Below are 72089 nucleotides of genomic sequence, written 5' to 3'. Positions count from 1 at the left end.
TACTGTCAAACTTAGTCGAGCAAGTGGAGGTAAATCTTTAAAAGTTCTGCCAGGATATTGAGCAAAGTACAAGCAGCAACTATTTAATGCTGAAACATTTGTCCAAGTTCAAAACAATACAAATTCTTCCAATGTTGGTGTGACAAGGCTTGCATCAGCTCTAAACAACTCAATTGAAAAAAGAGCTGTTGAGGCAAACGTGAAGCAAAAACTTGACAACCTCTGGAAAAAAATAGTAGATTTTTTTATGATATCATTTTCATGATGTAATTTTTATGATGTCATTTAAATGTTGTCATTCTGGAAAAAAGAAATAAAATGCCTTGTTCAAAAAGTTGTTCACTGCAAGAACTTGAATGCCTTTATCAACCATATTCTTTTAGTAAGAGGACTTACATCACATCATTTAATTAAACTTGGAATTGATGGAGTTGGTTCATTTTTGAAATTTACCCTCAGCGTAATTGACAAATATTCCTAGCAAAGTTATACTATAGGATCATCATGCCTCCGATCAAGTTCTTCTGCCCAGGATGGTGGTGTAAAAAAACAGCTAATTGTTTGTTGCAGCAGAAGGTATTCCTAAAACATGAAAATCTTTCAAGAATACTTTCTGGACACTATTAGTTCTCATAAAAATTGAAGATGTGTCTTACATTATTTCATGTAGTATGAAAGTAATCAACATTTTATATGGTATCCAGTCTCACTCTAGCAAACACCCATGTTGTTGATATGATGTCGAGTCTAACAATCTTATAAACTTTGGCCAATCAAAAACATTTAGTTCTTTATGCAACAGCTATGCTGGATTTCTCTTTTCATGCACAAAAATTCAATTGGCTAAGATTTACACAAATGTTGTCCATCCTCCATTAATTAACCCGCAACAGGCAATCTTATCCTATTCTTAATGTAATTCCTCCAATGGAACTTAATCTTTTTCTTAAAATCTTCAACCATATTTTCAAGCAGCTTCTTGAAATATGGATCAAGCACAAAAATGGCCAAATCTCTTGCACTTTCAAATGCAAGCATATCATGGGAGACAGTTCAATAGAAATTAATGCAACAAACTGTTGAAAAATGTTGACATTTTTCAAAGTCTTTCCCAAAAGCATTGTGTATTGCAAGCAATACCTTTTGTTGATTGCCTTAAAAAGCTTCAAAATGTTAAAAAATTTTGTTTTGAAAAGATCTTGAAGATAGGATTCTATTAAAATATATCAGAATTCAAGTATTTTTATCTCGCTCTTGGAATTTCGGTTACTCCCAAAGAACATGCAACTATTCATCACATTAAGAAATTTACTGAAAAAAAATTAAACTGGGCTCGAAGTTTTCAGTGAGAAAACCACTGAATCAATGCATGCCAAATTCAAGATCCGCTGACAAAAGTTTAAAAGGTAACCTTTTTAACCTAAATATGGGGACAAACTTCTGAGTTGTTTTATTGATCTTAACAGCTAACACATTTAAAATTAAATTGTTGTGAATTAAAAACTCTCAGGAGAAAAATCTCAATCAGAGTATATTTTTGTGTGTAATTACTTATTTTTGTCAGAAGATCTACAGTCTCAAACTCGTATTGGTTGAAGTAACTTTGTAATTCAGAGTATATATATTTAGAAATATATGCACATCTTTTTGAAAAAAATTGTTTTAAATAATGCCATGCTTAAAAATAAAATATTAAAATCAATTTCTTTTGATTTTTTATCCTACTAAAAAACCAAAGGAAATTTGATCTCTATATTGTATATTAATACACTAGTATTGGAATGTATATACAAACATTCTTTATAAAAAAATAATTTTGAATCAAAGGGATATTAGTTTGTGATATTTGTAAAATTTAAGGCAAAAAAAAAGTGTTTTTTTGAACTTTTGGTAGAGCAAGCACTTTTTGATAATATATATTTTTGGTGTATTTAGGCAAAAACTTTAAATTTTCTCCTGCTGACGTAATTAAAAGATTTTAATTTTTATTTAAAGTGATCCTTGTTATCTTTAGAATAACTCTCCAAGAGATTTTTTGGGTTATTTTAAAGAGGTTAGGACCACTTTTTGAACAACTGTGAACGATGTGCATGGAAAAAAGCTCGATCAATAAAATTTGTCGAGCATCAAAACATATACAGAAAAAGGATGCAACTCTGCTGATTGACGAGTCATGCATGATTGAGTTTTGCTTGATAGAATAAATGACGATAACTTGTTTATTAATTCCGCCACGGTAGTATTTATAAAAAAAATGAAAAAGATTTAATCTTACAAAGATGAGACAGAGGCTTAAGGATTGTATACGAGGTTTTCATGAGAGGCCTCAAATGAGAGTTTTTAATGCTAAAAGATAATCTGCGAAGACGTAAAGTAGAAGACTCAGTAAGAGTGTTGTTATTCATCAATATAGAAATATCAACAACATTGATTTATTACAATAATTATCATCAGTAAACAACTAAGTTTTGTTTGGAATATATTTACCAGCCATTTCAAGCCCAATGCTGTTACAGAAACAAAATCAGCTGCTTGTTCTAAACAAAAAGTTGATGATTTTTTGTCATGACTAGAATTGTGTAGTCAGCAAATAAAGTTGTCTTTTGTGCTGTAAGGAAGAAAGGCCACATATAAGGTGTAAGATTGTCAGTAAGATCATTTTTATAGAATAAATACAGGGCTAAGGTTGGAGACTTGTTGCATTCAAGAAGTTACTGGAGTAACTTCAGGATGTTTAAGGTATAAATTTGTCAAACTATTCATCATTAGTAGTAAACTAACTTTCCGGCATCTATACATATGTATAATGCATCTATACATATGTATACTGCATCTATATGTATACTTTCCTGCATCTATACATGTTTTTTTTTTTTTTTTTTTTGTTCTTTATTACAATATTTAACACAATATTTACAAACATATCAATAAGAAAAATTACATGCAAAGAAATCGTTAAAAATAAAAAAATAAAAATAAAGAATAAAGATAAAGAACGCGGGAACTCAAAGAAGACCATACAGGTCTTGTCACCGAGAACCGCTGTTGAAGAACTTTGAACTTAGTAAATATAAATAAAATAAATAAATACAAATTTTAAACTTTTCCGTTCGTGATACAAATTATTTACAAATATTACGATTAAAAATAAAAATTAAAGTAAACAAGTAAATAATAAATGACTACTGTACAAATAATGTCAGTGCAACTTTTAACAAAATTCAAATAATGGTGTTTAAATATAGTTTCTCACGTAAACTTTAAATCAATATTGTATAAAAGAAAAATATAAATGAGTGATGACAAAACTGGGTACAATTAAAAGTATATAAAAATATTTTCAATTTTTTTTTGAACATATAATAATTCCATTCATGAGAAAAATCAAAATTTTTTAAAATTATTTGGTTCCATAAAAAAGCTCCACTAAAAGAAATGCAAAATTTACCAAAGTTTGTTTGAAATTTTGGTTGTTTAATAAAATTATCATTTCTTAAAGAATATTTATTTTTTTCTTTTAAAGAATATAAATCAAAGAAGGAAGCTGGAGATGAGTTGGTTTTACATTTGAACATAAAACAAAGAACATTATAAACATTTACTTGATATATATTAAAAACATTCATGTTAAATAAAAGTGGCCTTGAGTGAGTAAAACGATTTTTGAAATTTATAAGACGTGCAATATGCTTCTGCTGACAATAAAGTGGCTTTAATTTACTTTTATGGGTACTACCCCATGCAATATTAGCATAATTAATAGGACAGTGTATAAAAGAGTAATATAGTTGAGTTAATGAATGTTTGTTTAAAACACTTTTTGCTTTATATAAAACTCCAATGCTTTTTGCAATTTTGTTGCATAAATGTCCGATGTGATTCTTCCATGATAGATTTTCATCGACAATGATACCTAAGAAATTTGTGAGAATTACTCTTTTTATTTTAATATTATCAATATGAAGAAGAGACATATTACTTGGAAGTAAATGTTTTTAAAATTGTGGATGAAAGAAAATCCATTTAGTTTTATCAGTGTTGAGTAATAGTTTATTTGACTTGAACCAGTCTGATATTTTTGATAGTTCAATGTTCATATCATAAAAAAGTTTATTGATGTTATTATTAGATAGGAATAGGTTTGTATCATCAGCAAACATTATAGTTGTTAATTTTGAGACTTCATGGAGGTTGTAACATAAATCAGAAATAATAAGGGCCCTAATATAGATCCCTGTGGAACACCACAGGTTATATTTAGATAATCTTTTGAAGAAGATCCGTCGACATAGACAAATTGTTTGCGATGTTTTAAATAGCTTTTTAGTAGTTTTAAAGCATTACCGGTGATACCAAAATGTTCAAGTTTTTTAAACAGTATTTCATGGTCAATTGTGTCGAAAGCCTTAGATATGTATATGTATACTGGCTATTTAAATTGTTAAAAAGACTCTATTTCTCACAAAACTTGTATAATGATAACAAATAAAGTAAAGAAAATAATGGTTAAAAGTTAAATGTTATACTTCAACAATATAATGTTGGCTATACTTTTATAATCTCACTTTAACATTATTTAGTATAATTTATTTGTGATTTTATATTTGAAAATTCTCTGAGAATTCTTAGTAAGATTTTAGTTATTAAATATTTGAACTTAATAAGTACAAGTTATTAAGTAGCATCAAGTTGAAATTATTAAGATTAGGTCTAAGTTATTTTGGTCTATTATTAAATAGCAAAAAATAAAATTTAAATAAATTAATTTCAATTTAGATTGATTAAGTTTATTACGTAGAACTTCATTAATATTTATTTTTTCTATTTTCAAAAAATGTTTGAGAATACTAAAAGATTCTGAAAATTCTGGTATTAAACAATTCAAGTGGAATAACTTCATAAACTCAAGACACAAAAGATGGAGTATCTCAAGACACAAAAGATGGATTATCTCAAGACACAAAAGATGGAGTGTAAACAGCAAAAGAGCAAAAAAAAACTTTTTTAATATCTATCTTGAATTTATTTATTTATAGCAATTCTGTAAAAATAAATTCATTTTTTAACTTTTTTTTACTTTTGTAATAGTAAATTATAAATCATACATGGGCTAAAGGTGGGAAACATTACATAAGTGAAAGGTCTAAAATGCCACATATATTTTTTCCCAAATTGGATGAAGTAGCGAATACCAGATAAGTCTCTCTGAAAGCTTCGACAATTTTTTTATATTACTATTTAAGTAATAGATTATAAAAATTTTTATAGAAGCATTCGGACTTACCTATATCCCAAGTGGGATTTACGATTTAAAACCCACGTGGAACAAAATAATATTTCCTAGATGGGTTACATGCGGAAAAAACTGGGAATAGCTAATATTCCTAATATCTACAGATATCCTGACAATAATTTTCATAATGAAAAAATCTGCTTTGCTAAATTCAATGAAAAATTAAGTATACAAAACATATTTGCTGCATATTTATGCATACAACTACTATGCCATTTTCGCAGTTGTAGATATGAATTTTGACAGCCTTAGACTTGTTGCTATTATGAGACGAATCAGATAAAATAATCATATTTACCAACACAATTAGTCTGTAACAAGTCTTCAATCTAATTTAAAAAAAGGACCGTGAAAAGGCATATAATGATTTCTAAGCGAGCGGTACCAACAACAAAACCACCGATAACTACAACAACAGCGATAGCAACAACCATGATGAGACTGCAAGACTGACTACAAATTCAAAGCTAAATTCTATTTACAATATGTGGTGATAACAAGTACCATGAGAAGGTATTGTGTCTCTGATTATTTAGTCAGAAAATCATTAATGATCAGAATTATAAACCATAATAACTTAGTTTGAATTGATTTAGAGCTGATTTCTGTTTCTCTTTATATTCAGATCAAAATAAAAAAGATTGGGCAAAAATTTAATAAGAAATTTGTTTCTATTTTTGAAGATTTAGAAATTTACATAAAATTTTGCTCTGTAGTTATTAAAAAAAAATCCATATTTGAAAAACTCTTTGATGTTTTCACTTAATGTCATCTTTTTTGCAGTCAATATCCATAAAATGACTCAATAAGTATATAAAAGCCAAATTCAATGAAATAACCAATCAAATTTATTCAAATCAAAACAAAAAATAAACTATAAAAAGTTATTTGTTTAATTTTATACAAGAGCAAGATGGTATTAATTAAAACAATTTTTAAGTTCTAACAACATAAAAAAGAACAAATATAACCTTGTAACTCTCATACGACGTAATATTGAGCTTAAGTAACTGTAAAAATACGTTTTTTTAATGAAGTTTCCCGCTTTTGTTTTATTACTAAGAGAAAAGTTATCAATCATTTAAAAAGGGCCGAAGCAGTGGTTTTCTGTGAGTATTTGATAATTCAGATTTACCTAATAAAGTGGAATGGTATACAGTAAATGCAAAGTTTTTTTTATAAGGTGAAATAGTTATGGAAAATAAAAATGCAGCAAAAAAAAACTTTTTAATTTAGAAACTTTAAAATTCATGTCATTTGGTAACTATTAGCGAAATTCTAATGACTTAGATTATGACTGTTTTACATTGAAGAGCGTTTTTCTAAAAGGTGCTTAGTTCATTTTTTCTGAAATTAATTTTTTTAAATTTTCTGATTATTAACTAAAAAAGACATAGTGTTTTAATGTCTGATTATTTTATTAAGGACAGAAAAATATACATCATGATAATTATCAAATGAAAATTATTGATATCTTTTAATAGGTCAAAAGTCTTAAAAAAAAAAGGTAAAAACACAGTTGAATACGGAAGTTTGTTCGGAAACAAATATTTGAAAAAGATGAATTCTGATTTAGACTTATTTTATGATAAGAAGAACATAGTATAGCTTAAAACGAGGTTTTAACTTTTTTAAAAAAACGCAGATCAAATATTATATTACTGTTTTTATGAGGTATGAGTGCTTCTACATTAAGGGTCATCCATAAATGATGTCAGTGTTTTTTCTCAATTTTTTGACTCCCCCTCCCCCTTTGTCAAACTGTCAATTTTTGGCCAACCCCCCGTTATATATGGTGTCAGTTTTTGTGTACTTTCCCCCTAAAAAACAATAAAAATGCTTAAAAACCATTGATTTTTTTTCTGACTAAGTTATACATTTATATAATAGTAGATCTCATCAAATTATATTATATAAAAGTCGATATCTCATTAAATAATCAACTAAGCAAATAGTATTATATATCTTTAATATAATCTTCCGATGGGTTGTTGAAGTGATCATCGATTAAAATAATAGGTAGTGAATGCTCTCCGCGCTCTAAAATGATATCATATTCTTGAGGTACAATCAAATTTATTGCGTCAACTTCATTTTTATCTAACCGTTCAGCAGTTTCCGAACTCTTTTGCAAGGCGATGACTGCCAAAAATTCTGTCTGACGCTTGGCAGCGATACGAACAGGTCGGATCCTTTTGATTAGAGGGAGTGTTATAGCAGAAGAATAGATAGAAGGGTGCTATTTCAACATAGCTTGAGAGGCAAAGTAGATATTGGACTTTTTACAGGTTTTATCAGGCTAGACTGAATTGATGGACAAAACGTCATACGGAAAAATTGGAAATCCTTTGGCAATACGAGGAAGAATACTTTCAATGTTTGATGCAATGAGCATAAAGACGGATGATGAAAAAAATTCTCTTGCTCCTTCTGAGACATCTACTGCTTTGAGCCCGTCTCTCGTTTGGTTGACTGGGACAGGTGGCGGAAGAAATCTTGCTCTAATTAGAGTAAAGTAAGAGCTTCTAATAGTCCGACATCAAGAACGATTTTCACATTTCACAATTTCAGTAAAATATTGACTTGTACGAAGATGATCGGCAATCCAACGTTGATCTTGTAATAAAAGGCTCCTTGACTCTAGCTCTGATTTGTCTGGATCAATATACTCTGCAATGGTTGGATAACCGGCAATTTGTAGATCAGACCAAATATCAGCCAAAGCCTGTCCAGCAAAACCAAAGTTCTGTTTTTCTAAATTTTCATCTATTGTCCTGCCTGATTTGAAAAGATATGTTGGTTATTATGGGTTAAAAATTATATTAATATTTTTACAAATTAGCTTTTGTCAATGTAATTACCTTGAGAATCAGGATAAGTTCCGCAATGTTTGTGCGGAAGAATCACCACAGATAATTCTTTACTTAGAGGTGCCATTCGTCGCTCAGCTCTGTTGAATGCACTGCGGGCTGTAGCGTTCGTCATGATGAAAAGAGCGTCAAGGTTATTCTTTAAGAAATGGTGAATCTCGATTTTAATTACTTTCTGGTATCTGGGATTTTCGTTGGTCCTCCATCGACGCTAAACACAACGATAGGTTTAACCATATTAGTTTGAGGATCTCTGGTAATAGAGTCGAATTCTTTGATATCCAAGAGCCGCTGAAAGTCTAATCCATAAGCAAAGGCGGTCGAGGATGGGTGTTTTTCTGATCGAACAGCAATGTAGGTAGGTCCAGAATAAGTAACAGCATCTGTTTTTCCGAGACCATCTTTTTTGATTGTAATTCCAGCGTATACAGATGGTATAAGCTTGTGTTTAGCAGCCACAACCCAGTCGTGGTCCGGGAGATTTACCCGGTACTCCAAATGCATCAACAACCCCACCTGTTTTTTGGCTGCTGTGATTCCAATTGGCACTCTAGCCTTGTTGTCTTGGCTAATGAAACACACTTCATCTGGCCCTAAAATAGAACAAACTTCTTCCACATATTTTATAGTTGAACTACAAAAGAGTCCGTCAACATGTTTTAAATGAGATTCATTCTGAGGGCTGATCAATCTAACAGGGACTGTTTTGACGTGCCTTTTGCCTTCTAATGTTCCGTAACTTCTCGGAAGTAGACGAGTATAGAGAGCGCTCTTGCTGATTGCAAATCCAATTTTGTTCATCTTGGATGTCAGTTCGTCGAGAGTTTTAATGCTCTAAATAATAAAGAAATATATTTGGATACAATTAACTTTTTTAGAGAAAACTGGATTTATTTCGTAAATTATATTCAAATCAAATCTTGAAATTAGTTGTTAGCATTTCAAGGATATTTACAATAGTGCAAGTGCTAATTAAGAGTAAAATTCTAACAAATACAATATTAACAAACACAGCTAAGCTATCATTACCCGAAGAACCTCTGATCGACGTCTTTCATCAGCGGACAAACCATGGAGAGCAATATCCATACTCGCCTTCAAAAGAAGAGGTTAATCTACTTCTAATGACGGTCGACGAGGTTTCTTTCTGATTTTTAGTTTTTCTTTGACGTCTAAATGCTCCAAGCAGATTTCCTCCATTCTAGGTTTTTTCAGTTCTCTAGTTTTCTTCTGTTGCGCTTGATCATACTTTTTTTTGGCCAGTTCTTTACATAGATGAGCTAGTTTCTTCTTTTTCTTTTTCAAATCATTCTCTTCAGCTTCAGCAATGAATCCACTTCTCTTTCTAGTCTTCAGTCCAGCAACTTCACAATTTAAAGCTGCAATCTCAGAATTGAGTCGATCTTGAGCCACTGTTCTTGCATTTTTTTGATTTTTTGTGGTCAACAAACTCAAAGTTAATGCACTTTGTTAATCATCAATAACAGATCGCTCATTGGTGGGCTCAACAAACTGTGAGGAATTCTTGTCAAATTCAAGTGGAGTATACGAGGGGGCAGACTGTTTTGGAGTATTGGCCCAAAATGATAATTGCTTGCTCTTGAACTTCATTGCCTTTTCATTAAATAAATTGATTAAATACATTGCTCTTGATTCAAGATCCTTAAGCACCAGTTTCTCTTCTTTTAATGAATTCCATATACTATGGACCTCTTTTTGGATATTAGCCTTTTCTTTTATCGGGATGAGCATTTCTATACGAGATCATCAATAAGTTAAGTAATGCGGTTTTATCCATATTTTAATATTGATTTATTAGTATTGTTTGCATCACAATTAGAATAATGATTTTTCTCATTGTTAGCGCAAGCTTTTTAAAAGAGTTTCTTCAACCCGCTAGGGAGAAATTAGCGTTTCGAATTTTCAATAGACTTTATATGTTTGCATTGCATCACGTTTTACAATCAACTAGAGAACAATTAGAGTTTCGTTTTTGAAATAACAACAATTTAATTTCAAAAAATGATTTATGAGTTTACTTTTATGAGTTTACTTTGAACCACATTTTATAATCTGCTAGGGACGAATAATGATTGTAAATTTTATATACAAAGAGTTGATATTTCTAACATAATTTGATTCGCAGTCAAATGGTAATATATTAATAAAACAATAGTAATTTTTATTTTACGTTGGTAGTTGTTATTTATTTAATGTCTCTGGGAAACTTATTATATTATGAATAATTTAATAAAATATGATATCAAATTCCCCGCATTTAATATTAATTTCCCACAAACAAAACATCATTTCTATACCATTTAGTAGATGTAAATACCGTTAAAATCTGCTCATTAAAACTAAAAAAATAATTTAAATTGACATCATTTTGGCCTCAACACCCCCTCCCCATTGTCAAATAGTGTCAAACTTTCCAGCACTCCCTCCCCCCCCCCCCCTATATTTACTGACATCATTTATGGATGACCCATTAGCTGATTTACATTTGTTCTAACCCAAACCCTTAGTCGATGTAGCAGCATCACCTTAAATGTTCTACCTAAATCAATCGATGTAGCAGCGCTCTTAACATATTTTCATTATTGCAATATAATGTCTGGTCTGCGTTTTTTGAAACCTCAAAATCTCATTTTGAGCAATCTTCTGCTTACCTTATTTTATTGCTATTCAACTCCTGAAAAAGATCGCACAAAATTTTAAAAAATTAAAAAAGAAGAACCTCAAAAGATAATCATCTTTTAGAAAATTACCCACTATAGCTTGCTGGCACAACGATAAATGATGTTAAGCATTTTGTTAAAGCAACCTGGATATTTTATGTAAGTTCAGTTAATGGCAATGTTTACCATTTTTGTAGTTTGAGATTGTTGATGCTAGTAAATTATGAATTTCAAACAAATAAATATATTAGAATTATAATATTTTTATTTCTATTAATATGTTAATAGGATTGCAATATTTTTGTTTATTTAGACTTATTTTATTGTTTATTTAGACTTATTATCTATCTTGGCTTTTTAAATTTTTTCTACAACGAAAAACCAAAAGCAAAAGAAGACGGTATCCTTTTAAATTTTTTTGTGTGTACATATTCTGCTGTTTAATAAAATAAGCCACATAAGAGTTTCACGTAAAAAAATATAAATAAATAAGACAATTTAAAAAACAGATCCGGACTCAAAGAAGATACGGGTGATGCAATACCACCTCAATCTTTTCATTTTCATTTCAGAGCCTCTTAAAAAATAAATATCGTCAAAAAGTTATAATAAACTGCAGATATTAGTAGATGTAAAATTTCCAATTTAAACACTCAAAGATTTACAATATATAAACCAATACATAAAGAACTAATTGATTAAGTAACAAATACTTCCTTCAAAGAATAAAAAGTAAAACTATTTAGAAAAAATGCATCAAAATTATTAATTCTCAGAATTGAAAATGTGTTTTTTTGCTTGAAACTTAAATGAGTTTAATGATTTTACCATACTTTTTTTTAAAAATAGTTCTATATCTTAGGTCCTTGAAATGCTATTGAAAACGCTGTATATTTATTTAATTTCTTTGGCAATTTAAAGAAATTTGATTAATTTCTTCTTAGGAAATACTTTTCATTTATACTTTTTTCACACTTTCAAATAAAATTAGCCAAAGTGAGGTTATTTTTACATTTATACATGAAAACTAGGTGTTGATAAATATTTATTTTATAAACGTTCATTATTTTCATGTCTATCATTCTCTCGGGTTTAGTGTGCTCCCCTCGTTTTTTTCCCGTTTATAATTCTACACGCATTTATTTAATTACCCCAGAATACTTTAACTTTTCTAACGAGATGCAGTGATCAATGGTGTCAAAAGCTTTAGATAACTTATTAAATATACCTAAATTAAATTTGTTTTTATTAAAACCATTATTTATGATCAACTAATTCAATATTCGCATGTCCAGTTGAATGATTTTTCTGAAATCCAAATTGTATAAAACAATTTGTATTTCAGAATAAAACCAATTTGAATAAAACAATTTGTATTTCAGTTGTTTTTGTATAAAGTATATGTTTGAATATCTTCAAAAATACAGAAAGCAATGATATAGGCCTGTAACTAGAAACATTCAAGTGATAATTATTTTTATAAATTGGAATTACTTTTGCAAGTTTTAGTACATCAGGAAATATTCCCTGGTCCAAGGAAAGCTTGATTATATAGAACAACAATCTACTAATGTTATAATTTATTTGAAATTAATATATATTGCTTGGTTTGTTATTAAATTCTAATGATTTGTTTTTTTATGGAAGAAAAGCCGTTGCAAATTTTTTAAATGTAAGTCAAAATCATCCAACGTCATTTAATTTGACGGTGTTAGATAATAGACGGTTTGATAAGAATTAGTGGATGGTATAATTTTGTTAGCTAGATCAAGTCCAACATTTGTAAGATATATATTAAACTCTTTAGATATTTCTTTAGGACATAATATATAATTATTAATTATACTGATTCGCATTGGTAGCGAAGAAGTTTTATAATTTTATTTCCTAATATATCATTTATTACTGTCCATATTTTTAGTTTTTTTTATAGAAGATCAATATAAAAGTATTTTATGTATGTTGAATGTTTTGTATGTTTTACAATTTTTTTTTCATTAGTTGTGCTTTTACTTTTAAAGGAATTTATTATACAATTTTTATTTGGTTTTAGAGCATTTTATAAGTGTTTTATCCATCCAGGGATTAGCAAGTGTTTTTGTTTTTATATTTAATACTTCATTTGGACAAGCTTCATTAAAAATCTCTTGAAATTTATTTAAAAATGAATTTCATGCTTCATTTGCATTTTGACTTTTATAAGCATCACCCTAGTTCTCTCTATATATTTTGTTCGTTTGATTATTTTTACTTAAAGTTGTAAAGTTGCGTTTATTTAAATTTAAAATTTTGATCATTTGAAATAACTTTTATATTTTTATGTTAACGTATATTGGAAAATGATCACTAATATCATTCTTAAATATTTCTGCATCAATTAGTGTTTTAAAGTAATTGTTAATAAGAATATTATCTATTGCAGTTGCATAAGTTCTATTTACACGAGTCGGTTTATTAATTACTGACAAAATATTGTATTTTTATAACATATCAAAAAAAGATTTTGTTTTCGGAAATTCTGATATGTTAGTGTGTTCAAATTTGTTTCACCAAGGATAAATAATCTTTTTTTTTTACCTTTTTTTGTTTTTGAAATGTTTGTTTTTTTCGATAAAATCTTGAAATGATCTAATTTTACCACTAGATGGTCGGTACACGTATCCAATGTTTTTGTTTTTTGTATAAATTACTTCAATAAAAAGACTTTCATGGTTATTATTTGCCACACTTAATAGGTTTTTTATTTTAGATTAATACTTTTTAAGTACATAAACACCTAGCCTTCACCCAGCAAGCACACAACGTTGAAACAACGTTGAAATAACGTTGATCGACGTTGATCAACGTTATTTCAACGTTGTTTCAACGTTGTGTGCTTGCTGGGCAGCCTTTTTTATTGCTTCCTAGGAAGCAGTATAAAGAATTTAAAATTTTTTTATTTTACCCGTTCGTTATAAATTACAAACTATAATTAGAATTCAACTCTAGTGGACTTTCTAAATCACGCCCAGTCTCTGACAGAGATATGACGTCGAACGTGTAATTTATAATAAATAAAAGTTCTTTAAATTTTTCAAAATTTTGTTAATCGAGTAAAAAGTTAATCAAAAAAAAAAGCAATCAAATTAAGTAAAAAGTTAATCAAATTAAAATTTGTAAATGTTAATCAAGAAAAAAGGCGCAGACCAAGGAATAATGAGTTAGTTTTAAGAAAACATTTAATTAGATATAAAATTGCTGACATTACATTAAAAAATTCCAGTTTGTCAGAAAACTTTCAAGTCAATTACTTGTGCATACATCTTAAAATATGGAGTTAGTTCGGTAAATAATTGAAGATGATCTTCATTTATTTTTTGGCGATATTATGGAGCAATCATCTATTAACGTTAGGAGAAATCATACATGACTCACTAGAGCTGAGAAAATTATCATCACCTTGGATACCCTACCAATTAACAGAAAAAAATCGAAAGAAGATGGTTGAAGCTTATCGCGAAAATTTAACAAAATTCAAAGAAGGTAAATGGCGATTGTGTGATGTTATTACTGGTGATGAATCGTAGTTTATCTTAAGACAGATTGGACTCAAGTCATCTAATGCCAACTGGGTAGCCAAAGGTGAATCTCCTAGAACAGTAGTACGACAGGCCCGTTATGAAATAAAAAAACATGTATTCTATCTTCTTTAAGACTACAGGCGTTGTTCATTCATTAGTCGTTGATTATTTGGAAAAAGGTAAGACTATAATATCTAATTATTACATTGAAAGTTGCTTGAAGCTAATTATAGAAAAAATAAACATGCAAAGACCTACCTCAGGTATAAAAAACAAAAAAATTTCTTTATTACAATGCTAGACCTTAAGTAACAAAGCGGTGAAAACTTTCCTAGATCAAGCCAGATTCGATATAGTTCGCCACTAGTGATGTGCGAAATTCGAAATTTCCATTGCGAATTGCAAAACTGACTTTTAGTTTTGTTTCGAATCGAACTTTTTTTTTAGTTTCGAGCAATTCGAATTTTCGAAGTATAGTATTTTTGTTTCGAAGCGAACCCAAAGTTAATCGAATTTTATCGTTTAAAAGTGAAAGAAAAAAGTTATACAGTTCCACAATGGCGGAGAGTAACAATGGTAATTGTCGAAGTATTTTCTGGGAATTTTTTAGTAGACAAAAAACGAATGGCAAAAGAATTATAGGCATTTGCAAAATAGGAACACGCAAGTTACCTGTTCAGTGTCCAACTGGAGCAACAACAGGTCTTTATGCTCACTTACGTGCTGCTCATCCGAAAGCGCATAAAGAGTGTGTAGCGAGAAATGAAGAGAATCGTAAAAGAAAACTTGCAGAACAAGAACTGAAAAATAAAAATAAGAAACAAAGTAAAGTTGATGACCTTTTTAATAAGAAAGCACATTGGTCGTAAAGTCATCCAAATACCATCGCTATAACGAATTCGGTTGGTCGCATGCTTGCTCTAGACATGTTGTCATACGACTTTGTAGAAGACAGAGGATTCAAAGAACTGATGAAATTAATGGAACCACAATATCTGGTGCCAAGCAGAACTACGTTTTCAAGATCAGTTGTACCTGAGTTATATTGTAGTGTAAAACAGAAAACCGCTAATGAAATGTATCGAGATTTTGAAGATATTCCTTCATATTCATTCACGACTGACCTGTGGACTTCGAGGGCGCAAGATCCATTTATTTCTTTCTGTCTGTCATATGTAAGCCCTGAATTTGAGCTAAAGACATTTGCATTAGAAAACAAGCCGTTTCCAGGAGAACATACCGGCGAAAGCATTCTTGAATCTTTAGACAAGATATTTGATAATTGGGAGCTTCCTCGGACTGTTCCAATTTATGCGTTGCGTGATAATGGCAGTAATATGAAAAGCGCCATGAATCTCTCACAATCATTTTATGTTCTTTATTGTTTTGATCACACTTTACAATTAACCATCAATGATGCCGTGAGTGAAATTGATGGAATGCAGACTGTCCTTTCCAAAAGCCGTCGTATTGTGTCACATTATCACCATAGCTGCCAGGTTACACAGAATTTGCACAGAGAGCAGAAGCGATTAGGAAAGGTAGAACGAGAACTGATAATCAATGTTGCTGCTATGTGGAACTCGGATTACTTTATGCTGAAGAGAATATGCGAAGAAAAAGATGCTATATCTGCAGAGCTAGCAATAAGTGAAAAAATTGATAACTTGACTAATGCAGACTGGAAGCTTGCTGAAGGCTATCACACAATTCTTGCTCCATTTGAACAAGCAAGTAGAGAATTATGTGGCAAGAACTACCCAACGTTGTCTATGAAAATTCCGGCTTTGCATGGCTTAAATCAGCAATTGCAGCGATTCATCAATGATCCTTCACATAAGGGTTGTGGTGTACTTATTGCTCGAAAATTAAAGTTAAAACTAGACCGACGATTTCCGCAATTTATATCAGCTTTGCCTGATGCAGCATGTACATTTCTTGATCCACGCTACAAATCCATCTTCTTCTCTGAACAACAGCAAGCTACTGTTGTAGACAGTCTTCATCAGTACTCTAAGGAACTCCGATCTCGTGGCGGTGTTGGTGTTGGTGGAAGTGGACATTGTGCCTTGAGCGATCATGACACGAACTTAATTCAAGGTACAATTCAATTACGTTTTATGTTACGTGATTAACACAGATTAAGACTTGATGGTAATGGTAATGGCCTGCAGTTCAGATTTAACTTTCAGATTTACTGCATTGTGGTTTAATTTAATTACAGATGAATAATAAAACAATAATGCATAGGTTTTCATTTCTGTTTGGTATTTTAGTTTTACATCTATTTATATTGTATAATACTTTGTAGGAACATCTGCTAGTGCTGGTGCTCCCGCTCCTGAGTTTGGAAGTGCTGGTCCTGGTTCAGGTCCTGGTCGGACATCAGCTGCAGCCTCCGAGCCAAGTAGTTTATGGGATGACTTCGACAGCATGCTTACAACAGCAACTGCAAATAGGATGCTGCCAGTTGATGATGCAGCTTCTGTGCAAGAGGAGGTCAGAATGTATATGATTGAACCTCCTATGAAGGAACGCCAATGTACTTGATTGGTGGAAAGTTAATCATCACCGTCTGCCGAAACTCTCAAGAATAGCGAGGGCACTATTGGCTATTCCAGCAACTTCTGTAAATTCGGAGAGATTGAACTCGACGTCTGGTAACATTGTTTCAAGAAGGCGATGTAATCTACTCTCTGAGCATGTGGCTGAACTAACTTTTATTCAGGAAAATTTGTAGTATAGCACATAGCAGTAGCGTACCGAAGCCAGACTGCCCTGCCAGCCACAGTCAGTACAGTACACTGTAGATTAAGGTCTCGGACTTTCTGGAACAATTGCCTATGCATGTACTACTACTTTACATAACTGTATAGCATTTGCATTCATTATAGCATTGTACTTTTACTTGTATTGTATTATCTGTTAAACTATAACTGTAAATGTAACACTAGTCCTAGTCTTTATTCTATGCACTGCATCGCAAGTACTTGACTTGATTTTTTTTAACTTGAATTATTACACATTGTAATTGTATTGTATGATACTAGTCTCATTTGATTTCATTCACTTTTATTTGACTCTAGAGTCTAGTCTGTGTTGCTTAGTATTTTGTTTACATTATAAAACTGCAATATGATTAGTTATTAAATATAAAATGTATAATGTTTCATTTCTGTTCTGTGTTCTGTCACACACTATAAATTATTACTATTTAAATACCAAATTTCAATATCAGTGCAGCGTACTTTCGAATCGAATCGAATTCGAACGAAAGTGGCTTAGTTTCGTTTCGAATCGTTTCGAACTTAAAATCTTAGTTTCGCATATCACTATTCGCCACCCACCTTACTCGCCAGACTTAGCTTCATTTGATTTTTGGCTATTTGACCGCATCAAAACTCATCTTGACGATCATACAGACGTTGAAAGTCAAAAAAGACAAATTAAGAAGATACTTTTAGGCATACCAAATGAAGACAATAGAAAAACATTTTGAGAAGTGGTTGGAAAGTATGGAACAATGAATAAATAATAATGGCGAATATTTTGAACATTTAACAAAATAAAATAAGAAATACATTTATTTTTTAATATTATATGCGGTGTTGCACGAACTTTTCTGACGCCCTTAGTAGTTTCTAAAAAAATTTTCAAACAACAAAAAACAGTAAAAATTTTGTTTTGTGATGAAAAAGCATCTGAAAATAAATGTAAGTTTAATATTTCTTTTGATCCTCGTTCTTTAAATAACTCTTTTTCTAAGCTAGACTAGTAATGAATCAAGACTGAAGACATTTCGTTAGATCCTTTTTCATTCTAAGTTTTCAGCCATGTGTAAAGAAATATGTTTTCTTTATTTTTAGCTGTTTCATCATGTCAAACAAATATCAAATTGCAAGCCGAAATTGTCGAGAAAAAAAAACCTTACACTTAATTTGGGTATTGGTTGATTTTGTTGCATATCGAAGTAAACTTTAATAACGTTTTCATTTTTTTTTAATAAGATAATAAAACCTTTTTGTCCTTAATAAGTGCAAACGATATATAGCATATTCACCTGCCTTTGCTTTTATTTCAATCGTTTTTTTTTATCAAATCTTTTTGTGTTTTGCAAATAGAACAGATATCTGTTTTTTGGTTTCCAAATTCAATATCAAGATTTTGGTAAAAAAATTTTCTTAAATTTTAAAAGCGATGAAATTTTTAGTTTGATTTCGAAAAAGTTTCCAGTTCCTTCATAATTTCACAATATTTTGTTCAGGAGGAAGATTTAATTTGACACTTTTTCCAATGCCATTATGTGAAGCACGCCCTTTAAGTCGGCTTATAAAATCCATTATGGAGTAAGTTATTTCTCTATCTTTTTTAGGTTGTTTATAACTTTTACGAAGTTCTGGTCTCATACATCCTATAGAATATTTCTCCTATAGAATATTACAAAGTTTTTGCAAATCACGGAATTGTTCAAAAACTAGGAGAAGACTGGTTTGTAAAAGATAATCATAAAATGGCTAAACAGATTCTAAAAAGTCAACTACCGTTTCCAATAAAAGATATTCTGCAAATCCTGGTTTTGTTTGTAATTTATTAAAAAAGGATACCGGATGAAGTAGATGAACTTGATGAGAATGAACCATTTGTTTAAACTTAATGAAATGTTTTGTTTAATTTTTAATTTAATATTTTATGTTTCTATAAGAATGCTGTTTCTATTTAATCATTTGTAATTGTTAATGAAACGGGTACCCGTTTAGGACCCGGAAACCCGGTAATACGGTTATTTTTCCCGGGTACCTGGAATCGGCCATTTTGTTGCTGTACCTGGCACCAAGTATCTTAAAAGAAATTTTTAATAAATATTAACCTTAAGTGCTGTAACTATTTGTTTAAGGGGTATTTTAAATTGTGTCGAAACATTATTGGGATTGGAAAACTAAATTGCTTTCTGTTTAAACTTCAATCAATAAACTTTTTAATATAAGTCTAAGAGTGTTATAGAGTCGATAACTCCAAAGCCCTATTTACTCAATGTAGATGTGTCTCACTTAAAAAATTTTTAAAATACGTTTTTGAAAAATAATCAGAATATATTGCAAAAAGGAAACTGATTTATTAGTATATTTGAATAACTCCTTTTTTATTGTGTGAGAGAGCTTTTAGAAAATAAACTTACGAATACTAAATGTCTGTTTGTTTAAATGTTTGTTCTAATCTGAAGTAAGTTAAATAATCAAAATAAGACGCAGCAAATAAGCGTTGTCTAAATTTTTTTTATTTATTTTAAATTTTTTTAATTTCATTTACGCTACAGTCGAGAAGGTCTACTCTCTCTCTCCTTTTTTTTTTTTTTTGCAGTTCTGTCTCTTTTATTCTTAATAACTTTTCATAACATAACTTTTGATTAATTAGCAAAAATTAGCAATTATTTAGCTATAAATTACATAAAAAATATATATCATATATAATACCACAATTATAAAACGAAAATTAGGTAGCCGTAACAGTATTTTTCGAAGCTGATAGAGTTATTTTTAATTTTAAAGCTCTTGATATTTTTGGCATTAACAAAGTTAGACGGCAAGTTATTCTAAATATTAACAACCCGGAGGGAAGAAAGAATATTTACGGACGTCAAGTTTACACTTACAAATCCCTATTTGTAAGATCAAATAACTAATCACATGTAAGCTGAAGTTTTTTGAAAACTTTTAAACAATTATCTAGTAGTTAAAAAAAAAAAGATTCTTAAAACTAACATTTATTTCATTCAAATAGTAAACTAATTAAGTCTTAAAAACGATTTGTAAAAATCTTTATTATATTCCGAACAACTGGGTTTGGTCATAAAAATATATCTTTCCTAAAAAATCGCGGACTTATGTTTTTCTGCCAAACATCTCGCTTTTCAAACAATTAAAAAGTAATTAAAAAAATTATAAAAACTTTCGAAAGTAAAACTAATTTTATTCAAATCGCAATACATTACTAAAATAAAAAAAATTATTTAAAAATAATATTTCGTCAGATAATTAGTTTTTTTTGTTTACACAAAATATGTAAAATGTGACTTTGCGCCTTTTAGAAAAACGTTCTTGGGTGGCTCAGGTTCTCTGTGAATAATTAATAATTCAAATTTACCTAATAAATTAGAATGGTATACAGAGTTTTTTATATAATGAATAGAATGGAAATTGATAAAACAGTAGTAAAATAAGTAGCAAGAAAACTTTTTAATTTAAAAACTTTAAAGTTCATGTCATTTGGTAACTATTAGCGAAATTTTATCGATCTGTCTTAAGTTTTTGATACCACAATCTCTTAAGAAAATTTGAAATTATTACGGAGTGAAAAATAAAAGTTTACTTTGGTTCAAAGTATCTGACATAAAGCAATTTTTATACGATAATCAAAATAATCCAATTTCATACTCCATAACATGCGGGGTTCTTTGGGCCTCTATTATAGAACCGCTTTTATTTCATATTATAAATTATTTGATAAATTTCATTAGGACCGCTTAAATTATTTCATGAATTTCATTAGGACAGCTTTTATTACATAAATGGCTTATACTTAGCAAAAAATCTTTTAAATCTAGTTTTGTTTGCTGATGATCTTTTTTGTTCTCATAAAACGCTATTTTAAAATAGTTAACGACGAGTTGTGTAAAATTAACAAGTGGTTCAAAAGTAACAAACTTTTACTTAACGCGGATAAAAACAAATATATATTTTTTCATTTAGTAAGTCAAAATCAAAAAATATTCCTCCTAAATTACCAAATCTTGAAATTAATAACACTTATATTAAAAGAGAAGCATACATAAACTTTTTAGGAGTAAAACTCAATGGAAATTTACAGTGATATACAGAATTGAAATAAAACTCTCAAAAAATATCGCCATGATGTTTAGGGATAAACCTTTGTTAAATATAACGTCTCTGAAAAAATTATTTTTAAGAAGTTAAAACAAAAGTTTAATAAGGTAATATATGTCGTTCTTAGATTTACTTTTTCTGCTTTCTTGTGAAACAAGAAAGCAGAAAAAGTAAATCTAAGAACATTTGTGCACCCTTTTAAGCATTTTATTAGAACAAAACAGATAAAAGTACGAAAAACAGAATTTTTTCAACTTTTTAGCTCAATTTGTTTCTCAGTTTTCATTTGCTCTTAAGCAAGGAGTGAGACAAGGATCCATTCTGTCCCCCTACCTATATAACATGTACACCGAAAAGTTACTCGAAACTATAAAAAATGATAACGTTGTGGGTACTTCTATACATGGAAACTTCACAGGTGTTGTTGCTTATGCTGACGACATCATTCTTCTTAGCTCTACTCTATCTGGTCTTGAAAGGCTGATTACAACGTGTAATATTTACAATAACTTAAACGGCATAAAGCTCGATGCTGTCGAAACGGAACTGTTGCTTTCGGGAAAAAGACAATTAACTGATTGCAAGATAACCCTAGACGACCATCAAATAATACCAAATGAAAAACTTAATCATCTAGGCTTTATTTGGGATAAAAAAAAAAATCTATTTTTGCCTCACTCAATAGAACAAATATTAACAATAGGGTATCAAATTTCCAAACAATAATGCAAACTCTGATTCAATCTGGTTTCCGGTTTATACATCCATATTCAATTATTCAGTTATATACATCTTTAGCAGTTCCGACCCTAACGCATGGTCTGGAACTCTGTGAAAATAGAGAGTCAACAATGCAAAGACTTAATAAACTTGGAAGAAATGCAGTTAAGTCATTTTTTAATATCTCTAAGTATAGCAAAAACTATATAAACTTTCTATTTAAAGTTCGGGAGATATCGACTTACATACAACAAAATAAAATTAACCTATTTATCCGTCTATTAGATAATAAAGTAACTTTTGAAATCATTAATTCTCAGCTTAATTATTGTTCATTAAAATATTCATTTTTAGATGATATAAAGGAATTATGTAAGATCCATAAAATAAATATGAAAAACTTAATTCAGGATAAAAAGAAAGTGAAAATTAATAATTCAGAAAATATAATTCCTGAAGATACTTATCAAATTTTAGTACAGGCAATTCAATGTTGAAACGCAAAGCAACAGCGAACAATTTTTAAAAATACTCTTGAAGAAAACATTCCCAAGTGATATACTTTATTCTCTCTTTATATATCTTAAACTATTTTTATGTATTTTTACCTTGTAAACACATTTACAGAGGGTGTTTAATAAAAATAGTAATAATATTAATAAATCAATATCTTTTAATTTGAAAAAAAATTCTTTAAAGTTATACTTATTTATAAATACAAATAGCTGAAGTACCTTACTAAACTTCTGCAAAGTTTAGTATGGTAAAATTAACAAATAATTTTTTTTTCAATTAAAGTAATAAACTTTTTACCCATTACGTAGGTATAACTTGAGGTATACATATGGTATACCTAGGTATACCTTGAGGTATACATATAGTATACCTCGGTATACCTTGAGGTATACATATGGTATACCTAGGTATACCTTGAGGTATACATATGGTATACCTAGGTATACCTTGAGGTATACATATAAAATGTTTAGGATAAAAAAGTGTTCAACTCTTTAAGATATTATAGAATCTTCCAAGATGCTTGCTTATTTCGTCAACTATAAAGAACCATTCCATGCCGTAAATTTCTGCCTTATTCTTGTCTGGATGAAAATGGATTAATGATTTTTTATACTCTTCTTTCAAACAGTCTTTTTCTTTCATTCCATTTACATCAAGTTTGTGATTAGGATTTTTCGGAGGATAGTTTTCATAGATAAAGATCAAAAAGTGCTTGTGTGATTTTGATGCATTTTCATTTATTTTGTTTAAATCTACTTGGATTTTGCTGATAACCTTTGCTTTTTCTGCTTCCTTTTTTTTTTCTTCTTCGTCAACAATTTCTTTTTGAAATTTCTTTATTGCATTGACAGCTCTTATATACCAAGCTTCAGCTGTAAACAATTTTGGTTTCATAGATTCTGCTAAATCAAGGGCATGCATGTAACATTGTTTTGCTCGTTCTTTAATTAGAAGAACTTTTTCGTAGATGACGCCAATTATAGTCGTAATTTCAGCTTCTAGTTCAATGTCTTTTGTCGCCATTGCTCTGATAGCAGCACGATACATATCAATCGCTTCCCAAGCTAATTCTATATAAACTGACTCGCCTTCGTTTATACATTTATCATAGGTTAAATCTGCTTTGTGTTTTGCCTTAAGTCCGTCAAGAATGTATATTTGCAGATCAATATTAGTTTTTAGCTGAGCGAGGTCGTTCCAAAAACTAAGCTTTATATTGTTGTTTTCTGCATTTACTTGTTTACTATATCTAAAACATTCTTCGTAAAAATAATTACAATCGTTAATCGACTTAAAGCTTTCGTTAATTTGTTTTTCATCTAAATATTCAATTGAAAGATGGTGATGTAAGTTTGAGAGTCGATAACTTACGCGGGCTTTAACAACTTTTAAAATTTTATCGTTTTGGATTAAATCATTCAAAGAAGATATTTGAAGAGAGTATTCTTTTCCAAATAATAAACAATTTATATAAAGTTTAATGCCTTCAATTGACTTTTGAATAATATGATGTGCCCATTCGCTCGGTTTGTTGAAAGAGTTTTCAAGAGAAAGATATAGACTGCTTTGGCAAACTTGCATGTAAAAACTGAATGTGTTTAATTTTTTTTCATTTGTCGCAAATAAATAAACCCTAACAAAAAAAAAAAAAATTGGAAACTATTTAACCATCATTTTACCTCGTGAACATATTCCTATAATAATATGAATATTATTTAGTATAACAAATATTATTTAGAATTAATTTATTTATTATAACAATATAGGGTGAATTAGTATGTTTTAGGTCACTGTTTTAAGTTGATCACTTTTACTTAATTTATTTAAACAAAAAGTATTAAGAAATATCATAATGTAAAAACAGATCAATATAAAGTAGGACTAACTTCCCAATAAGAAAAAGACGTCAAACCGTTGCACAGTGAGGTAGATTTAGTCAAAAACGGCATAAAGCCACGAAAATAAAGTGTATGTTTTATCATTTTAGTCTTAAAATATTAAAGTAAGCTATTTTTTGGTAAAAAATCAACATTATAATGAAAATAAAACTTATGACCATAAAACTTTAAAAATGTTTATCTTTTCCGTTTACTTAACCCTATTTGTAATCAATTTTCAAATCTCTAATAATGATTATGTTAAACTATTTTGTCCTTAGTAAATAAAAATACTTTTTATTTTATTTTTTATTTCAATAGCTATTCCTTTTTATGATTAAAAGTTAAAATATGTAATTTATATGCACAACTATGAACACATATGGTAGTCAATTAAAAGCTCCACCTTGTTCCACGTTCATTTTTGGTTTAAACTAACTAATAACTAGGGCCCTGCGAATCACTATTTTTTGAATCGAATCACGGTTTGAAGTAGCCCTTGATTCGCAAATCGTATTGAATCACGATTCCAATAAGCATTTTGAGGAAATCTAAGCTTAACTAAAACATAGATATCCTCAAAATGATGATTTGATTTGAGATTCGACTCGATTTGTAAATTAACGCCTGATTCGATTTGGATTCGATACCATAAAAGGTGATTCGCAGGGCCCTACTAATAGCCTTTATTCAAAATGACCCTAAAAGATTTGCTGCACTTTCCAGCTCCTTAAAGAGATGTTTTAAATTGAGTAAAGCATAATTTTGTTAAATACAACGTCAGCCTCTCTTTTTTTTGAAAAAATAGTAGTTTTCAGACGTGTTTGTAAAAACACTCATTCAAATTTGACTTAATAGTGTGCCAATAAAAATACCTGCAGAATGAAAACCATTAATAGAACCACAAACAATTTGATAAAAATTGGTGCAAATGTAGATATGGCCACACCAAACTCTGGATAAAATTTCCGTTGGATTGGTTAACTGGTGAAGGATTAATGGCAGTTTTAGTTTATATTTTGTTAGCTTTTTGCTACCAAGACCTCAAAACGTTTCCGATAACTGGAATATTCAATCACTATTTTCAAAATAAAGGTTACATGAGTGTTCTACTATGTATTAACAACAATTTTTTCTAATTGTTTTATTGCTTCATGTATCATTTTCATTCTATAGATAAAAATATTGATTTACTATTTGAATCGTGGTTTAAATTGGCTTATGCATAGCGTAATTGTCTCAACATTTTCTAAAGTATAAACTACTACCAAAATGCAAAAAAAAAGTTTCTGTTTAAAGAACTTTTATTGACCCTTGAAATCTTTTTAAATACATTGAATTTCAAAATGAAGTGAAAACATAACTATATAAACCATATTTTTTACATTATATTACCATCAAATAGCATCTGATTAAATTGTAGGACATCTCTTTGATTTTCCCGACAAGAATTTTATTCAAAATAGCTTAATATCCTCTTTTAGTCGAAACTCTTCAATATTTTTACATCCATTATTAAAATTCATAATTACTAGCAGCGGTTAAGGATAAAAATGATTAAAATGTTCATTATAAACCACAAACTATGATTTTCTGCTGGCTCTCCAATAAATCGAATTATGGTAGCAGTACTTTAAAGATGATTACTTTTCAGATCGGTTTGTAGCATAACAATCTTTCTTTGTACTCTGGATGACTATTGTTTTGTTTGTACCTCGACCAATGTTTATATAAGTCTTGATGAGCAGTTTCGACAGTTTGTTCACCATAGAGCCCCAAGGGAGATCCTTTGCGATTAATGAAATCTTTGATGTGGTAGAAGACGGTGTGAATTTTGGGTGTTACGCTTGCACCAGTTATCATTAAGTAACACCTTTTGAAATTTTAAAATATTTGAGCAAAATACTGCTGAAAAATAAATTCAAAACTTTTACAACAAAATTGAAATATTTGAATGCTTTAATTATGTAAAGAATGGAAGAAGAATGGAAACGAGTTTGTTTAAGCAGGTTGCTGGAGCACTCCCACATTTTTAAAAAGCTTCCTGTATTGATTTCCCACAAATTGGCCCAAATGATAAGGGCTCACTTAAATATGGAGGGCAGCTGGCCTCTAAACAACTTCTATCCAAGCAGTTTCAAGTCTCTTGGAAAGATGATTGACAACCCCTATAAGGAGATAAAATACCCTTGATGGGATTGTTTCCAAAATCAGAACATTATCAAGCCCACTGATGATTGGCTTTCGAATGACTTTGCCAAACAACTTTGCACAAGCAACAACCCTACCAGATTGCTGAAAAGACTCAAGGCTAGATTTGATTGAGCCCAGTGTTCGCAAGTTTCCAGATTTAGCAATTAGATTAGAGGTCACACCATGTACAATGCACAGGTTACATACTTAAATGGGTTAGAAGACCACAAATTATATTTGCAACTTTTATACCGTGACCCAAAATTAGTTTAACTCCATTTGTAATAATCAGTGACCAGATTTCTTTAATGTTGGAGTGTGTTTCTGGCAAATCTTCTAATACTAAAACAAGAATTTTTACTCCTTTGTGTCTTTCTTTACTCCTTTGTGTCTTTGCCAGTCCTTTGAGTGAGAGGTTGTTTTTGAGGCGGTGAGCTGGTATCAACCCTTAACTCAGTACCAACAATGCTTTGACAAAATTTGAGAAAACCTTCACCACCATCGATTCCGAGCTTAACAAAATATCCACAAAAAATTTTGCGAGATTGAATAACATGATTCACAAGAACTGATAAAACATTGCAGTGAGCAACAACCCAAACTGTACCAAAATCTCCTTTTTCATCGGTAATCTTTAAGTGACTGTAGGTGAAGAATTCACTAAAGTGTTGATTTGCTCTTAGGAAATTCTTATAAATATTAGGCTCTTCCATCTTGCTGCTTGATATTTAGTTTACTATTCTGACCAGTTTTTTTAATCCGTTGTTTGATCGTTATTAATTGTACATTTATAAGAGCTAGAATGGTCAGTTTTGGAGTGCTTGAAAATTGCAAAAAAGCGTAATAGAAATAGAAACATAATTTGATTTAACCCCCCACAGAAAAAATGTACAGCAAAAATGTTTCAACAAATATAGGTAAAAATTTTCTAAAATTAGTAGACAAACCTTTTCCTGCCTCTAATAAATTACATAAGATTTTTAACAGTAATACCATTAAAGTAAGATATAGTTGTACAAAAAATTTAGAAAGAATTATAAAAGGCCACAACTACGCGTTAATTAATAAAAATGAACATATAAAAGAAAAAAACACTGATTATTGTAATTGTAAACAAAAAATAGGTTGCCCTCTAAATGGAAAGTGCCTTTCAAAAAATGGAATTTACAAGTGCCCTCACAAAATAACCCTGATAAACAATATAATGGCTTAACCGAGGGGAATGGAAAAAACGTTATGCCAACCACAAACAATCGTTTAAACACAAAAAAAATCAAAAAAGACTATGCTGTCAAAATATATTTGGGAAATAAAAGAAAAAAATAAACATTTTAATTTACAATGGTCTATTCTAAAATCTACCCCTGCCTATAATAACATTTCCAAACAATGTATGCTATGTTTGCAAGAAAAATTTGAAATAGTTACTAATTTAAATCAGGAAAATTTATTAAATAAAAAATCTGAATTAATTTCTAAATGTAGGCACGAAAATAAATACCTCTTAAAAAATTATAAAAATAAATGACCAAATTAAATTATCCCCATTCCAAAGAAATTTATTTAATAATTACTTTCTGTAACTTCCCGTTAACCAAAAAAATATAATTAAAAAATTTTTTTCTTTTTATTTTTAGTTATAATAATTTATAACTTCCTGTAAAACATTTTTTTTTGTAAATTGAATTTTTTTTGAGATTTAGTAACTTCCTGATGATCCAGCAATGGTGAAACTTAAAGTTGAAGAAAAAATTTAGATAAGTGTTATAAGTGTTTTTTACTAATTTATTATTGCTCTGTTCTTTAAGAACATTGAGGATTCTATTTGTAAAATACACTAACATAATTTACATATATATATATATATATATATATATATATATATATATATATATATATATATATATATATATATATATATATATATATATATATATATTTTAAATATTAACATATAATTCTTAATCCAAAATATTAACATATAATTCTTAAGTGTATAACTTTTAATATATATTTAAATTTATTTAAGTATAAATATTTACCTGGGACAATAGTAAATGGAGGCCCGCTTGATGCTTTAGCAAGTTTAGTAGCTCCTTTAAGAATTCTTTATTGGGAATAACTCAAGACGCAACTTGTTCGACTGCTCTAGCATCTTTTGTTGCTAAAGGTTGAAGTTTTTCCCGGAACTTTATTTGAGAGCATTGGTAGGGCAAACCTTTTATAAGAAAAGAGGCACGTGCTGCAATGTTTGGTTTTTTCTGAATGGTGGTTTGCTCTTCAAGAGGATGTTTTTCTAGCAGTTTTGAACAACCAATTTGGTAAATTAGGCAAAAACACACCGTGCTTTGTATTAGGTCGCACTTGTATTGAATTAAAGTTAAAGAAAGGAGCGAGTTTAGCTTCTTTCCTCTCTTGTTTCCTGTGAAAAATTGTTCTACACAATTCGCAGAATCCTTTTGTTACGCGATAGTTAATTATTTATCTTAGTCTCAAACAGTCAGGATTTTCGATCTGCTTGGAAAGCAGTAAGCTGTTTTAAACATTTTTTTAAACAGAGCAAGCACAATAATTTTTAATTTTCATCTTAAACCTTTCGATTTTCGATTTTCGATTTTCAGCTTTGCTTGATTTGGCATTGTGGCAATTCACTAAATCCAACTTATCCCATTACAAAATATAACCTAAACTTAATTGGATAACAATCCATTAACATACCGACAAGTATTGTTAATTAAAAACAAATAAAATCAAGGAAATAATTACTTAAATTACAAGGAAATAATTTTCACATAATTCGTTCCTTGAAAGGAAATAGTTAATTAAATTTACGACATTTGACATACCTATTCACAATTTATATGAGACTTTCTTTAATGACATATTCCTACAAATGATTTTTCCTGCTCTTCAAAGAAATATTTTCCTTTTCATGAGATTTTCCTCTGACTAGCCCTTTAAAATTTTTATTTGTCGATTGTTTTTGTTATCTTGTCTAAATTTCTATATTTTTTATGTAAGCATTTTTATAAGAGCTTTTCTACCATATTTTAACATTTTCATGCATTTTGACAGTAGTTTATACCTAAGAAAATGCTGATATTTTTACTCAATGCATAAGCCAAGTCAAACCACGCTTTAATTAGTGAATAAGTATTTTGGTCTATAAAATAAAAATGGCAGTTGCAGCAATAAAGTAATCAAAAGTTGTTGGAATTACAAAGATGACACTTATGTAACCATTATTTTAAAAATAGTGATCGTATATCACAGTAATCGTTATGTTTTTGAGGTCTAAGTAGCAAAAATCAAACAAAATATAAACTAGAACTGCCGTAAATCTTTCACCAATTAATCAATCCAGCTGAAATTTTATCCAGAGTTTGGTGTGGCCATATGCTACATTTGCATTAACTTTTATCAAACAAAAAAAAGACTTGGTGAAATCTTTATTGAGTTTACTAAAACTTCTTATTTAATTCATGACAACAATTCATTACATTAAGTAAACTAAATAGATTTTTTGAGATTTTTTTTTCCAAAATTTTTTCAAAGCGATTTGATATGCCGTATGCTCAAAACTTTAGGAAAGTTCTAGAAAATCTCAACACTCTGTTTCAAAATGAAAGATTTGTACCACACAGCAAAAATATAAAACTATATTTTTATTAGATCGGATCAGTATAGATCAAACATTTTCTTTGCAAAGCATAGGAAATATCAAGCAAATGCATTGCAAATAAATGAACTTGATAGTATTTTAAAATATAAAAAGTTATCTTACATTTTAACTTTTTTTTACTTTGTTTGTTAAAAAAATTTTTTCGCGTGCTAGCGTACACGTTTGACGCACAGAATTACACGTTTGCGTGTGCGTTCATTAAGATTTTCTTGACCAAAATGTATAATCACATTTTGGTCAAAAAAATCTTAATTTTTCAATATAAATAGTTGCTACAGTTGTTTAAATTCTCTAAAATGCGTTTTAGTGTTATTCTAACGTTTGTCTATCTAAACATTGGAGGAACGTCAGCCTAACGTTGTCAACAAAAGCCTCCAATGTTAACTATAAAATGACGTTGAAAGAACGTTGGTTGTTAAATATTGAACCAACGTTAGTATGTGTGTAAAAACTAATACATGACATATTTAATAACACATGCAGTAGTGGAATTCAGCCGGTTCGCAGCGGTTCGCAAGAACCGGTTTTTGGACTGTAACATACTCTGCGAACCAATTACTAAATCCTCGGAAAACGTAACAGAATATAGTGCTCTCGCAATATTTAATTATTTGGCTTTCCTGACAAAAATAAAACCCAAATCACCTCTTAAAACTACAAATTTTGGATATTATGCCGTATTACATTGAAATATTAAAGACAACTTTAATAAAATTACTATGCTATAAATTGTAGTTTAAATTGATATGAGATCCAAAACTAACAATGTTAGATAGCGTTCGATAGACATTATGATTGCCACAATGTGAAAGAGTCTTAAATTAGTACATGTTGTATTTTTGGTTATTTCTTAGAACAAATCCTGAAAATGAAGAGACAGCAGAGCATGTTCCACTTTGTACAGAAAGTAAAAAGAACTGCAGATACTCTGAATGAGACTGCTTTGTCTTCAGTTACTGATACTGCATCCTTGCATGGTGCTATGGTAGAAGAAGAAACAGATACCATATTAGTTCCAAATGCAGTGCTACAAGAGAAAAATGCTCATTCATCTCAGGATACTATGCTGCAGGAAGAAATAAGTACCACCTCAGGTCCCAACGCTGTTCAGCGTCAAGAATAACAACTTCCAGACAGCTGGAATATGAAGCTGTATAAATCATTTAAACAAAAATATGATGGATTAGTTATGCAGGACAAAAAACTGTGTTGCTTGCATTGTGGAAAATCAAAATATGAAAGGCCTATATATTTCAATAGAATGGAAAAAGTGTCAAGTATTAGCATCAGGGATGAACAAAACAATCCAGCAAGCTTCCCTCAGAAAGAAAATGAATGAACATTTTACATCCAGGCTCGTGCAATTTGTGTAAATCATGTTGATGTCTGCAAACATGATACCATTACCAAAAGCATTGATAAAGCTAATGAGAAGTACATCAGTTCAACATGCAAAGTTTTCAACACAGTTTATAGCTTAGCAAAAAGGAGCATGCCATTTAGTGATGTGGAAGACGAAATTGAACTCCAAATTAAAAATGGAATTTACATGAATTTCTGCCTTCACTCCAGCAAAACTGCAGTAAAAATAGTATCTCACATTGCAAAGGACATTAGAGGTCAAATATTTTCAAAGATTATGGAAGAATGTCGTAAAATATGTGTCATTGCCGATGAAGCTTCTACAATGTTTCCTGTTCATAAAATCTATGTGAAAGTGGAAAATAATGAGCTGTCTTCAATGATTTTCCTGGGGCTTGTGGAATTTGAATGACAAGGAGGAGAAAACATACATAGGCGTTTAGTAGAAACGTTGAATTGTGTTGGTTGGTATGAATTTTTTGAAAAAGAATCTCATTGCTTTTTGCTCAGATGGGACCAATGTGATGCTTGGACAATCTTAAGGTGTGGGTGTTAGACTGAAGAAAGATTTTCCTATCATTATACTTTGGCATAGCTTAAACCATCGGTTGCAACTTGTTTTGGATGATGCCATAAAGGAATATTTAATATATAGTCCGATTCACAAGGTGGTGCTGCTACATCGACTCAGAATTTGGTTAGGGTTCGGGCTACGGTAAGGTTAAAATATGATTATATTACTGTAATTAATCGTTTTTGTAAATAGATGAAAATAAAAATGAAATATAATATATAATAAATAACAAAAAATAACAAAAAAAGAAATATAAAAATATATTTTTATAATAAAATAATGAATTTAAATATGTGTAAACAAAAATGAAAATAAACAAAAATCTAAAAACATATATCAATATGATAAAAATATTAGAAAAAAAGTAAAAACAAAATATATCACGGGAACAAAAAATCATGTCCCGTAAACGCCGACTAGGAGTATATATATATATATATATATATATATATATATATATATATATATATATATATATATATATATATATATATATATATATATATATATATATATATATATATATATATATATATATATATATATATGATATATATATATATATATATATATATATATATATATATATATATAAGATATATATATATATATATATAAGATATATATATATATATATATATATATATATATATATATATATATATATATATATATATATACATATACATGTATATATGTGTGTATATATATATATATATATATATATATATATATATATATATATATATATATATATATATTCTGTCCTGTGTATAAGTTTTAGACCACTTGTATAATTAGACGTATTTACAATTTTTTTTATGTAATTTTTTTAAAGCGTACTTAAGTTTAATAAAAGTTGAAAGAATATATTAATATAATAAATAAACAAAATTGATGAGGAAACATGAGGGATTTGTTTATTTATTTATTAAAATGATGTTTCATAACAACTAAATCCAAAACAGGATATTCGAAGAATGCTGTTACAGAAATCATTAAAAAGTTTAGAGAAACTGGCTCCTTTGAAGATAGAAAGAAAAGTGGTAGACCTCCTAAGCTAACAAAAGATGATAATAAATATTTAAAAACCCTATCTTTAAGAAATACAAAAAAAGCATCAACCGAGCTGGCAAAAGACATTAACACAGCAGCTGGGAATAATGTCAGCTCTTCTTTTATTCGACGGCAGCAACTTAAATCGGGATTAAGAAGGTGTGTTGCAATTCGAAACCATTATTGCGGTGTAGCAATAAAGAAAAACGACTTAAATATGCAAAACAACACAAAGATTGGGCCCAGGAAATGTTTAATCGGGTTCTGTACACCGAGTCCAAATTCGAAATTTTCGGAACGAAAGGACGTCAATATGTTTGAAGAAGAATTGGAGAAGTCTATCAGCCCGAGTGTTTAAACCTTACTATTAAACACAGAGGAGGCTCTTTATAAGTTTGGGGCTGTTTATCTTCATCTGGAGTAGATGATTTGATTAAAATAGGGGGGCGACTCACAGGGGAACTTTATGTGGATATCCTAAGACACTATGCTGTATCATCCCTAATGAGACTAATACGTCATAATTTTATTCTGCAGCAGGACAATGACCCAAAACATTGTTCCCGATTGGCAAAAAATTATTTAAATGAAATGGCAGAGGAAAGAGTACTGGAATTGACAACCTGGCCTTACCAGAGTCTAGTTTTGAATATAATTGAGCATATTTGGGATTACCTGGACAGAAAGAAGGTCGAACATGCTCCCCGAAATGCTGAAGAATGTTTGGAAGTACTTCAAAGAGAATGGCACAACATACCCCGGAATTTTATAACTAATTTGTATGAATCTATTCCTTGGCGAATATCGACTGGGATTGAGGCAAAGGGTGGACATAGTAAATGAGAAGTGGACTTGTTATAATTGGCAAAAACTGTTTTCAGAAAATCTGTTTGTTATGCAGTTGAAACACTATTGTATGCATACTAATTTGTGATAGAAATATTGGATTCTGCATGTCTTGAATTATTTTCCTGATGCAAAATTACAAGAGCTATTCAGTGGTGTGCGCAAGTCAGATTTTTTGAAAAAGTGAACTATCAGGTTTTGCAAGTCCATTCCTCAAATATAAAGAGTTTTTTATGAAGTTTGACATTAAAAAGTTTGTAATTGTTCCATATTTTGTGTGAAATACATGTGTTTTAATAAGTTTATAATTTAGAACTACAAACTTAAATATTAGAGAAGAATTCTTCGGGATTTTTTGGATATATATATGAAGAGTGTATTTTTAAAATGCGGTAGATCCATTTTTGTGGTATTGTGGAATTGACTTTTTTCGCCACACGCTCATGATTCTTATATTTGGAAAAATTATTGTTGCTTAATGTTTAAATACATTAAGTATATTAGATAATGCTAATAATTGAAATATTTGTAAATAAAAAAAAATATATTTTTTGTCAATAAATTTGCATTTACTTTTAAAATACTGTATATCCATATATATATATATATATATATATATATATATATATATATATATATATATATATATATATATATATATATATATACTATATATGTATATATATATATAGTATATATATATATATATATATATATATATATATATATACTATATATATATACACATACTATATATATATATATATATATATATATATATATATATATATATATATATACTATATAAATATATATATATATATATATATATAGATTTATATATAAATATATATATATATATATATATACTATATAAATATATATTTATAAAATATAAATCTATATATACTATATAAATATATATATATGTTTATATTTATATAGTATATATATATATATACAATATAAATATATATATATATATATATACTATATAAAAATATATACTATATATATACTATATATATAAATATATATATATATATATATATATATATATATATATATATATATATATATTTATATATATATATATATATATATATACATATATATATATATTATTATTATTATTTTATAAACTTCAAATAATACGAGTTTCTCTCGATACTAAATTTATTTTTATTTTTTATTTATTTTTATTAAAGAAATTTTCGCTGGATTGTTGTGACCAGCGTCTACAGCGTCTGAAAACTGAAGACGCTGGTCACAAAAATTCAGCGAAAATTTCTTTAATAAAAATAAAATTAAAATAAATTTAGTATCGAGAGAAACTCTTAATAATTGATGTTTATAAAATAATAATTTACATACTCTCATATATGATGTCTACATTCAAGAATATATATATATATATATATATATATATATATATATATATATATATATATATATATATATATATATATATATATATATATATATATATATATATATATATATATTATATATATATAACCTAATCGTCTGAAAATTATAAAGAAGCAATTTCTTTATTGACTGAACGATATGGTAACTCACATATTTTAATCTCTGCACACATCGATTCATTAATTAAAACTAGTGAAAATGAAAAATAGTGATAATGTTGATGGGTTAAGAAAATTTTTTAATGATATAGAGGCAAGCGTTCGAAATTCATAATCATTCAAAATTGAAACTAACACCCATGGTAGTGTTTTGATTACTATTTTAAAAGAAAAGTTATTAGTCGATTTAATTCTGTTATTTTTAACGAAATGGACTATAAATTTATTACTAAAATATTTTCGAGAGGCATTAAATGCCTCTCGAAATTATTTTAATAATAAATTTATAGTCCATTTCGTTAAAAATAACAGAATTATAGAGTGTTATTCAACTAATTGTAGAAAAGTTGAAAACAGAAAAACTAATATTCAACCTTTCAAAACTTCAGGATTATATTCACAAAGCATTAATCAGAACTTTAAAAATAATCACGAAAAAATTTTTGCAAAATCATTTGAAAGAGATTATCAAAACAAAAGAAAATATAATTATCCTTGTCGCATTTATATATATATATATATATATATATATATATATATATATATATATATATATAAATATATAAATATATATATGGTTTGTCAAGTGATTTTCTACTAATATGTAATTGCTCTGTTCTTTTAAGAACATTGAGCACTCTATTGTGTAGAATACATTTGTTCAGCTTAAGGTCAAACATAAATATACAGATCATATTGTTTATATGGAAGCATTATGTGTACCTATTACTTGTATCCCTCTGCAAAGGCAAAACGTGTCATTAGCTGGTAATCAATTTAAACAAATATCTAAACTTTCATTAACTGATCAAGACAATGGGTCTCTTGATTTTCATGTTGATATTTTAGCAGGTATAGATTTTTAGCATTTTATTTTTATCATTTTATTTCTGCGAGAAACATCCAATGGGTGGTCAAATAGCTAGTGAATCAGTCTTAGGGTGGGTATTAAGTGGTCCTATTTCACAGAAAAATTATACTAAAAATGCCACAAAAACATTTTTACTAGTCATTCTATACAATGTAAGGTTGAGAATGAAATAGATAAGCTTGGCAAATTGCAAATAAATTTTGGTCTGTTGAGACCACTGAATCTCCTGAGAGTTGTGCGATGCATTAGTTTGAAAAAGATATCACACATAATGGAGAACGGTATATAAAAAAGTAACCTTTCAAAATTGATCGTGACCATCTACCTGATAACAACACTATTTCTTAAAAACATCAGGCCAATTTAAAAGTTAGATTAAATGATAAACATAGAATATGAAAAGAATAATATAATAGAAATAGCTAGTGAGTCTGATATATTTAAAGAACCTGGGTGTGTGCATTATTTGACTTATAGGCCTTTCATTCAAAGAGATAAGGATATTAAAAAAATTAGAGCTGTCTTTAATGCATCATGTTCTACAACAGGATCGTCATTGAATGATTGCCTAATTAAGGTCCGAATTTATTATCTAAAATATTTGATATTTTACTAAAATTCGGGTTCAACGTTATAGGGATAAATACTGACATAAAACTTGCATTCTTGAACATTGAAATCTCTTCTAAACAACGAGACTATACAAAATTCTTGAAGTACAAGTGAATATCTGATAAGGATTAATTTTATATAGATTTCTTAGAGTTGTTTTTGATTTAATTAGCAGCCCTTTTCTTTTAAATGGCTCTTTAAAACACCATCTTAATAAGTACATAAAAGATAATAAAAAATTTTATTGAAAGGTTAATACATGATCTCTATGTTGATAACATAGCCTCTGACTGCGAAATTTTTTTTTTATGTAGTTATTTAGGTGCTCCCAGAAGTCTTTACGGTCTTATCACAGAGCACCGCAGGAGAGCATTTAACAAGAAGTTCACGTCTTCTTCTGCACTAGTATCGCTTATTGAGTTAGAGCCAACGTCGAACCTCGAACCTCTGGGTTCTGCGCCAGAACTCTAACCACTGCGTCACGGCTACGGTTATTTTAGAAGGGAAAGTATTTCATAAAAGATCCAAAAGTATATTTTTAGATGCAGAGATTAAATTAAGAAACTTGATATCAAATGATCATGAATTACAAAATTATTTTAATAAAAAGGAAACAATTAACAATGAAAACTCAAAATGCAATCTAAATTTCCTGGTGTGACTCAGAGGTGGCATTGTATTGGATCAAGGCTAAGGAAACCATGTTTTCATATAAACCATGTTTTCATATACAAATATATGGGTGGAGAGTAGAGTGAATGCCATCAGAAAAGTTGTTGATAGAGCAAAATGGAATCATAATAATGGAGAGTTGAACCCAGCTGATTTTCCTAATTGCATAAGTAATTTTGTTGATTTAGGACTTAGGTTGATAGGACCAGAATTTTTGTTAAATATGAATATAAATATTAATGAATTTAAAGTTGATAGCAAGTTTTATGTTGGTATTATGTCTGAGTGTAAAAAAGGAGAGCATGTAGTTGTTTGTAATGTTGTTTTGGACTCATCACTAGTTTTGAGTAGTGCTATTGATGTATTTAGATTTAGTTCGATTTATTAACAATTTGTTTAACAAAAAATTAACCTTGACGACAAATTAGTAAAAATTTGCACTCAGTAAATGTATTAGAGACAAACAAAAAATTTTACGAAACAATAAAATATTTAATAAGCTGAAAAGTTCATTAAAGTTATTTGATGATGAAGGCAAATATATTTTCAAAAATCTTTTTTAATATCTTTTTAACAATTTATAAAGGTTTGAATTAAATCACTTAAAGTGATCAGTTAAACTTTTGCATTTTCTTTAGGTTTTGTTACTATTGGTTTGTAAACCATTAGTAATTAATTATAACCATTAGTTAATAGTTAAAGGAAGATTAACGATAATATGTATCATTAGACAATGTGTAACACGCAAGAAATTCCAAGGAAGAATATTTTTGCCACATAGCAGTCCGGATTTACCAGACACTACCGAATTAATAATTTATATTCATTTCAATCAGCTGGTTTAGATTATGCAGGACCTTTAGTTATAAAAAACAGTTAAAGACGATGCCTGTAAGGTCTATGTTTTGCTATTGACTTGCACGTTTAGTCAAGCAATCCATCTTGAACTGACACCTGACATAAAAATTCCGGCCTTTATAAGAGTTTTTAATCGTTTTGCAGCACAAAGAGGTTTTCCTAATCTTATTATCTCCAATAATTTTAAAACCTTATATCTAAAGAAGTTAAAAAAATTTATGATGAAAAATGATGTGTAACGGAAGTTTATTCTACCAGCCTCCCCCTGGTGGGGCTGATTTTACGAACATTTAGTTAGATTTGTTAAAATTACAATGAAGAAAACAATTGGAAAGGCTTTTTTATTTTACGAAGAACTAGAAATATACTATGTGAAATCGAATCCGTGATAAACAATCCTCCACTATTTTACATACTGAAGAAGTGTTAACACTATACCATCTAATGTTTGGACAAAATATTCATAATAAACTGAATGGAATTCATATACTACCTGAAGATATACCAAAAAGAACTATATTTAAAAAGCAACAGTATTCAACTTTTGGAAAAGATTTTAAACTGCTTATCTTATTGAACTTAAACAACACTATTTATACGTTAAAAACAAAACTTCACATGCCGAACAGCTTGCAGTAAATGATTTAGTTCTTAAACGAGATGATACCAAGATCCCAAGAAGTCAATGGCGCAAGGGAAAAGTTTTGGAACTTATTGAAGAAACTGATGGAAAAGTACGAGGTGCGCGTTTACAAGTTTTATCCAAAGAAAGAATTAGATCAACCTGTTTTCAACCTATTCAAAAATTAATACCTTTTGAAATCACCAACAAATCAAACAAAATGAGAGAAAATAAAAAACTAGATTAACCAAAGATGAACCAGGTGATTGTTACTGATGAAACGTGCCGGTCAATTTGTAAGCGGCTGACTAAACATGCGGCAAGCACTGGCAAAAATTTGCGGCGCTTAGAAGAGTTATATTATTAGTTGACTAAGTCAACATAGCGGTGCATGTTAAAATTGATATATGTTATACGGCTTTTTGTTAATTTATTACCGGTTTTTCTAGATTTTCTTGATTATAGAGTTTTTGATTGTAAAAGTTTTGTTACAATAATAATAAATAATTAACACGAAGTTACAAGAAAGAAAGCAACTGGGTAAAAACTCTTTTAGATTATTGTTTTAAAAAATAACTAAATGAATTATTTACAGTACTGTTAAACCTCTTTCGAATAACAGAATAACTTTATTTGATACAGAGTCAGCTTTAAATGAAGGTCTTTAAGTTGCAACTCTAAAAACTCATCCTACTAAATTTTATAAAATAACTCATTTGTATACTGTATAGTGTTAATTTAACTTTTGTTTACAACTATGTTAGTTTTAATTGGATCTAGGTACTCCTAGTGGAAAAAAAGCCATTTCATCTAAGTTTCAATGAACTTGATTAATAACAAAAAATAAAAATATTTTTATGAAAAAAAAAAAATCAAAATTTCGAAAAAGAAGGTTATTAAAACAAGATGTGATACTAATGTGTGACTAATATGTCATAAACTACCAGTTCTAGATAAACTAAGTTGTTTAAGCTGTTTGCTCACAGTTCATCTTGTCCCACGTTGCCTCTTTTATGACTTAAAAACAAACAAAATGGATCTTTCACATTGCTGTTCTAATACTATTGATGAGGTTTTATAAGTTTGGTTTATTGCCAATGTTCCAACAACACAAAAAAGAAATGCTATTGCTAAACTAAAAGTATTGCATAACTCTTATGTTAAAATAGGAAAGAACAAGTCTCGCAGAACTGAAAAGCAGTTAAAATTGGAAACTGATTTGATAAACAAGATGAATAAGCTATTTGATGTGAATCATGCAGATAGTGACAGATTTATAAAAGTTCAACATGATATAATGTTTCTACAAGACAAAAAGAAATAAGGGAAAAGGTAATCGGTACGGAAGATTTAAAAATTAAAGAACGTGAATAAAAGCAAGCGTATCAACATTTTCAATAAGAACATCGCAAAAAAAAGGCAACTAAAGTGAACAAATATACCAAAACTGTGTTGGTTGAAAAAAAAAATCAGATTCAGAATATGAAGAAAGTAGTGATGAGGAAGCTACTATTTAGCAAGTATCACCAGCAAAAGCCGTTATATTAGAAAACCACCCTATTTAAAGTTTAACAAAACAAAATAAAAAATTAGCACCGAAGCCACATAGCCTTATTGATAGCTCATTATTTATTGCTAGTCTTGATCGTACAAAAATTACATCGGTACAGGCTATGTACATTGTTGTGCCAGTCCTAAAAGCTGTTGGGACTGACATAAAAGATATGACTCTATCGGCAAGCTCAATATACAGAGCTCGTAAAACAATTAGAAAATCTATAGCTCAAAACATTCAAGAAACATTTGTGCCAAATACCCCCCAAATTGCCTATTTTGAAAGTAAAATTCTACCAGACATATACGGAAACCTGGCTGACAGGATGCCAACTGTTATATTAGGTTTAAATGTTGAAAAACTATTGACCATTCCTAAACTTTCCGTGGGTAGTGGTGAGCTTATGGGAAACTCGTTTATTGAAGTATTGAAAAAATGGTAAGATGTTTCAGACTGGCTTGTCTCTCTTTGACACAACAAGTTCAAACACTGGTGTTCACACCCGGTGCAATTACTATTATTTAGCAGGCATATAATAAACGTTTACTTTTATTAGAATACAGGCATCATATCCTTAAAATTATTTTTGCTGCAGTATTTGACCAGTTTTTCCAGTCTTCAGGACCACAGGTTGGAATATTTTGTCGGTTCAAGGAACTCTGGAAACTTATTGACACTACCCAATACAGTACAATTGAGGCTTTTGACATTGAATTCAAATCTGAACTTAGAATTAGGGAATGTGTATGGCTAAACCAGAAGAAGAAATGTATGTCGTAATTCCTTAGGAATCAACTTTCCCTTAAAAATAAACCACGAAAAGATTACCTGGAGCACATCCAACTGACACTAATTGCACTGGGTAAAATGATGATGTAACTCATTTTAGCCCTCCAGGTTCCTATCGTCGTGCAAGGTGGATAGCAAAGGAATATACTGTTTTAGTTCAGGAATATACTGTTTTAAAATCTATTTGTTTCGTAGACAATTAATCTTGCAGCATATGAACTACAAGGTCTTCGTCGTATCTGTCTTTTCATTTTAACAGTACTGATGCTCCATACATGACCTTTGTCTACTCAAAACTCTTGAATCTTATCTTGCTGTTAACAAAAAGGTAGCAAATATTGCAATTAAAAAAACCAGAGAACATATGTAGTATTTGAGCAAAGGTTTGATTCGAATTGCATTTTTTTCTGACCTGCTTCCAAATAGCGAGACTATGTTTGTTGCTCTGATGAAAAAATGATCTCAGAAGAGTTGATTCAAAATTAGTTCAAGCTGATCAAGCTGAACGGTAATTAATATTTCAGATTGTTGATTATCACAGAAAGCTCATGACCATTCCATTAAAGAAAAACTTTAAACCAGAATAGTAAGTGATCATTCATTACTGTTGTGAAAACTTTAATAACATATTTTATAACACACTTAAACATGTTCTAACATTTATATTCAATCAAGAAGAAATTCAATTAAGAATGATTACTGTTTTCTCACCATTTTTGTAACAACTTTGAATTTCTTGAGCAATCACTAAAACACATTATTTAAGCTTATAATTTTTAACTTACTTTCCTGACCACAAACAACATCAAATTAGAGGATATTTATATATATATATATATATATATATATATATATATATATATATATATATATATATACATATATATATATATATATATATATATATATATATATATATATATATATATATATATATATATATATATATATATATTATCTTTAGGGTCGTCCATAGCTAACGTCACGCTTAAGGGGAGGGGGGAAGGGGTTAGTGGTTTTGTGACGGTTCATACGGGATTTGATACTAAAGTGTTACGTTGATGTGACGAGGGGGAGGGAGGGGTCAAAAACGTTCAAAAATTGCGTCACTTAATCTATGGACGACCCTTTTACTGGTGCCAATTTTAGAACTTTTTGGATAGTAATGACTAAATTGTGGAGTTCTTGCTTATGAAACATTTTTTGACTTTATAAATACACATTTAGTTTTATAATAAATGATATTTTTTTAGCTTGTATATGAATTTTATAAAACAATTAACAATATCAATGTTTTAACAGGTATGTGTTAATTTTTGCCTACCCCTCTAATAATTATTTTACAAAAAGATGATGTTAAAAAGAAAAGTTTTTAGTTAAGTATATCAAGTGCTACTAGTAGTGCTACTAACGAAACAATTTTAATATTTCAAAGAAGTAAATAATTTTCTAACAATTAGTTGTCAATTTCTTAAACAGAAAGGACACAGTAAAAGGTACGCAGTTTGGAGTTGTTTTATGGTTTAAATACTAGGAGAACAATACTTCCACTTTGAACGATGAAGAAGATTGTGATTTCTTGTAATGTGTTACAAAAAAATCCTCCGTTTTAATATTTTGAACCGTTTGTAAACGTCAAAGAAAATAGATTTATAAGAAAATGTTTAAAAAAACGAAATTAAGTGTTAAATAGATACAAACTTTGGGAATTTTTTGCATTGTAGCGTGTTTTAATCAAATTTAAAGAATAACTTAGCAACTGTAATTAAAAAAATCACCGGCTGCAATTTATCAATTAAACAGTATCATCGTCTGTTGACATCGCAACGTTTAGATGCGAAAAATAACACGAAAACTAGTTAATGGAGCTGGCTAACGGAGGAAGTTTAACTGAGAAAGTTATCGGAGCAGTTAAATGGCAGGAATAAAATATCATTTATTTCCCTCTATCTTAAAACCGGCCGTTTAGAGTTTTTTTCTTAACGGACACTCAAATTCTCCGTTAGTTTAACGGAGAGAAGTGAATACGGTTGCAGGTAATTAATAAAATAATGATATACGATACTACTTCCTTTTTAGATTACCCTCTATTACTCGAAACGAACGCCATTTTTTTCAAATTCTAATATTAATTTTGTATCTTTTAAACTAATATAAAAAATCAAAAATTCTTACTATCAACCAAATACCAAAAAACAACCACAGCGAAAATGTTAAAAAAGCTTTGAAACATCATCTAGATTAAAAAATATCATTAAAAAAATTATACATTTAAGTACAGTGTATCAAAATCGACGTTGACTGGCAAAATTAAAATAAAAGTGCAGGTCAACTTGAAAGCGGATACCATCAACCAGCAGCTTATCAGTTAAAGCTACAAAATTGTTGGTTCATTTAATTCAATGCTGTAACTGCAACTATAGCATTGTAATCGATATGAATTGATTGAATCGATTGAATAGATATGTAAACTCAATCAAAATGAGTAGATAGGTAATCAATATGAATAAGTATGTTGAATAATGTTGTCATTAGAAAATTGGGTTTTTCAACGCTATTTGAAAAACACAAAACATGAGGATTTATTTAAAAATGGGAAGCTATTACAGTGGTAGTGTGATTTTTAAAGAGAGATGAAAGTATGGTGTAGCATTACGTAAGGCAGACAAAATTGCATCAAACAGAGCATCATCTTGCACTTCAAATATAACCAATATTTTAACAATTACAAGAAATAATACGATGAAGTCAAAGCTGATCACTTAAAAGCTTCACACATTTGGAACTGAGATTTGTATGGTCTTAGGATGACAAATAAAATATTTCATTTTTATGCCGAAAAGATACAAAGCCCAATCTCAAACTTACAAGTAACAATGAATAAAATAGTTATACATCAATGCATCAGGCTTCTACCAAGGAGTTATAATAGACAGGAGGGAGAACGAAGTTAAAATACGTTATTTTTCAAAGAACAGTCTTAAGGTGAGTTTCCACTTAAACGTTTTTCTAAGGGAACGGGAAAGTAATGGAAAAAGTAATCACGCGAGCATGCGTAGTTTTCCTTAGGACAAATTAAAACTTATACTCTAAGTTAGTTTATTGTTATTTTTTTATGTTGTGCTTTTTGAACGACTAATAATAAATTTCTAGATTAGAATTGAATTAATAAATGTCTAGATAAGAATTGGTAGTACTTTTGCCGGATATACAAAAAGGTATTTTATATCTCTATATTTAGAATATAGCAAAATGTTTTTAAATCCAGCAAAAATACCACAACAAAAAAAATAAAATCCTAGAGAGATAAAATAAATTCCTTGTTGAAAAAATGTTTTTTAAAAACGTAATAAATCTATAGCCAAAAATTGCATCTTTTGCTGATAGCAAAAGATAAAGTTCAACCAAGTAGTAGAGAAGTCTAAAACTTTGATGTTTATTTTAAAAACAGAATCTAAAAACTTATTAGTTTGATGTTCAACCAAGTAGTAGAGAAGTCTAAAACTTTGATGTTTATACGAGGTATTCAAAAAACGATTATTTTACGTAATATCATGATTTTTGTTATGATTACTATTTGATAGCTGGAACAATTACTAAAAACTTAATCAACTTTTAAAAGAGTATTCCATTTTGATTACAGCTTACAAAGGTTACAAACTACGTTTCAAAATTTTCCTTTTTTAACACAAAGGCGCCATTTTGACTTGCCGCTGGATACAACAAAGACTGTTCTACGATTTAAACAATTTTCGGTTTTGATCTCCCTTCATTCTATTATTCTCCCTTGCTTCGACTGACCACCTTTCAATGTTTATAAAAAAAATACTTTTATCAATCATTGTGGAAAGATGATCCAACAGGCGCAATGTATTTAAGATCAGATTTAAGATGAATGGAGAAATTGAAGTTTACTGAGAGGTTGGAACGGTTATTCATTCCAGCAGTAAGAGCAATCGGGAAAGATCACATTCTTCTATTAGATGGTCAGAGAACTTATGTGTGATTAAAACCCAACACTCGTGTTGTTGAAATATGTAAAGAAAGCAACGTGGTCTGCCTGATAAAGGTAATTTTCCAAGTTTGTTAAAAGTTTTATAAGAAAGTAGAAAATGCTTTATCAGAACACAAGTGCTGTCAGTGCTTTTGAAAAATGCAGGGTTATTTCCTTTCTCTAAATCCAATATTGACATATCAAAATTGAAAGTAACACAAAATTTTGAAAATTCAGCACCAGAGTAACCATTATAATCAACATCGGCTATAACATCTACCGCACAGGGTTCATCATTAATTTCATCAGCACCATCAACACCAATTTCAAATACTAGCAGCAAAACGTACTTCAATTACAAATGAAAAAAATGTAAGGCACATTTTCACGACTTTATGGTTTAAGTTTATAACATTAAAAATAAATTCTCTTATAATACTAAGTTTTATAAATGAATATTACATAAAACTTCATGAAATAATAAATAAAACATAAAACTTCTATTTATTTTACATTTTATTATAGGAAACAAAATTTTTATCTATAAAAAGAAATTTAAATAAAAAAATATTTTATTTTCAATCAAACTTTCTAAATGTTGACCCAAACTAGGCTAACTTTTCCTCTATACTTTGTTAACAAATTATTTTTCATAAGAAAACAATAAACCATAAACAAGTTTGTTACAATTGTCATTTATTTGAAAGGGGGTAAAGCGAAGCATTACTTTTTTTTTTAATTTCTTTTGCAAGTTTATGAAAATAAACTTGCAAAATAAAAAAAAAAGGAAAACAAATTTAAAAAACATTATATTTTTTAAACTTAACCACCGAATTTTTTAAATTTTAAACATTTGATAATACTTTTATTAAAGTTAATAATTTTAAAGGAAATTATTTATTTTAAAATGACTGATGATAATTTTTAACATAAAACTTTAAAACACAATTTCTTTAAAAATTTAAAAAAATTTAAAACACAATTTCTTATAAATCCAAAATTAGTAGAACATTTTAACTGACTGTTTTTTACGTTTATTTTTAAATTTTTGAAAAGAAAAATTTTAGACAATTACTTGAAAAGATTAAGAGCTGTAACACCATGATTTTTGTAAGCACTACTTCTTTCCTCATTGCATGCGGCATAATTAATAGCTTCTTGATACAACTTAAATGCCTGTTTCAGCCGTGCCTTCTTTAGGACTGGCGCAAGACCATTTGTTATTGATTTGAAAATATCATTTCCTTGCGTTCTCTTTCTTACGCTCAACGATACGAACATTGTAAATTTATGTGCGTTGCAAAATACAAAAAATTACAAATATATATTAATGACTAACTACGATAATATTTTTTGAACTATGTACAACTTTGTACACAAGTTTATAAAGCAATCTAAATAATCGACTATTAATATCTAAGCGACAGAGGAATATTTTTAGTATTCATTCAACTTTTGTTAAATAGAAACAGTGAAGCGTTAATAACATCACGTGAAAAAAAATTTCTTTATTGTAGTAACGTTAATCCAGAATTTTAAAGTATTAAATATTTGTAGAAAAATTTAATTTACTTGGTGTATGTGTGTGTATGTGTGTGTGTGTGTGTGTGTGTGTGTGTGTGTGTGTGTGTGTGTGTGTGTGTGTGTGTGTGTGCATTGAGGTGTGTTTTTTCATTATTTTTACTATTTTAAGGTAAGGCAGACTAAATCTTAGGTGATCATATAATAAAAACTTAGTGGTTTTGTAAAAATATTAACTTTTAGCATATTAGTCTATTTGAGTAAAATTTAACTGGCTTTTCACCCATATATGACATTAGGCCCGCCCCTACTCTTTATGACGCCTGAGGTCAAAGTTTCACTTGCGCCCTATTATAGCCAATTAAATCAAAAAAGTTTGATTACTATTACATACGCAAAAGGAACTTATTATTTACTATGTTATTTAACACGATTTAAACATTGTAAAACACCAAACAAATATGCAAAAGACCCATCGCTCGCTGGTTTGGCAGTACTTCCTGAAGGAATACAGGGGAGATAAGGCCTATGGTGTGTGCAATATCTGCAAGAAGGACCTAAAAATGAACCCTGTGTCAACATCGACCCTGAGTGGTCACCTGCGATCCAACCATAAGGATGAGTACATCGAAATGTGTCAGAATCAAAAGGTACAAGATGAGACAGAAGCTGCCAAGGAGGACAAAGTTGAAGAGGCGGAAGATGAATTGGAAACAGTTGGCACTGGTAACTTAGTTAAATAATGGATGTTACGATGCAATGTAGCGAAGTTATACAACTTCATGTCAAATTTATATTATTTTTTATTGATGTAAACAACTGTATCCAAATTTAATTAAATGTTAGCAAATGTATACAAAGAATCTGTGCTATCCAACACAGAGCACCACTTAACGTTGTGGTGACAAGATTTACCTTGCAACTGACAATTAGCCTTTCTCCATGCGTGACTCTATCCCGTTTCAAAGACTGCATTCCCACTTTGACTCGATGTTTAATGTTAAAAGGGGTGCCTGCATGGCTCGCTTCAAGTTACATCTCTTTAGGAATCTGAAGATTGCCATGAAGGGCATGTTTGACAAGAATCTTCCTCATTGCGACCGAGTTGCAATCAGCACTGAGATCTAGACCTAACGCAACAACGATCCATTCATGGCGGAGACTCTTCATTACATCACCAAGGAGTTTGTTCTACAAAAGGTAACTATTGGAGGTAACTATACACAGTTCATAAATACAGGTTTTAGGTATAAAATGATATGACCCCAGAAGTTTCAATGGATTTAGGTCTCTAATATCATACATTATGAGGATCTGACTTTAAAAAAATCCAATGTGTAGCCCTTTTTGAGAAACTTCATTTTGAAAATTTGCAAAAATTTCATAATATTTTTATAAGATTTTTAATAGTTTAACTTCTTTAATTAATATTTAAATCAACAATATGGTTGATGATACAATGTTTATTATTATTATTTGTCAAATATAACAAGACAACGACATTTTAGTTAAAAACCCAAAAAATTAGATCTGATTGCCGTTCTATATCAATATTTGTAGCTATATTGCATAACTAGTCATATATATATATTTATATATATATATATATATATATATATATATATATATATATATATATATATATATATACATATATATATATATATATATATATATACATATATATATATATATATATATATATATATATATATATATATATATATATATATATATATATATACATATATATATATATATATATATATATATATATATATATATATATATATATACTTATATATATATAGATATATATGTATACATATATATATATATATATATATATGTATATATATATATATATTTATATGTATATATATATATATATATATATATATATATATATATATATATATATATATATATATATATATATATATATATATATATATATATATATAAATGTATATATGTTAACATAATGATTCTGCTATTGCAGTCGTAGTATTTTTTATGTATTCTCGTTTTTATTATTTACATATATCTATATTTCAATGGATTACAATAAAATAGTATTTTTTATAAACACTTATTCAAGTTTTTACTGTCTTCTTATGCTCATTTTCGAAACTTAGATATGTAGCAAGATATATACTTATATGTCTTAAATAGATAATCTGCAAAAATAAAAAAACAAAATCTACAAAACTAGTTTAAAGAACCAAAAGGTTATGCCACGCCTACTCTTTAAAAAGAATGAGTATAAGAGAAGTCACGAGGACAATCAGAGAATGGTTTGTGCTTGCTGCCACCTGAAAGATTTAAATTGTATACCGATAAACCTGACACTTGAGAAATTGATCAAAGAACATATCAATCCCAACTATTCAAGACATGTGTTTGAGTATCCAACAGGTAAAACTTACATTAAAACTTTAAATATAATAGGTTAAGTATTGTAATCAATTTAATATTGTGCTTTGACAGTTTTTTTGACAATTTAATATGTATTGAACGAAATATTATTTTAAAAGAAAACTTGTCTTACAGCTCCCTCACAACAATGTTCTTTGTTAAAAACAGATGTTATTTTTGAATTCATAACTTTATTTTTATTATAAGGAATTTGTTCATTATGCAAATCATACATGTACAAGCTGGCTTCCAATAATCCTATTCCAATAAATGTTACTGAAAACTGGACGCAAGCGGATCTAATGCTTTTTAAGTCTGGAAGAGACTGCGTCATACAGTGTACAGTCTGTTCTATGGATCATAGGGTGCTAGAGAAAACTAAAGCTAGAATTGAAAAGTCAAAGTCAGAAAAACCTCTTATTTTATGTCCTAACTGCTTTTGTAACTTTGGTAAAGGTTTACCCCACAAAAGTTCTCCTGGGCAGGAGAAGGTAAATATTTCAAGCCACCTAAGTAGCAGATCATCAAAGGTACAACAGCAAGTTACTTCAACTCTGCTTAAAAACATCTATACAGCTTCACTGACAAACCTTGGAGAAGAGATCATTATTTCAACAGGTTAGGTTTCCTATCTAATATACCATAAATAATATATGAAATAACAATTTTCATACATTCAGCATCAGCTCTTTTTCAAATATGTAAGAGCAGTTATTAAATTTTATTACAGGAGGACCATTATTTTCTGTAAAAAAAAAAGAAAGTAAAATTTGAAAAGATCCAGCCTCTAATAAACAAACTAAGACTTAGTCAGTATATGAATAAGCAGATGTTGCAGGGGCTTCGAAAATGCGGTATTAAATTTGAATCATTGATGGAGGCAAAACTAGACGAGAGGAGCAAGATCCTTTCATATTTTTATGCTGTTAAGACAATTCAATCTGAAGAGGAGATAAACGATAAACTTACAAAGGTAGTTTCAAGAGACCTTGCTTATATTAAAGACCTTACAGAGTTTCTCAGCTTTGTCATGGATTTCAGAGCGCAAAACTACTAATGCACCTTTGTCAGAGTTGGAATTAATTCAGGTAACCAAAGTTAAAAGTTAGGGATATGGAATAAAGTTTAGCATTTTTTTAATATAATATTTAGTAAAATGTTCAATCAATTTCATGTTCAATTTAGGTGGAGATTCATTGAAAGTAATCTGTAACATATTCGAGCCTAAAAAGTGAGAGAGGACGACATGGGGGACAGAGGAACATACTCTGAGATTAATGGTTCTGTCGCTCTTGCATATGCAGATAACTTACAAGAGACCCATGATAACTTATTGCAGATTGTCGAGAGCATAAATCTGCATGAATGCAAATATTCTCCGGCATCAGATATGAAACTCATCTGTATATTGTTGGGAATTTCGGTAATATATGTATTATAATCCAAATTTATATATTTTTTACATTACTTGAACACATATATGTGTTCAAGCAGTGTATTAAGTAGTACTTCAAGTGCATGTACTACTTGATAAAATGTAAAGCATAAACCTTATAAAAATTATTCTAGGCACAGGAAAACATTCCTGTGCCTGGTGTGAAGGTACATCAAGTATTGCTGCTGGAGATCTTAGAACTTTGAGATCCTTAGATGATTGGTATATACTATATTGCGAGGCTGGATCGCCACACAAAAGGATGCAGGACTTCAAGGTAATGTTAATAATATACATTAAAGATAACGCTTTGCCTTAAAAAGTTCTGTATTTTATCAGACTTTAATAAATATTATTTTTACATAAAATATTGTGAAGCCATGCTTGATCAAGGAGACATCCAGGGACAAGATAAATCCAAGTTGGTGTTAGATGTTATACCTTTGCCAGAACTTCACATACTGATGGGCCTTGTAAATCAAATATCATCATTCCTAACCAAATTGTGGCCCGAGTTTGAGATGTGGGTTTCAAGCTTGGGATGTTAAAGAAAAAGATATCATGGTGGAACTTTTGAAGGAAATACTTCAAAACGGATCCTAGAACAGTGCGATGAGTTAGAAAATATTTTGCCTGTAGAGCTACTACCTCTATTAAAACCCCTTCGAAAGTTCCGCGGGTAGTCCACGGAACATTTGGAAACAGTTTGGATCCCAATTACGAAGAAGACATTCACGTATTTACGCAATCTTACGTGGTTACCCAAGAATACTGTAAGGAGGTAGAATATAAGATAGACTTTTTTGCTTTTAATAATATTGTCTGCGCCAGTACATGGGTATTTCACTATAATTTATGTTATACTATAGTATATACTTTTTTGATAAAGATATCATTACAATAAACAGCATTATTTAAAAAAATTGATTGATGTTTTATTGTAGTATCTTCAAAAAGATTTAACTGTTACTCGGAAAGTACATGTTATTACAGCACACTTAGAAGAATTTATCTCCAGATCCGGGCATTCTCTTGGAAGATATGCAGAGCAGGCTTCTAAATCAGCTCATGCTAAAACGAAGCCTGTTATCAACAGATTCGATGTTTCCTAAATGAACATTAACATCTGACAAGAAGCAAGAGAATTGCAGAGGTGTTTAGTAGTAATAACCTGTAATCAAAGAACCTGGTCAAAGTTTTAATATATTATTAAAGGATATATTTTCATTGCTTTTTTAACTAAAGTTTTTTAGTCTTGTTATATTTAACAAAAAATAATAATAAACATTGTATCATCAACCTAATTGTTGATTTAAATACTAATTAAAGAAGTTAAACCATTAAAAATCTTATGAAAATATAATGACATTTTTGCAAATTTTCAAACCAAATTTTCTCAAAAAGGGCCACACATTGGATTTTTTTAAAGTCAGATCCTCATAATGTATGATATTAGAAACCTAAATTCATTGAAACTTCTGGGGTCATATCATTTTATACCTAAAACCTATATTTGTGAACTGTGTATACTTCTTTTTAAGTAGATACAAATACAAAGTTTTACAACTTAATGTCAAATTTTTACAAATAATTTTTAATTCTAAACAAAGTTTTCAAAGAGCTTACAATTTTATGCAAAGTTTTTTGCGAATTTTTATTTTAGTTTTTGTTTCAGTACCCTACAAAAAGATTACTGCCCTGGTGCTACCAGATGGAACTCTGTCCTGATGAGGATCCTAAACATCGACCATCTCCGAAGTGTGCTGTGTGCTCTCCAGGCTGAAAAAAAGGAATAGACCACACCCATTCCTACGGATGAACAATTTCAGCTGGTTGCAACCATTCTGCCTCCCCTGACCACATCCAAAAACCACTGAGAAGTTGGTCTTCATCAACGAGAACTTCGATCTGTTAAACTCCTTTGTACCAGTTTAGGAATACCGCTCCATGGAAGAGCAAGTGGCAGCTAGACCTGCTCCAGACAGAGATCAAAATGATGACGATGATAATGATGACTCAGACTAGGATGATGATGATACCGCCACATTAAAAATGAGATCTCTAGTATTGTTGAACTAGAAAGGCGAGACAGATATCATTTTGACTCCCAAGGCCAGGAACTAGCACAAAAAAATGAGAATGAAAGACTGGAAGCGGACAACTAAATATTCTTTACTAGAGTAGCATGCTAGGATTATTTTAGATTAGATAATCGATAATATGCAAATAATTTTTTCACATGTTTAAGAAATTGGATTTTTGAAATCTAGAATGATTATTAAATAAATGCAAGAGTTTTAGCATATCTTTTATATTTTCTGTATTTCTGTAATGATATTGTAATGTATACTTCAAATTTTTATTATTAAGAAATTAGAACTTAGATGGGCAGAGATTGAGTATATACCAAACCAGTTATTACTTCACTTTACTTTATATCGGTGTCTCTGAACCTGATCATAGGTAGCTTCTCATCGATTGTGATTTTTTCCTAATCTAAAAGATAGAGTTGAAGTCTAGGAGAATAGAAGGGAAGAGCATTATAGTTCTAGTACAGCCACATACAAGTTTGGAAGTCTTTAGAAATTTTAAACAATTTTAAAACACGCCATTTTAGAATTTACACAAATTTTTTTACTATTTTGAAAACCACGAAAATATTCTTTATTCGAACTATTACGATTTTGAAAACCGTTAAATTAAATTTTGTACAACTTTTAACGATTTCGAAAAACGTTCACACACAACTTTTAGCAACGTCGAAGCTTCGAATTCGACTTCAAAATACATCGTCCTCAATTGTTTTATCTCTTATATATATATACAGTATTGGACAAAACATTTGCAACCAACATCGAACAATGGTAAAAAGTGTTCCTAATTTTACATGTCTTAAAAATGAAACGAACTATACTACCACAGCAAACAGTTCAGGAGTCTGGAGTCATAGCATGCCATGACATGAGCAATCAGCTGACAGGTGACAGCACACAGGCAGAATTTTGTTGACAAGTGCCATTTTGCAGCGGACAAAACAAGTGCAACTTTTTTGGTTTGTTTCATTTTCTTAAGTCTAATTGGTATCAACGTCACGGAAGTTTTTTAACAATTAAAGAAAGTATCCAGAAGTTTCCAGAAGCATGCAGAAGCTTCCAGAAGTTTCCAGAAGAAGCATCTGGAAGCATCCAGTAGCATCCAGAAGTATCCAGAAACATTCAGAAGCATCTAGACACATCCAGAATTTCCTGAAGCATCAAAAAGAAGCATCTAGAATCTTCCAGAACAGGTTCACACAGGTTCATTTTACTATATAAGAGACATGTAAATCGACATGTAATTCAGTCAGTATATGGAAGTCAATCAGTCAGTATTATCAAGACAGTTTATCGAAGTGAGTTTTATCAAAGTGTTTTATCAAAGAACATCAGTACAAGAAGTGAAATACAACAAGTGTTTCATTGCATCAATGCAGTCCACATCCAACCAAGAAGTTGTGTTCCACAAAGCATTATTGTATCATCACAAGATAAATGTAACACGGTAAGCCTCGAGAAGCGTGATTATTTATTTTTTATTATTTTTATGACTTCAAGTGCAAAAATGGCTCCCGACAGTCTTGGATTGGAACTAAGAAAGAAAATTATTGGCGATTACGTAAGTGGAATGTCACAAAAAAGTATTTATGATAAATATCGCGTGAAAAAATGGACCGTATCAAGACTATGTTCTAAATATTGTTCTACGGGGAAGTTGGCAGCAGATAACAAAGGTGGAAGACCGCGTTTCACCACTTCTAGAGAGGATTCTATGATCGTCAGATCCGTCAAGAAGGATCCCAGGATATCATCAGTCGAGATACAAAAGCAATTAGAGCTGCCTGTATCGGACCGAACAATCAGACGACGTGCTATTGAAGCCGGAGTGTTTTCTTAACGCCCTGCAAAGAAACTGCTGGTTTCACTAAAAAACCAGAAGAAAAGACTCCTGTTTGCTACACCTCATATTGACTGGAATGTGCAGAAATGGCAAACTGTTCTGTTTAGTGATGAATCGAAGTTCAACATCATTGGAAGCGATGGAATTTGCCGTGTACGTCGACCGGCCGGAAAACGCCTCGATTTACGTTACTGTCATAAGACCGTGAAACATGGTGGAGGCAATGTAATGGTCTGGGGGTGTTTTTCTGCTAACGGTCTAGGTCCAATGCATCGAAACGATGGAATAATGGACCGTTTCATGTATAAAATATCCTGAAAGATGTTATGTTACCTCATATTGAATGGAATATGCCAATAAAATGGGTTTTTCAGTAAGACAACAATCCGAAACACACTGCAAAAGTCGTCAAGCAGTGGTTTCAAGACAACCACCTATCGGTGATGGATTGGCCGCCTCAATCTCCGGATCTCAACTCTATCGAGAACCTGTGGGAATCGTCAACCGCAGAATTAATCGTAAAGGTGTTCGTAATAAGGATCAACTGTTTGAACAAATCCAAAAGGCCTGGGCAGCGATTCCACAAAGTTTCATTAATCATCTGATCGAATCTATGCCTCGAAGATGCATAGATTCGATCAGATGATATATATATATATATATTATATATATATATATATATATATATATATATATATATATATATATATATATATATATATATATATACATTATTAAAGTTCATAAGTAAAAACAAAACGAAACAAAAAAATTAAAAAAAAGCAAAAACGAAGCGATATACGTAACAAACTCATAAATAAGTATAGAACAAAATTATTTGTATTATAGCATAATCATCATTTGTAGTCATTCGAATGAAATAAATTATTTTTAATTTGTTATTATTATTAAAATTTTTAGAAATAGGAGAATAACTTGGCCTTGCTTAAGTCAAATAAATGCTGTTTGACTACTTTAAAGGAATTTAATAGCTTTATGTTTTTTATTTCCATTTTAAAGATCGAACTCCATAGCTGCGGTTCTCAACTCCATAGCTGCGGTTCTCAACTCCATAGCTGCGGTTCTCAACTCCATAGCTGCGGTTCTCAACTCCATAGCTGCGGTTCTTGGAGTTAGATGGAATAGCTAGTTTTTTTAAGTAAAATTGTCGAAATTTTAAAGTTGTGAAAAAGTACTTTGTTGGATATTTGTAATTAATGATGGAAAATTAATTTTCAAAGTATTTTTGTAGTAAGTCGTTTGCAATTAAAACATAAATACTAAATTTTGGAGGAATTTCAATTCATATTTATAATTATATAATGGTTTGGCGTTTAATATATCGGTTAACATTGCATATTATTCGACAAACTTGCTTTTGTTTTACGTATATTTTAGTTTTTAAAATTATGTGCATGCCCAAACAATATTGCAATAGCTGATACTGATTTAAGCAAGTTTTATTTAGAAGTTGTTTTATTTTATGCATGATGCCGATTGGAGATTCTATTTTCGATGTGCAAAATATGGTTCTTTCAATTAAAATTTTCTTGAAAAATTATTCCCACAATTTTCATTGAATGATCTCTTTCTTTATTAATGTTGTTGATCATAAGCTTGGGAAATTGATGTAGTAAATTATTAGAGTTCGATAGTTTGTGAAATAAACATATTTGGTTTTTAGGATTTTTAAGTAAAGTTTTTTAGCTTTGAACAACTAATTTAAGTGTTGCGGCTTGTAATTAACTATAGAAAATATTGTTATTCAAGAAAATAAAGAAAATATTCGTATCATTAGCAAAAAGAATAATATTAGGAATGTTTTAAGTTAACAAGATATTGTTTACACAGAATAAAAATAGTTAAAGGTCAAGAATGGAGTCTTGGGCTACACCACAACTAATTATTTGTTACCGTATACATGCTGAGTTTTTAAGTAACCATTTTAAATTGTTGTTTGAACCTGAACCACTTTAAACTGCTGTTTGTTACTCTATATATGTCTAGCTTGTATCGGAGGATCCCGCTGTCAACTGTATTGAAAGCTTTGGTTAAATCAATAAACAAGGCTAGAGTATAACTATTATTTTCAAAATTTTATTGACTATTATTTTTAAATTGATATGTTGCATATGCATGATATGTTGAGTTGCTTTTGCAAAAACTAAACTGTTTGGTATTTAGAATATTATTTAGTTCAAGATATATTATTTATTGTACATAATACGTTCAAGAAAATTGAAAAGCAAGATAGTTTGGCTATAGATTCATAGTTGGATGCTAAAGAGTCGTCGCCATTTATACATATAGGAACTACTCTACCTTTTTCAATTGATCGGGAAAACATCAATTTTTATGGGATACATTAAATATTAATAGATGAGGAGATTTAAAAATATCAAAAACTGGTTTCAGAACAGTTGCATTAATTTCGCCGATGCCTCAACTTTTTTTGATTTTAGTGAATGTTCAAACTGTTCGAAGTTCATCCTAGCACATTTCAAACTCATTCATAAATGAGTGTGTTTTTTGCAAAAAAAACACACTCAATTATGAATGAGTTTCAGTTGATTATGGAAACATATTTTGCAAATTTATTATTCTCTTTCTTATATAACAAAATATCAAGCTATAAGCAAAACAGACATCACCATTGTTGTCTACGTTTATACTAATACATTATTTACGTAACCTAATTAATAGTATGAATTGACGACAAAGCTACTTGATGAAGAGTTCATATCAAGTCTTTGTAGGTGTACATTAACTAGATGACCTAATTAACTGTACGTTTTGCACCTTCTGACATCGTATGCAATTCCTGTACGCTTTTTCTATGCTATCTTTCAAACACGACTTCTTTTATCTTTCACTTCAATACATCTTCGTTCTTCCCAAACTCAGCTTACTCTCGGTCCGTAGAACGACTATGACGCTCCCTTAACTGAACTTGTCTTTGCGGGCTTTGGTAATGTGGCCTCTGCATGACAATTAGCCGGAGGAGGATAAAACATTATATCAATTTATAGTATGAATTGCTAATTCTAACCTCAATTGCATCCGTCCGCTTTCTATATGCTATCTTTCTAACTTGACCTCTTCTGACACTATAATTCCTTAGTACTTTTAAAAATCACTTACTCTTGGTCTGCGAAGCGGATTATGATGCTCTTTAGTGAGCTGAACTCGTCTTTGCAGGCCTTGGTTATGTTGCCTCTGAATGGCAATTAGCCGGAGGAGGATAAAGCACAATACCATTAGTATTGTTGATTCATCGAAATGGATGGAATACCTGTGTAGAGGTACATATTTGCAGTTATAAATGGGTATAAAATTATAATATGTAATGTGTATATATATGTAGACTAAAAAGGAAGACAAATTTAATTCCGATAAAAGTTAAATACAGCGTTGTGCAAACGTAAAATGTAACGTTGAATCAACTTTAAATACAACAATTTGGATGAAGTAGAATACAACGTCGTGTCAACGTAAATTACAACATTGAATCTACGTAGAATATTACGCAATGCCAACTTAAAATGCAACGTTAGGCCAACGTTGTTTTTTGATTGTTAGTGGCGTCGCATTTAAAACAAAAATTATATAAAAACAATGTTGCTTTTTGGTTGTTGCCGACGTCGTATTTAAAACGATAACGATATAAAAACAACGTTGACGGTCAATGTTAGGCCAATGCAACGCGCAACATTGTTTTAAAGTTTTAGTAACGTATGTTATTCTAATGTATCGTTTTCTTGTTCTTTGGAAAAGCTTTTTCGGATTGTTTTAAAAATAAGCGTATAAAAAGACCATAACTATTATTCGCATAGTTGCACTCAGTTATGAGTTCCCAATTGGTTTCGTGCATCAAATCTAATTATCAGAAAATTAGGAAAAAGTTCACTTATATCGGATTTTATGATATGACTTTCAATTTTACATATCATGTAGTTATTAGCTATAATATTGTCGTTGATTGAAGGAGTTAAAGTAGTTACAAGCGCTGGTTTGTTTATTAGTGGTATAACACTAGGAGTGTATCTAGGGGGTATCCTGGGATGCCCAGGATTAATCCATAATATTTTAATTATTTTTAACTAGCTGTAAAGATCAGTACGATAAGGGTCATGGTAAGTTTATTTCACACCCGACTATTTCTAAACTTGTTTCTAATTTGGTCTCTATACTCAATAAAATTTTGTAAACGGCAAAAAAATTAATTGTTATAAAGTTCTTGGCTTTTGGTTAGCAATTAATTTACTATACTTTAAAACTATGCTTATTTACATTAAAATTTTTTTTTTACATAATAAAAGCATCTTTAACAGTTGTGTAACATTTCTTTAGATGTTTTTTGGAAAGTTAGGCTATAAAAAAATTTTAAAAATCTTATTAAGATTAATTTAAAAATAAACACAGATATCGGCCAAAAGGGACCTAGTTATTTTTAAATAAGTTAGCTCTATCTGATTATTTTTTAAAGATTTCTGTAAAAAAACTCATTCCAATTCATTCAATTAAACTATTTTAAATGTTGAATTTTGCGATTTTTATTATACCTGTTGTTTGTGCCAAAAATCATTACTTAATGCAAATAGAAACTGTAGAGATCGTAATCAAAAGTATAAACGGCTTCCATTCGCATATAAAAATAAAATGGAAATATAAAAAAATAAAGCCAAAAAACCCAATATATCCATACAAAATAATAATTCCAAAGAGAAAAAGAATAGATATTTATTTAAGAAACAAAAAACATTTTTTTCTTAAGATAAAATATAAATATAAACTTTAAAAAAAATATTACAAAATAATATTATATTTAAGATAACAAAGTATCAAAAAACTTCGAGAATCGATTTAAATAATTACATTGTTTCATTATTATATAAATTTTGGTATAAAGTACGATGATTTTCAAACTTTTTTTTAGCTTTTAAAAAACAATCAACATTTAGAACATTTCTCAAAATCTGTTATGTAGGAACTTTCAAAAATCAGTCGTGAGAGAAGGAATTCGACCTAAAAGTGAAACAAAATTATTATTGAAAACACTTGTTACACATCAATGTGTTATCTACTCTATTTATTTATTTGAAAATTCAAAAATGTATTAAACAGATGACAAATAAGAAACATACTCTGTGAGGTTTTTTTTTGTTCTTTTTTGTGGAAGTTTCAAGATTTATTGTTGCAAGTTTGGACTAAGAACTCCTTTAAAAAAGCAAGGCTGAAAATAATTAATCACAATAAGATGAACCATTATGGTTGTATTTGAAAACTGAATCTTTGGCTTTTAGTGAACGGTTAGATGTAGCCAGTTTCAGTAATGAAACCATCCAATAATCATTTTTAACTATAGACACCAATGTGAACGTAAGCCAAGTCGTCTATCAACACAAAACAAAACAAAAACAACATCAAAAAATTAACAAGTAGCATAACATAATACAGTAAACTCTCAATTACTCAAACCTCCAAGGGACCAAAAAATTAGCTTCTTATAACCTTATATAACACATAATAAAAACACAAATTACCACATCATATGACAAATAAAGTTACATATCAAAAACTATAAATTAAGAGCATTTACAAATACAAGATTTATTTAATATTCGTTTAATGACATACCTTGTAATGCATGTTTATCAAATTTAAAAAACAAATTATGAAACGACTCGGTTCTGGAACATGCTACATTGAATTGGTTGTGTGGAATCCAAGGTTTTTTGAGATTAATACCAACTTTGTAAAATGCATGAACCTGAATTTTATATATTGTCATTAATTATCGTTAGTAAAAGTGTCTTATTTAATTGATAGCATTAAAAGAAAAAATTAAAAAAAAAATTATAAAGAAAAATATATTTCGAAAAAAAAAAAGCAACTTTAACAACAGAATACGGCGTTAATTTTTAGCCAAATATCTCCCAAGGCGAGTTATTCGCGCAACCCTGTGTTAATGCCGAGGTCGGACTGAGCTCGGGTGCCGACATCGGACCGCCATCGGTTTTGTCCATACGGAATTGCGTCGTACCGCCATCGGCCAGGTTTGAACGAAATATTTCACTCAAACCATTGGCTGGCCGGTGGCGGTTTAACGCGATTCCGTATGGGTAAATACAATGGTGGTCGGATGTTGGCACCCGAGCCGGACGCTATCATTCAAAAACACTACAGATTTAGATCGGCCAGCCAACGTAATCTTTACATTCAAACTTACATCGAAAAGATGTTATAAGATATGTAAAATAGCTATGAAAAATAGGATTAAGTAATTAAAATATAAAACGCAAGTATAAAACAAAGTTATATATTTTTTTAAGTAAAGTAATGTTTTTAAAAATTAAATCTGTTTCATCAAACAAATCGGAAACAAATCGCAACAAATCGTTTTTTTTTAATAAACGTTGACGTTCGTACTCTTATTTATTGACAAACGTCTAATTTAAGAGGTATATCGCCCCCTCAGTATTACCTTGTTCTATCCACCAATGTAATAAATAAAATTTTCTATCTAATATATAAAATAAATACAATACATATATATATATATATATATATATATATATATATATATATATATATATATATATATATATATATATATATATATATATATATATATATATATATATACATATACATACATATATATATATATATGTATTTATATGTATATATATATATTATATATATATATATATATATATATATATATATATATATATATATATATATATATATATATATATATATATATATATATATATATATATATATATCACCATCAGTATATATATATCACCATCAGTAGGTTCATCAGGAAGAAAACTTCTTCCTGATAAACCAACTGATGGTGAAACACAGTGTTGGAGTAATCAAAAATTAGATAAGTGTTTTTACTAATTTATTATTGCTCTGTTCTTTTAAAACATTGAGCACTCTGTTTGTAGAATACACTAGCATAATTTATATATATATATATATATATATATATATATATATATATATATATATATAAATACAATGTTCTACCTAATATAATATATTATATTATATTACATAGAACATTGTATTTATCAATATATAATTTTTTTTTGTATTCATTTTACATATTAGATAGAACATTTTATTTATTACATTTATAGATAGAACAAGATAATACTGAGGGGACGATATGTCAAGTAAGGGAGTTTTATTTCAAAGAATTTTTTTATTCAAATAATCTCTTATTAAACTATAAAAGAGATTTATTTTTAAATTTCTTTTATTCTAGTTGATAAGTTATTAGTTACATCATAGATGCTTATTGAATTTAATCAATTTTTTATTTTTTCAATACAGTTTTTCACGCGTTTACAAAGTGCGCGCAAATTAATGATAATTAAAGGTCGTTTTCAACGAAAAAATCGCGCGAAGAGAGTTTTTTATCATGACTATGATAAAAAACTCTCATATTTATTTTACAATATAAGAACACAATAAAAATGAACAAGGAGAATTTTGTAATAATAATAACAATCTTTATAAAATTTTGGATTTTCCAGAAATTTTATAATGAAATTTAGTAATTGTTTAGTAATTGGAAGTTTATACTTGTCCAGTATTTTTTCAATCTCCAAAAAAATGTAATCACTTGTTGTTGTACCATGCATTGGAATCAACTCCAGAAGTTCTTCTGTAATTTTATATTTGAAATTGCAATCTCTGATAAAAACAGACAAATGAGCAGCATCTGTGGCATCTGTACTTTCGTCAACAGCAATTGACGAAAGTACAGATGCCACAGATGCTGAACATCCCGAACATCCTTGCCGATTTTTTAAAACTGACTTCTCAAATCTGTTGCTATGTCATTTAAGCGCTCAGCAACTGTATTTCTTGAAAGGCTTATGTTGTTAAAATTTTTTATTTTTTCAGGGCAAAGAATCTTTGCAGTTTCAATTAGGCAGTTTTGGATAAATTCACCTTCAGTGAAAGGTTAGGAATGAAATGCAATTAAATGCGCCAGAATATAACTTGCTATGACTACGAGTTCATTTGATTTGCTCACGGAATAAAAAATATTTTGTTGCTTTTTTAGTTTGGCTTTTAGTTCATTTAATTTGTCTGTCCTTTTATCTTTTTGATAAACTTCAAATTTTTCCTGGTGAGTTTTGTAGTGCCTCTTGATATTGAATTCTTTCGGCACACTAACTTTTTGTTGACAAATCAGACAAATAATACTTTCTTTAATGCTCGTAAAAAAGTATAGCACTTCTCATTTTGACTGAAAAATTCTTTTTTCATCTTCAATTTTAAGTTTTCTGCTTGCATTTGGTTTTGAATGAGACATTTTGACTTTAGTGACAATAACAAAAAACAAAAAAAGCTCAATGTTAAATAACAGCAACAAGATAACGACTGATCTATTAGGCTGGGTGAATAAAAAAAAGCAATTGCTTTTCCTTAGCGTTTTTGGAGTAATTGTTCAGCTTTACGATAATAAAAGTTTCAGCAATTTTGATCAAGTTTTTGTTCACGTAAAGCTGAGCAATTACTCCAAAAACGCTAAGTAAAAGCAATATATCGTCATAATTTTTTAATAATTTTTTATGGTTTTAATTTCAGAGTTTCAATTTAATAAAAAGTTAGAAAATTAGTTTATTAATTCATGTCCTTTTTAATAAAGGAGTTCAGAAAACTATTTGTGATTATTTTAATCTTTGTTTTTAATAAAACATTTTTGAAATGCATGTCTGCGGGCCGCTATATGTAATAAAATGATTAAAATGTTGAGGGCCGCCATTAAAGGTCTTGCGGGCCGCATGTGGCCCGCGGGTTGCCACTTTTTCAAACCTGTATTATATAATCAAATAACGATAAAAAACAATAAAACTATGATCGCTCTATTCTGAAAAATACAAACTGTTTTTTAAAAACATTTGGAAAAAAAAAAACATAGATTTGGTTTTAATGGTAAATTTTTTTTTTAATTTAATTTTAGTTGTTAGTGTAATTTATTTACGCGATGCCGTTTTTTGTAGTTAAAATTTCAATAAACAAGTATTTATTTTTCAACAATTGAAGTTGTATATTAATTTATATTACTCTTATATACACTTCAAGTTGTATTTAAATAATATTGTATTTAGATAAAAAAAATTTTAAATAGTAACTGAATGAATTTCTTATGAATTAGTTTATTATTTTCATTAGCTAAAATGACCAACAAGGTAAAGTGGACAAGCTCTTTAGATGACTACTTTGTCAAAAGAATTAAAATTCTACCAATACAGGACCATGCTGGTCCTATCGTTTTATCTTTATCTTCGTTGTCATCAATCCGAACGATTTAGTTGTGCATGTATTGGCGGGGCTGAAAATAATCAAACTACAATGAAACTTAGTCCATTTTCTCCAGAACCTGCATTTGGTATGGAAGCTGCTAATTTTACAAGTAAAACTAACGCAGAAATTAATAAAAAAAGATTCAATATTTGCGACAAAAGATGTTAACTGTTTGCTTATAGAAATTAGAGCAATTTTGACACGTCAGGTAACTGAACAAAATAAATACCGAATATTGAAATTCAATTGGTTTCCTGGTCCAAATTACAAATATCCATATTCTGTGCATTTAAAGAAGGTTAAAAATGTTAATTGCTTTTTGTCCGAGAAACATATACATAAATTTCTGTGGATAATGATTTCAGAATGCCTTATGGAATTTTTTGTAAGTATTGCTTTCTTTTTTCAAAAGTTCAGGAATGCACAATCAAGTTTTTTATTTGCAATTACTCAAACTAGTTTCTTTACCTCTTAAAATTTATTCAAAGCTTTTGGGTAGGAATGGAGACTTACAATTACATGATTGCAATGCGTATCACAAAGTTACTATGTTAGCAGTATCAGATTTCATAAGAACATATGAATGTCCGGTGCATTGTATGTTTCGCCATGCTCTTATGTTTGTTAGTTGATGTTATTCTTATATTTAATTAGACTCCTGTATCAACTCTACTTCTTACTTATTATAATATATGGTTGTAACTAAACAAGTAGTTCTTTATAAAACGTAAACCGTTGAGTAGACTAAAGTACTCAATATTTGGAGCCCACGGAGATATTCAAATTTGATGCTTATCCTGAAGTGATCAGTTGTTGTTGAAGTTTGTTGCTGGTTCATTTTTAAAACGATTTGAAGTTTTTGTAAGAAGATAAAGTTGAAGTTAAGTACTTATTGACGTTGTATTTGTTTTTTTGGGTTATTTAATACCCATATTTGTAGTTGTTTAATGCACATATTTTTATTAGCATTAAAAAGTTATATATATTTGTGAGTTATTTGTGTCAGATTTGACAACAGTTTTTTTAAGTTAACATTATTTGTTGTTGACATTATTGGGGTTTTTATATCATGTCAAGTGTTGCTGTGAAACGACATATTCTTACCATTACGGTCACTACTATTTAAAATATATTTAAAAGGGCCAATTTAAAAATATAATAAAGTTCAAGCAATTAATAGTGATTATGATTAATTCAATTGAAGATGATAAAGAATTACAAAACGAAGAAAAGTTAGCTAATTAATTTTTTTCATTTTTAAAAAAAAACATAAACAAAATAAAAAAATGTAATAATAACATTTATAAGTGTAACAATGAGACACAATCTGGAAGTATAAAAATTTTTGCAAGCAATAATATCTAACAATATAAAAAGAAGAAATTAATTTGTGAGAAAAGCAATATTAACAAAAAAATGAAGAAATTGTAATTTTCTAAAACGAATCATTAATATGGAATTGGAAGATAAGGTTTACAAATATAGAATAGGTCTACAGGGCTGTTCCAAATAGAGCTTAATAGGGGAGGGATGGTGGGTGACGTATCTGTTTTTTGCCAACTAAAGCTGAAAGTTTTTTTTTGCCCACTAACTGCTCTAAAAAAAAAAATTCTTGCTAGCCGACATTTTCCGACTGTCAACTATAATTCCAATTTTGCCGACTCCAATGTTCAATTTGGCGACTAATAAAATTCGTTGAGGAGGGAGGGCTAGACACCCCCTACGTACTTCCCCTCAGGACGGCTCAGTATGTATGGTATTATGAATACGCTCAAACATGTACTATATGGTGCGACTGTACTATATGGTTTACGTATGCCGACTCCCCAGTGAAAAAGCGCACATGGGATACGCGTGGATTTTTTCCATATGTAACCCATGTGGGGATTATTATTTTGTCCCATGTGGGTTTCATATGGTAAATCCCACATGGATTCCATATGGTAAATCCCATATGGGATACGCGTGGGTTTTTACCATATGTAACCCATATGGGGATTATTATTTTGTCCCATGTGGGTTTCATATGGTAAATCCCACATGGGTTTTATGTGGTAAATCCTACATGGGATATAGGTGGAAAATACTACATGTTATAGATCTTAAATGCCACATATTTTAATCCAAATGGTATAAAAGTAGTCAATACTAGACAAATGAAAGTCCGAATGCTTCAATGATAATTTTTAAAATTCTTTTAATTTAAAAATTACTTAAATAGTAATTTAAAATTAATCATCGAAGCTTTCAGAGAGGCTTAACTTAATCTGGTATTTGGTACTTTATCCCATTTGGTATTCAAAATGTGTAGCATTTTTGATCTTTTACATGTGATGTTTTCCACCTATAACCCATGTGGGATTTACCTTAAACTATTATGACGAAATTTTATAAAATTAAAAAACGTGTTGCAAAATGAATTTATTTTAAAATAAATGCTATTAATCAATACATCCAAATTGAATATTGAAAATATTATTTTTTCTTTTGCGATTTACACGCCGTTTTTTGTCGATTGAATTAATTAAATCACTTCGGCTTGCATAATACCAAGGTTTTTAGTATCTTCTAACTTTCTTCAAACATTTTCTAAAAAAAAAAATATAAATACAAATATATATAAATATAAATATATATATATACATTTTTATATAAATATATATATATATATATATATATATATATATAAATAGAGAGAGAGAGAGAGAGAGAGAGAGAGAGAGAGAGAGAGAGAGAGAGAGAGAGAGAGAGAGAGAGAGAGAGAGAGAGAGAGAGCAATTTTAATAAGAAACCTTATTAGTCGAGCAATTTTAATTATTAGCCAGGTTGAAGTCATTAATGACTACAATATTTCACAAATAATTATTTCCTAATTTATTACTTACAATGACTAACGTATTATGGGTAATTGAATACATATTATGCGTAATGACCTTGAACCTATGAGGAGAATCCTGAAAAAAAGTGATCAATTAGGATAAGTAGTTAAACAAAAAAACAAAAACAAAAATGTAAAAACCTACTTTTTCAATGATGTAGACGTTGGGTGCAATAGCCACTGGATGCAAAAGTATCTTTACTTTTTCGTCACACACACGGCCTTCTATAATAACAGGCCTTGACATCGCGCATAATGCCGTAAAAACTAAAGGCCGATTAAACTTTCACTTTTACTTATATAGATATATTTTTATATTAGGTAGGGTGTAATGGCAGTCTATGTTTTCTAATAATAATCTCTAGTAAAGGCGGAAATATAAAAAGAAAACCAAAAAATTGTTAAAAGATAATCATATTTTTCGTATTTCAAATTTCATTAAGAATATTTATGTAATATTAAATAGTATCAATAACAAGCAGAACCATATCAAAGTATATATCTATATATTAGAAAGATAACTGTATTTTTAATTTTTTTTTCTAAAAATGGTAACAATAAAAATCACCAACAATAAAAAACACCAACAAAAGTTGATTCAAGCGAAAAAAAAGTTTTATCAATATATCTCAACAGGGTAAGTATTTACAAATCCAAACATATTGAGAGACATATAGGCTAATGAGAAAATAAAAAACATTACAAGTAAATAGCATAATAAATTACAAAACTAATTTTCACATAAATTATGATAGCTTTAGTATTTTGGGAGTGGTAATTAGTGAGTAAATCTTTAGCAGATATTAGAATATACTCTGCATTGTTTTTTTGTGATTTTAAATTTATTTAGCAGCAATGAACTGAAACTGAGTAACACAAAATGTTCTGCATAAAGGGTCAGTAGCACCTTGAAAAAAAGCAAAATATTGACCATTAGAAAAGAGTATCAGAAGGAATTTCAAGTCCGCCTCTGTTTAGGCTATACAGATAACTTCCATATTTATAATAATAATTGGTAGAATTATCATAAATTTTTATTTCGCTTTTTTGCACATAGCCAGCTATGTAAACTATAGCCACTAATGTAGATTTATTAACTGAGCTTTCAAGATCATGTATATTATCCAGAAGTTCTTTTTCATCAGTAGAAATATCTCTAAAACATATGTCACAAGTATGACCATCGATACCATCAACAGGAATGTCAAGTTGTAATATCAATTTAGTATGTTGAATATTAATTTTTTCAATTACAGATTTAGCGTTTATAAAGTAAGTACCTCCAGATCCCTGCTGAAGCTTAGAAAAACCCTTTTTCAAGTGGATCTGTTGAAAACCAACCTAATAAGACATACTTTGCTCCTTTTCTCAACAAAGTTTCTACGAGATCAATAAAGCCATAACATGAATGCGCTATTGCCTGTAGGTTTTATAAAACTTGACAGTTCAGCAATATCTCGTAGCAGTTGTAACCGTTGATCACCAACTGAGTCGATTTCTCCGCATAATTCATTTCTAAACCGAATGCCAGCACCAGGTGCTTTGACATTAACAACATTCGAAAAAAAATTATTTTTTCAATAAATACAGCAGTACCTTCAAATGCTTTATTTTCAATCTCTGGATGCGTTCTTAATGCAGCTACTGTTTCTTTGCAAAAAACAGACAAACAAAACTTTACAGATTGTCTCTCTATTGGTTTTAGATAAACTGATTTAGCTGTAAATTTAGAGAGTTTAAAAAGACTATTGCACTCAGTTTTATATAAAGTTTCTAAATCACTCCACTTAGCCAAAGCCAGTTCTTTATTGTTCAAAAATTGAAGTTCCCCAGTCTTTTTTGTCAACCAATTGTTTCGTATAGATTTTAAGAGATGCACATAATCATACAATAAATATATACCTGATGTTGATAACCATGGTTTACTATCAACTGTTTTAAAAGTTCCAAAAAATCTTTGATTTACACGGTTACCATCAGTAATTATTACCAGTGTCTTACTACTTTCAATATTATTTATCGTATCAACAATTTGTTGACATTGAGCAAACTGAAATTCAGAGGAAAGACTTGAAACAGGTTGAGCTCTACATATAAATTCTGGACCTCCAAAAAGACATTTAATCATAAATGATAAAATTGTTTTAGCTAACTTTTCAGGGTAGTTTACTACTTGACCAAACAAAGCACCTCTTTGGTAAAGTAATGAAGCTTTGACATAGACCTAATCAATCATTAGTATGAAAGTTCTTTTCAATGGATTTAAATTCATAAAAATACTATTTATGAAACTTAGGTCCTCCATTGAGCTTATTTTTGAACTCAATCGTGTTAAAATCCTTATACTTGGTAACTTGTAGTCAATACACAAACAATCATATAAACTTCGTTGCATAGCAAAATACTCATATGCTCTACATATAATATCTGAAGTATATAAAACTTCACCAACATTAACTTTTCTCATAGCATTAAGGTGTTCGAATAGAATATTTGACTGAAGTGAACTTTCTTTATTTTTTAAAAATCTAACTGCTTCAAATAAAGCTGATTTTGTTTTTATTAACTTTAATTTGTTTATAGCTAAAGATGAAATATTACAAGTTGTGCGATTATGGTTAGCTACAAATGAATAATCATTGAAAATTACTAAAATAAATAATGGAACACCAAGTTTGTACATTTTTGATTGTATGTGTAAACTTTTTTTATTAAGTTGGAAAACAATAACATCATTATTATCACTTAACAAAGATTGAATATCGTCAAATATAAGTTCATCCTCTTTTAGAAAATCATTTAACTCATCTGGTAAAATGCTTCGAAAACCGCTTGAAGTTACAGTTTTTTTAACTTTACTTGCTCGTGTGGCTAAACAACTAGGCGGAATATTTTTTTAAAAACAGATGGTGGGTTTAAAGGTCGTTGCTTCCCATATTTGCTTTCAAAAGGTGCTTCATTTGGCCAATGCAGTTGACATACTGCTGTATAGTCTGTAACAATAAAACCAGTTCTTGGGATAGCTTCACTACATCTTTTTCTCTCCTCTAGATTCTTCGGGAATTTATAAATTGATATTTTTGTTGTAGCTGAGTATTGATATTTTTGTTGTAGTTGCAATTGATATTGTAGTTGTAGTTGCATAAATTGATATTTTTGTTGTAGTTGAAATAGTTCGACTTGCAAAGAGTTACACAGCATTTTAAAGGCATTTTAATTATTAAAAAAAACTTATCGTTAGCTTGACAATATTATTACCTTACAATGTTAACCCCTTGAACCTTACAATGTTATCGTCTTGAAGTTGCGCTATCTAATTTATAAACCAATCAAATTTTAAAGATTTATTAAAAAAGCGTGAACACAAACTTTCGTCTAATGTTAAAAGATGAAAATGTAAACACAGTATTAGGAATTGGCCTTCAGTTTAACAACTTTGTTGCGCGATGTCAAGGTCTGTTATTATAGAAGGTCGCGGTCACACATAATATAATATTCTGAAACTAATAAACAAACATCTAAATTTCTATAAGTAAATTTATTCTTTGATCATTACCTTCATATCCTATCTTATTTTCATATCATAATCTATTATGGTATTATTTATATAACATATCACAACAATATTATTAAATTTGTGATGTTCAAATATCATATGAACATTCTCTAACATGTTCATATGATATTTGAATATAGTTCTTGAGTATATTATCTGCAAACAATTGACTGATGCAAGTTCAAATGTTGTCAAAAACCAAGCATGCATGCATGGGACACTGCAGTGTCCCACAAAGAAATGCTGGTTTGAAAGTCAAATTTTCTTTATTAAAAAAAAATATTAAAATAGGGGGGAGATAGGGAGGTTTCTGTAACTTTTTTTAGGCTCCAAAACTTTTAACTTTATATATAATAAGGTTCGTAAAACTTACTGGACTTACGAAGTACATTGAGAAACAAAAACAGGATATTTACATAAACTTTTCAATTTTTAATCTGGAGTACCACAGTGTAATTGGGAAAAAAGCAGGGATGCGGAGTCCCAAAAGGACTCTGGCTTTATATCTTTACATTTTCCAAGTCTGTAGTGTCCAGAAGCTCTAAACATGTTTGTTGACTTATTATCTACTATTATAAAAAAAATCATGAGATTTAATGACTTGAAACTTATTGTTTTTAAGCCCGGAGTCCTGGAGTCCCGGAGTCCTTGCCGCCATTATGCCTAAGGACTCCGGGCTCAAAAAAAAATTGTTCCTCTAACCTAAAAGTCTTAATTTTTTTTCCTTATAGTAGTCCATAGACTTATTTATATTTTTAGAGCTCCTGGATACCAAAATTTAGGATAAAGTAATCTTTTTGTGACTTTCAAATCCGGAGTCTTTTTTGGGACTCCGCATCCCTGGAAAAAAGTCTCTGGGTCCAATATTCAAAGTAATACGATCTAAAGTAATATATAAATTGAAAAAAATGCTTTAAAATGCATGCAGTTATACATATAACTCCTGATAGTTAACTATAAGTATAACTAGTTATACATAAAATTTATTATATAAACTTATTTTTTAAGGTTATGCTTGAACAAATTAGTACCAATTAATTCAAATTCAAGATTTAGTTCAAGTTAAAGTTCTTATTTTTTCATTGTTTTTTCACTATTTTATATTTATTTGTTCAAATTTGTTAACTAGTACTAATTCTTGCTACAGTAAGAATATTTATCATTGTTGAATGTGATTTTATAAGTAACTTAATTTTACTTTCAACATATTTTGACAACACCCTTTACATTTTAAATGATGACAGCTTTACATTTCTATTGATGTTAAATTTACTACGTTTCAATAACTGAGATTGAATTTTAACTGAATTTTTGTAAGTTTTGTAAGGGT

The 72089-nt window shown here is 29.3% G+C and overlaps 1 protein-coding gene and 1 long non-coding RNA gene across 2 annotated transcripts; one reads left to right on the top strand and one right to left on the bottom strand.

Annotated features, from left to right (window-relative positions):
- Positions 1-22676: 22676 nt before the first annotated feature.
- On the bottom strand, positions 22677-47111 carry LOC136075304 (uncharacterized). Its single transcript, XM_065787987.1, has 2 exons — positions 46752-47111; positions 22677-24157 (listed from the first exon to the last, which is right to left on the bottom strand). The coding sequence occupies exons 1-2, from the start codon at positions 46955-46957 to the stop codon at positions 23008-23010; spliced, it is 1356 nt and encodes a 451-aa protein (XP_065644059.1). The 5' UTR covers positions 46958-47111; the 3' UTR covers positions 22677-23007.
- A 3454-nt stretch (positions 47112-50565) lies between these two features.
- LOC136074871 (uncharacterized) lies at positions 50566-52090 on the top strand. The gene is made up of 5 exons (XR_010635519.1): positions 50566-50703; positions 50801-51038; positions 51266-51327; positions 51429-51831; positions 51995-52090. It is a non-coding gene; the product is annotated as an uncharacterized LOC136074871 (long non-coding RNA).
- Positions 52091-72089: the final 19999 nt, after the last annotated feature.

Source organism: Hydra vulgaris, chromosome 01 (genome assembly GCF_038396675.1).
Source record: "Hydra vulgaris chromosome 01, alternate assembly HydraT2T_AEP".
In the NCBI taxonomy this organism is placed as follows: domain Eukaryota; kingdom Metazoa; phylum Cnidaria; class Hydrozoa; order Anthoathecata; family Hydridae; genus Hydra; species Hydra vulgaris.
The sequence above is the reverse complement of the archived record's forward strand: the minus strand, read 5'-3'. Positions and strand labels throughout refer to the sequence as shown.

Excerpts from the sequence above, each read along its gene's own strand:
- LOC136075304 (XM_065787987.1), bottom strand. The coding sequence starts at position 46,957 with ATGTTCGTATCGTTGAGCGTAAGAAAGAGAACGCAAGGAAATGATATT. Across the intron at positions 24,158-46,751 it reads ACAGCTCTTAATCTTTTCAA|GGTTTATTTATTTGCGACAA; the intron begins GTAATTGTCTAA and ends TTTTTTTGTTAG.